We start from the raw sequence: 72,089 nt of genomic DNA, 5'->3' as shown, positions 1-72,089 counted from the left end.
ATTGAAATGTTCAATCAAATGGATGTCCTTGGGAAACCGATCGATGATGACTCTGCTCATGATATTATTTTGTTCTCACTCCATGATGGTTTTGACATTGTCAAGCTCACTCATAATAATGAGGGATCTTCGGTGACATTGATCAATCTGTTGCTTAACCGTGCTGAGGAGTTCCTGAAGAGGAGAGGAAGCGAATGCTTCTTTTGCGGTAGTTGGCCATGCCATACACCAGGGTGTCCCCACTATACACCAGTGAAAACTGAAGGTAAAGAGTTACTTGATGTTTTCGTTGTAGAAATTAATCTTACTTCATCTTCCACTTGGGTATTTGATACCGGATGTGGTGCTCATATTGTTAATAATGTGCAGGGCTTGAAAGAAAGTAAGAAGTTAGCAAGAGGGGAAGTAACGCTTCGAGTAGGAAATGTAGCAAAAGTTGCTGCACTTGCTATTGGAAGTTATCATTTAAGACTTCCTTCTGGACTTATTTTGGTGCTTAATAACTGTTATTATGTACCAAAAATAACTAAAAACATTATTTCAGTTCCTGTTTTAGATTCTGAAGGATTTTCATTTGAAATAAGAGACAAGTGTTGTTTTATTTCGAAAGAAAATATGTTATATGCTAACGCTAAATTAATTAATGGTTTGTATGTATTAGAATATACAACCCATGTCTACAATATTGATCATAAAAGGCAGAAAACAGATGGTTCAAACCCAAGTTACCTATGGCATTGCAGGCTTGGTCACATTAACCAAAAGCGCATCCAGACATTACACAAGGATGGACTTCTTTCTTCATTTGATTATGAATCATTTGAAAATTGTGAGTCATGCTTTCTTGGGAAAATGACTAAGTCACCCTTCACGGGTATAGGTGAAAGAGCTAGTGATCTTTTAGGACTCATACATACGGATGTGTGTGGACCAATGAGTTCAAAAGCAAGGGGTGGGTTTAACTACTTCATTACTTTTACTGATGATTTAAGTAGATATGGTTATGTCTACTTAATGAAGAACAAATCGGAATCCTTTGAAAAGTTCAAAGAATTCCAGAATGAGGTACAAAACCAACTTGGGAAAACAATTAAAGCATTACGATCAGATCGTGGTGGTGAATATTTAACCCAAGAGTTTGATGAACATCTGATTAATTGTGGAATACTTTCACAGTTAACTGCTCCAGGAACGCCACAGTTGAATGGTGTGTTAGAAAGGAGGAACAGGACTTTACTTGATATGGTGAGGTCCATGATGAGCTTTACTGATCTTCACATACCATTTTGGGGATATGCATTAGAAGCAGCTGCTAGAATACTAAACAGAAGCCTGACCAAAGCAATTGAAAAGACTCCATATGAGATGTGGAATGGAAGAGCTCCAAAATTGTCTTTTCTCAAGATTTGGGGATGTTAAGCCTATGTAAAACGTTTACAAGGTGATAAACTACAACCTAAATTAGACAAATGTTTCTTTGTGGGCTATCCAAAAGAAACAAAAAGGTTATTACTTCTACAATCGCGAAGATAACAAAGTGTTTGTTGCTCGCGATGATGTCTTTCTAGAAAAGGAATTCCTGTCTAGAAAGCCAAGTGGGAGTAAAGTGGTTCTCGAAGAAATTCGAGACGAGCAACAAATGGATGTTGATAACACCACATCAGAGGCGAGGGCGCATGAGTCGACTAATCATGCGTCGGAGCAAGCTAATTCGACTAGCGAGACTCCTATCGTCCCACTTGAACCTAGTTCTTGCGAAAATCTTCAAAGAGTTGGAGAGAATATTTCTATTGTTGCTCCTACCCCACGTAGGTCTGCCAGAATCAGAAACAAACAGTTTGTTGAGGTTCTGATAACTGAGGATTCTGAAATCTTCTTATTGGAGAATGAAGAACCCACAACCTACAAGCAAGCTTTGGCGAGCCCCAACTCAGATAAATGGCTTGAGGCCATGAAGTCCGAAATGGAATCAATGTCCGAAAATGAAGTGTGGACCCTAGTTGACTTGCCTGATGGGGTAAAACCTATTGGTTGCAAATGGGTTTACAAAATTAAAACAGACAAGGATGGAAATGCCTACATCCATAAAGCAAGACTGGTTGCGAAAGGATACAGACAGATTCATGGTATTGACTATGATGAGACCTTTTCCCCAGTAGCCATTCTTAAGTCCATTCGGATACTTCTAGCGATTGCTGCATTTTTTTATTACGAAATTTGGCAGATGGATGTCAAAACCGCCTTCTTGAATGGGTTCTTGACGGAGGAAGTGTACATGACACAACCTGAGGGTTTTGAGGATCCAGAAAATCCTAGTAAGGTATGCAAACTTCAGAAATCCATTTATGGATTGAAGCAAGCATCCAGGAGTTGGAATCTTCGTTTTGATGAAACAATCAAACAGTTTGATTTTCTCAAAAGTGAAGAGGAACCTTGTGTATACAAGAAGTCTAGTGGGAGCAGCATAGTTTTCCTAGTCTTGTATGTAGATGACATACTGCTCATGGGAAATGACATACCAATGCTTGAGTCAGTCAAGGAATGGTTGAAGAGTTGTTTTTCCATGAAGGACTTGGGTAACGCCGAGTACATTTTGGGAATCAAGATCCATCGAGACAGGTCTCGAAGGATGATTGGACTAAGTCAAGAGACTTATATTGATAAGGTTCTTGACAGGTTTGAGATGACAAACTCCAAGAGAGGATTTCTCCCCATGTCTCATGGCATTACGCTCAGTAAATCTCAATGTCCGGTTATGCCGGATGAGATGAGACGTATGGCTATTACTCCTTATGCTTCTGCAATAGGATCGATAATGTATGCCATGATTTGTACGAGGCCGGATGTTACATTTTCTCTAAGCATGTGTAGCAGGTTTCAGGAAAATCCAGGTGATGCACACTGGACAGCTGCCAAGAACATCCTTAAGTACTTGAGAAAGACGAAAGGAATGTTTCTAGTTTATGGTGGCGAAGATGAGTTAGTTGTCAAAGGTTATACGGATGCGAGTTTCCAAACGGACAGGGATGACTTTAGATCACAATCTGGGTACATTTTCTGTCTGAATGGAGGAGCAGTGAGCTGGAAGAGTTCGAAGCAAAGCATTGTCGCAGACTCTACAACATAATCAGAATATTTGGCTGCAGTTGAGGCAGCCAAAGAAGTAGTTTGGATAAAGAAATTCCTAACTGAGCTGGATATCATACCAAGTGCTCAAAAAGGAATTGAATTGAATTGTATTGTGACAACAATGGCACCATTGCCCAATCAGAGGAGCCTAGGTCACATTTCAAATCCAAACATGTTGAGAGGAAGTATCACCTCATTTGACAAATCGTTAACAGAGGAGATGTGAAGATGTGCAAAGTTCATACGGATGAGAATATCGATGATCCTCTTACTAAACCCCTTCCACTACCTAAGCATGAGAAACATGCTAGTGAAGCTGGATTGAAGCAAATGATGTAATTAGAAGTTGTATTTATTTTTGGAGAAAAATAAGTTACATATGTAATACACTCATTTGCAGAATTATGTTTAATCAAAAATTTTATTATTTCTCTTATTTAATGATGGTTTTCAATATTAAATAAAATGTCCAAAATAATTATGGATTGATGGGCTCATCAGGTTGATGACCTGGTGAATGAAACCCCACAGGTGAACAAAATCCATATATTATTTAAGTTCCTAGTTCAGAATCATTAAATTGGACATAAATGATTTCTAATAATGGACTAGCATGTAAGATTGATTGGATAGCGCAGTTTCATGGGCTATAGGAGCATAGTGAGGCTCGGTCAATCACATGGATATGCATGAATGATGCATGATCGAACTATAGACCTACTTTGAAGTTCAAGTATAGAACTTCCGGATATATTAGTGGATTCCTTTGACATGAGTGGAACATTGATTTCATTCAATGGATGTTATGGCTGTGGTACACTCAAACGTCTGCCCGTAACTGGAGATTATAAAGGGTATTTCCCGGTTATTTCTGAAATTGAGTGGGAGCTTTGGTTGCCACAAGATTGGATTGAGTCTGCCTATTTAATTAGGAATGTGTCTTGGCCCTTTGAAGAGGGAGAATTCAGAAAATGCATGGCCGTGCTCAAATGGATTACATACTAACCATTTGTTTTGTAATTCTCACTCAGTTTTCAAGAAAATATTTGTAGACTAATATGATAACGACATGAGATGCAATCATATTATCAAATCGACACACATTGACTTAAGGAATTTGAATATTGCGCTGGGAGATTGAAGGAGTTATGTCTTCGATAAGTGCAATTACTAGATATATCAAGGATCACTATTATGGAGATAATAAGTTCGTTCTCTTGGAACGTCATCATCTGTTGCTAGACTATGAGAGATGATCTTTGGGCTAGTAAAATAGCCCAAAGCCCGCTAGAATGGATCCTATGAGGTCACACACAAAGGTATTGGGTTAAGCAAGTAAGAGGCCCATTATTAGGCCTTATGAGTATTTAGCTAATCAAGAATAGGATTGGGCTAGTGTAGTTTGATTGGGATTAGGAATTGGGCTTGGTCATGGACTCTTATTTATGGATATGATCTATAAATAAAATCCATGCCTAGGGTTGCAATATATAAGAGACACAATTAACTTACAGTGAATTGTGAATCAAGGCAACCAAATCCCAATACCCTCATCTCCCTCTCTCTCTCACGGCACCCCTCTCCCCCCCTTGGACTTGCGGCCGACCACCACTGGTGGTGTTCGCGGTGGTTCGTGGTGGTTCGTGACTAGTTCGTTGCTCATACCTCTCCGTAGAAGGTCGATTGAAGAGTTCGATCGCGACTAACTAGCATTAGTGGAGGTCTAAATCTGTGCCTGTGGACCAAGTAGAGGAATCACGTTTGAGGTTCTTTGTCTCCCTTGTTCTTGCTCGATTGCTAGTGGAATCACGCTTCAAAGGTATAATTCTTAATCTTTATGCGTTATGCATGAGATCCTTGGTTAGGTGCTATATGAATATGATTCATGATTATTTCCGCTGCGTAGTACCTATAATTCCCTACAGAAAGAGAAAGGACGAAGAAAGAAGGTTGGGGGTAATTAAATGGGGGTAGTTTTGTCTTTTGGAACTTTAATTGCTAAACTATGGTTAAAGAATTAACATATTATTTAATTTAAGTTAGCATTGGCTTTGTCATATTACTCCGTGATTACCATTGATAATCAAAAGTTTCAGACTTTACCACCGAGGAAAACAAAAAAAAGTTTGTGGTTACCACAATGTGGTTTTTTTTTTGTGTAATTTGTTGTATTCGTAACTATATTATTTTGATTTTTGGTTTTTTTTTTTTGAAAAATTGCTCCCGTTAATCTGAACTTTGCCTCGTCCGCCGAAAATAATCTCAACTTTCATTTATTATCTATTGCACCGAACTTTGGGGGGTATTAATTTTCGTTGCACCCAACAGGTCATCTAACCTGATGTAGCAAGTTACCTAGACACGTGTCAACGTATGATTGGCTTAATTTTTTTTAATAAAAAAACAAAAAATAAATAAAAAAAAAACCCACAAACCACCCACACCCAGTGACTGCCACCACACCCCCACCCCCACCACGCCGGAAAATCACCCCCACCCTCGAAAAACCCCTCCCCTGCTGCCGGAAACCGCCGCCCAGCCTTCCCCCTACCTCAAAACTCACCCTTTCCCTTCCCCCACCCCCGAAAACCATTCCCCCACCCCCGAAACCCCTCCCTCACTCCCGGAAACCGCCGCACAACCCTCCCCCTTCCCTCAAAAATCCCCCTTTCCCTTTCCCCACCCCCGAAAACCCCTCCCCCACCCCTATTTCCTCCGTCACTCCCCTCTCCCCCGCCGTTTTCCGACCCGAATCTCCTTCCTCTTCCCCTTCGTTTTCGCCATTTCCCCCTCCCCGTCGTTTCCGCCCCCTTCCCCTTCGTTTCCGACCCAAATCCGGCCTCCCTTCCTATATCCTCCCCCACTGCCATTAACGGTGGCTGCCGTTAAGGGGTGGTTGGGTTTTTTTTTTTTTTTTCTTAATTTTGTTTTATTTTTTTTTAAAATTTTGTTTTTTTTTTAAATTTTTTTTATTTGACCATTCATGTAGTGACACGTGTCCAAAAAAATGTAACACACAAATGTTGACCGGATTAACCGGTTGCAGGTAAGTTGGGTGCAACGAAAATTAATACCCCCCAAAGTTTGGTGCAATAGATAATAAACGAAAGTTTGGATTATTTTCGGCGGACGAGGCAAAGTTCAGATTAATGGGAGCAATTTTTCCTTTTTTTATCGTAATTTTGTTCATATTTTAGGGTTAACTAGTTCATTGTGTTGATATTACTAGATCATGTTTTAGGTTTCACTAGTTCATTGTGTAGATATTTAGCATTTTCAACTTTTATATGCATTTAAATTTAATTTGTTGTTGTCATGTATTTGATTAATTAATCGTTCTTATTTTGAATTTTATTAGGGGCTAGTTTCCTATATATGCGATGGTGAAATTTAGAGGTCGTCTTACGAATTTTTGAATGAGACCTAGTTTGCGAAGCTCTGTTGGTGGATCTGATGATGCTCAAGGTTTTACCAATTTCTCTATACAATTACAAATTTATTTATTTTTTTGTACATTTTTTAAAGTTAAAACTTTAGTTTTTATAGTTATAGAAATATTTGCTTAAATTAAGCTATGCTTTATGCTTAATTATATGTCAGATTGTTTTATAAAAGTTATGTTAATCATAGTTATAGTTATACTATTTTGAGTTAAAGTCATGATTTAAAGTTTTAACTTATTATGTTATATATTTAACATTTTTTTTTTCTTTTTCTATATATAGGTGCTAATGATGTAAGCAATTCAGTTAATGTTGCTAGGGAGAAGGAGAAAAAGGGAGGTGGTGGGGATGAGGTTATAGTAAAGGAGGGTCAATTAGTGAAGGGTGGAAAAAAGGGAGGTAATGACTAGTGATGATGAGGCTGTAGTAAAGAAAGGTGCAAAAAAGGAGGTAGCGGGGAGAAGGGTAGATGGGAGAAGGCTTCAGAACAAGAGGGAAGCGAGGATGAGGGTTCGGAATTGGAGAAAAGTGAAGATGAGGGTTTTGAACAGGAGGGGAGTGAGGAAAAGGCTTCTTAACCGGATGGAAGTGATGAGGAAGAGGCTTCAAAACATGATGGAGTTGATGAGGAGGAAGGTTTAAAACAGGATGGAGGTGATGAGGAAGAGGGTTCAAAACATGATGGAAGTGAGGAGGATGCTTCAGAACAAGAGGAGGCTTGTGAACTAGAAGGAAGTGAGGAGGGGCTTCTAAACAAGAAGGAAGTGAGGATGATGTTTCTGAATAAGATGCAAAAGAGAATGAATTTTTTGAGAGAAAAGTAGGTAATTAATAGAGAAAACGAAATTGAGCCAGAATGCAAAGAAGCCATCAAAGGATGATCGGTGTCCAGTTGAGAAAAAACCAGCAAAGGATTATCAACGTCTAGCTGAGAAAAAGTTAGCTAAGAAGAAGACATCCACTGTCATCCCTAATGGGGACCATGTAATGTGGATATAGAGTATTAGAGTTTGTTTGTTTGACATGTGATGAAAAGCAATAAGAAGTTTCTGAAAAATTACTTGTAGACACCTAAAAATGTCTCCCCAAAATCAAACCCGGTGTTGGACAACCTTTCACCGTCTTGGTCGGGTTGAGTATTTAATCTTTGGAATACTCAAATAAATATTCAACACAATACATTTCATAAAGCGAACCGATTCTTAGCCCATTTCCCCAAATCATAACTTATATTCCTCTTTTCGTGTCCACAACACAAAACTGTAATTAACTAAGTTGGTATCCCTATAATTTTGAACCAAATATTATTTGGTTGGATATGCGCCTTGAAATAATATTTCCAACGATATATCATAAGTCCAATTTCGATTTAAAACGAGGAAATATGAGCAAAACACTAAAACTCGGCCAAAAACTGTCACACTTGTACTAAAACGACCATATCAAAAAATCTACAAAATATTTTTACCTGATTTTAATTGGGTTGGAAATTAGACTTGATAATCTTTCTAACGATATATTATATGTCTTATTTCAAGTTACGAACCAAAAGTTATCATAGTTTTAAAAATGTGTAAAAACTGAAAATTGTCGCGCCACGGTAAAAATACCGTGACATGGAAGACTTTGGTGCCAGTGGCGATTCCAGAAATTTTTTGTTATGGGTTCGGAATTGCTAAGCACATATTTCGTATGTGAACGAATGAATTCAAATAACATAATTTAAAATACATTACAATTGATAATTTGGGTACGCACATTTCTAATACAAGTGCAAAATAATAAAAAATTATAATTAAACTTGACAAGTCTCCAAATTTTGGAACAATTATTTATCTATAATCTCTACAAATCTGAACTAGAAAAAAAATTGAATCTTCAATGTAATCATATTTCATGGTTAAGGTATTTTGGATAATGGGTAATTGGAGTATTAAGTATGGAAAAGCCAAAGAAACAAAATAAAAGCCCAAAAAAAAAAACAAGAAAGAGAAAGAAATAAACCTAAATAAAAGAAAAAAAGAAAAGGAAAAATCACAACATAGTGCCAGGCGAACTCAAACCGGCGACCTTCAAGAAAAAATAATGGATTTCAACTGCTGGGCCGCGTCAGAAGTTCAACATATATTTGTACATTATATTATATTTATCTCAACTTTTTTGTAAAGAAAACTTATCAGAATTTTCCGGATCCAGTATGGGTTCAGCTGAACCCACTGAACCCATACTGGAATCGCCACTGTTTGGTGCATACAATATAGAACATGGACATTGTAAAAATTAATACGGTTCTAAATAAAGGATACAATTATCCATACACTAATTTATACAAATACTTAGTAAAATACGAAGTATATAGCATTTCTAATCTCAAAATGGAGCATGAAAAATTACCTAAATTTGGTGCAAGATAAGAGGTGCACCAAATTGAGGCACTATTGCTGCTAGACACATAGGTGCATGAACATAAGATGAGGAGAGCTCAAATGAGAAGTGCTGAAGAATCTTTGTCAAGGCAAGCTTTGCCTCTATCAATGCATAATTCTTTCCAACACACATTCGAGGTCCACCACCAAAAGGCATAAAAGATCCTGGAACTTTAGTTGCGTTTAACACTCCTTTCGAAAATCGATTTGGATTGAATTCATTTGCATCGTCACCCCAAAGATCTTGATCGCGATGCACCATGATCATTGGCATATTAATCTCCATACCGTTAAGTAGACTTAGGTTCTTCAATTTTGTATCTGTATGGATGATTCGAGATAGAGATGAAGCTGGTGGGTAGAACCTCAATGTTTCATTTATAATCATATTGACCTGTAGAACAAGAAGGGAATGTGTGTTAAATCAAAAGGCTCAAATACATCAAACTAGACCACACGAAAAAGCTCAAAAAGATAAAACTAGACCACACCAAAACTTCAAGTTTCTATTTACATAATACTTCATTCGTCTCTATTTACATAACACACACAGACTAGTATAATGATACGTATAAGATTATATCATGGATAAGCGAACTTACTATTGTAAGGCTATTGAGGCCGTTATAATCCGGAGTATTATCTTTCCCAAAGCGCGACAAAACCTCCTCTCTAGCTTTGCTTTGCCAATCTTGGTGTTCGGAAAGGAGCACCATTGCCCATGTTAGTAAAGATGAAGTTGTGTCTTTTCCGGCTAATAAAAATAACTTGCATTCATCGATTACTTCTTCCATTGAAAGCCCAATACCATTTTCTTCAATCTCTTTTTCATTTGACTCTAACATTATACCTAACAAGTCAACTTTATTTATTGACTCTTCTGTTTGCTTTAATTTTTTTCTGTTTTCCACCAAAGTTTTCACCATTTCTTTAGTTTCATGAGCAAGTTTCTTCCTCCTTCGATTAACCTTAGTGGGTAGATATCTGAAATATCAAGATCAATTTATTCCAAGTTAGTGCAAATGCAAGATATTGAAAAATCTAACTATTAATCCATTAAGAAGCATTACTGACAACGTAAATACTCTTATTTAAAGCCTATTACCACTTATTTGAATGTTACTTTTAACTTTATTTCTTATTGATATTGCGTTTTATTCGAACAAAGTTACAATGTTACCCTTATTTAAAATCTATTGTCATTTTGTTTTTTAAAAAAAAATAAAAAAATCTATTGTCATTTAAATTATACTTCTAACAATCTCTCAACCCTATTTGAAGTGTATTGAGTCATGTAATTAAATATACTTTTCTAAATAGCTGTAACAAAGTGTGTGTGTTGCAACTATTAAAAAACGGTTGAATTGAAAAATAACATTGATCATACCTCCATCCAGGAATGTAGTTAGACATGGATCGCATTACTTGAAAAGCTAGGAACACTTGTTCTTCTTGGAGCTTAAATAGCTTTTTACCTTCTTCATAAGAGCTCCCAAAAGATGTTTTAGCTATTACATCGCCGGATAAAGTACTAAGATAAGAATAAACATCGACTTCAGCTGATCCAGTTGTTGCTACCATTTCTTCCCATTTACGTATCATTGTGTCGCAACATTTTTCCATTGTTGGCAACATATTCTGAACATGACACCACATTTAATCAATGTAATGTAAAAATGTAGAGCTGTCAAAAGCTGACCCGACCCGAAATACCGACCTATTAACCGACCCGTATGAATTCAAAAAAAATGGTGACCCGAACCCGACCTAACCCGACCTGAAACCAACCCTAGACCCAAGTTGACCCGAGTATTTAAGACCCGAACCCGAACATTAACCGACCTAGAGACGACCCGACCCGAATGTAACCCGTAAATTATTGACCTGATCCGAACCCGACCTAAACCGAAATTGACCCAAACCCGTTTTAACCCGAATTCAACCCGACATGTTCCTAACCCGACCCGAATTTGACCCGACCTGTTCCTAACCCAACCTGAATTTGACCCGACTCGAATTTCAACCCGACTGGTTACAAACCCGACCCGAATCAACCCGACTTGTTATTGACCCGACCCAAATTCAACTCGACTTGTTATTGAATCAATATGTATAGGTCGTTATCTCATGTTGGTATTGGAACAGAAATTGAATCCTAATTCTATTCCTTCAATATTTCACTTTGAATTTTAAGAGGTTAGTTTCACAACTGTTTTTAGGGACGAATTTCAAGGACGAAATATGTTTTCCGCAAATTATTGACTTGAACCGAACCCGAATCGAACCCAAGAATGACCCAACATGGAAATGACCCGACTTGATTATAACCCACAAATTATTGACTTGAACCGAACCCGACTTGAACCCGAGAATGACCCGACCTGATTATAACCCGTAAATAATTAACTTGAACCGAACCCGACTCGAACCCGAGAACGACCCTAACTTGTTTAAACCCGTAAAGACCCGAATTTAACCCGACCTATTTTTCACCCGACCCGAATGTAACCCGACCTTTTACTAACCTGACCTAAACCCAACCCAAACCCGATAAGATGTATGAACCGACGTGACCCGACTTAAGCATGACCCAACCCAAACCCGACCCGCATATGTTATGACATTAACCCGTATTGACCCGACCCAAGATGACCCGACTCAAACCCGACCCGTTTACCCGAATTGACAGCTCTATAAAAATGTAATGAAGCAATCTTATAGCATTGATGTCCAATTCAACAAGTTTTTAGCTTCTGTGCTAATTTTTTTTATTTTAAAAACATATTTTGGTTTTCACAAAAGATTGGCTAAGTTTGTTTCACGGTGTAGTGAGTTTACTCATCTAAAACATGCTCCATCCGTATTTTATTACTAGCTCCACTTTACTTTTATGACCTAATTTTATTACTTGCTTCATTTCTTTTAGGAAAAATGGAAACTAATAATCCCACTTTTGACAATTCTTCTCAAAACAATCCCACCTTTTTGAAATCAGAAAATAATCCCACCTTTTAACACCATATTCTCAAAACAATCCTTTTACCGGATAATTAATTTGGTAACCTGTTAGAAAAGGTTAATGGCCGCATGTCACATTTTTATTGATTTTTTTTTTTTTAATTTTTTTTAAATAGGAACATCAAAAATAACAATTAGCCCCCTTAGCTTCCCCAATCCCACACCAAACAAACACCCACAAGAGCAACCCCCTCACCTCGCCGGAGCAACCCTCCTTCCCTTCCGTCGACCACTATTAAATGTAAATTTGTAATGTTCATATCTGAATTTGGGATAGGTGGGGTTTCGTTTAAAGATGGAGACGTGGGGTTGGGTTTCGAATCCAGGTTAGATGTTTTTTTTCAATAATAGTCAATTGGAATAGAGTTAATTGAAATTAAATGAGTAACAATTTTTTTTCAAATTTAAATTTATTAATGTATATCATTTAAATTCTTATGTGTTGCATTTATATGTATAAATAAAATTTAATAAAAGAATTTATTAATATAATATTTTTAAGAAATTAAATAAATAGTATTTTGGAGGGAAAATTTTTTACAAAATTGTTGCAAGTGTCCCCTTTGGTAATTATTTTAGTATATAGTATAGATAGATAGATATAGATTTTTCATATTCTCTCTCATCTCAAATTATACTAACTTTTTTTTTGTTTTTTTTTTTAGTATTTTATTATTCTAGCAACCCCACTTCCATAACAAAATAATGTTTTTTACTATTTCTCTTAAAACTCTATAGCGGGATAAACGAATTAATTAAGTAATAACTTGAAATATGGAAGGAGTATTGTATTGTATAAAATTAAAAAAAAAAACAAAAAAAAAAAGAAAATTACACTTTAATAATCTCAATTATGTGCGATTTATCTACAATAATCCCAACTATCGTTTATTCTACAATAATCCCAATTATTAGGTTAGTTTTCCTCCAGCAGTCCCAAAAATCGGTTACATGCTGAAAAGGTAAACTTTTTTTTTTGTTTTTTAAATGCCACATGTCAACACATGATTGGCTTAATAACAAAATTTTTAAAAAAAAAAACAAAAATAAGCCCAACCACCCCTCCTCCCTTCAGCCACCACAGCCACCCCTTCATTCCCAAATCCGACCACCGGGACACCGTCCCCTTCCCCAGCCCCGTCCCCTCCTCCCTATCCTCATCGGAAAACCATCCTCCTTCCCCGGCCACAAGCCTACAACTGTCCATCCTCGCCGCAAGCCCGCAACCACCAACCCAGATATGCACCAACACCACCGTTGGATTCTCTCTCCTCCGCCGCAACCACCAACCCTGATCGCCCTTGTTAAATTCGTCGGTTTCAGTGGTGAGAGAAGGGAGGAGGGGGTGCTGCTGGTGCGATTTGGGTGGTTTGGCTGGTTTTGGGGGTGCGGCTGGGGGTCGTGGGTGCGGCTGGGGGTTTCGGTGGTGCGGCTGGGGGTCGTGGGTGCTGCTGATAAATCACATTATATAGGGTTTGTAGGCACGTTTATGCTAAGTTTATAGTTGCTTTTTAGTTCTTTTTGTCGCTTTTTAGGTCGTAAATGCATAAGTTGTTTGTTTTGTACTCTATTACGCTCCTTTTGTGTTTTTCTTAATGTTCCAGGTGATTTCAGTGACCATTTAGACGCTTTAGAAGTGTTTGGAGTTGATTCGGATGATAATTAGATGGAAGCCGATGAATTGAGTTTATTAATCGAAGATCCCATGTTCATGGATGTTGATTTTGAGATTTATATGCATGAGGAATGAATATAGCATCCACAAAGGTCGTTATGCACTTTTCGGAATTGAATTTGAGTTAGAAACGAAGAAAAACGATGGTTTGCAAAGGGTCAATATAGATCTTTGCTCACTCTTTTGATCATAACTTGAGTTCTACATATTGGATTAAAGTGATTCAAATTGCGTTGGAAACTAGACTTGAAGAGATTTCCAACGATATGTCACACGCCCATATAAGCTTCCTAAAACGTGACATATAGCTCCTAAAAGAAGACCCTGCGAACCAGCGGACGACCCGCAGCTCGACGAGCAACATGTGGAGGAGCTACTGGTCAGCCCGCTGGATACCCAGCGCCCGCTGGTTCGAGCGTGTGCAGCAGCAACATGCCTCGTCTTTGGGATTCACCTTCACGTCTTCACAAGTCTTCATCGACTACGATTCTTTCGAACAATCAACCATTGGATCACTTTTATTAATTTATTTTTCTTATCTTTTATCTTTATTTTAATTATCTTTAGATTAGTTTTAGAATATTATAAATACTCGAAGGAATATTATTTTTGCCCTTATGCCTTTTTATACTTTATATTTTACGTTCTTTTTAGTTTTCTCTCGAACCCTAGTTTCTCATGACATCTCTATGGATTCTTCCATGGATGATTCTTGGGTTTATTATTTCAATTCAATTCATTGAGTTACTTTATTTCTATTTCTTGTTTTTAATTATGTTTTATACCTTAGATCTAGTTTTAATTATTTCTTCCATGTTTGAGTAGTTTATTTCTAGGGTTTGGGAATCCATGTTTATACAATGAATCTAGATTAATGTTTTTAATATTTTGATTATTAATTTCTCTAATTGATAGTGTTTTATTGTTAATCTTGCAACCTGATCAATTGTTTGATTAATTCATGTTAATAAGAGTTTGAATCGAAAGATCTTACTTTTAGAGGGTTCCCTACAATTAGCAATTCTGATTATGTTAGCGACCGTACTGCATATGTTGAATTGAGAGCGTTAAGACCCGACCGTAGGCTTAGCAATTGCTCTAGATAATTGATTGATTGAATTGTTATTGACATTTAATAGATTTAGAGCTATAAACATGGTGAACCATAACCCTAGGTCTTTTTATTAATTGTTTTATTTCTATTTTAATTTAGACTATTTTTCTATCCCAATTCCGTGACATAGTATAGTTACTCCATACCTTACAAGTTAGATTGAATAAACATCTCTCTGTGGATTCGACCCTACTTACTCTACTACATTGTTAGTTGGTTTTGTTAGGAATTTATTTTTGACAGGTGTACGACAACCTATCAACTGTTAGGGGTTGTGGGTGCGGTTGGGGGTTTCGGTGGTGCGGTTGGGGGTTTCGGTGGTGCGGCTGGGGGTCGTGGGAGTCGTTTCCAACAGGAGGTGGAGGTGGAGGTTAGGGATGGAGGTGGTGGTTGGGCGGCAGGAGGTGGAGGTGGTGGTTAGGGTTGGCTGCCAGATTTATTTTTTTGGTTTTCTTTTTTTTGTTTTGTTTTTTTTTTAATTTTTTTTAGAGCCACTCACACACTGACACGTGTCAAACAACCTACAATAATAGGTTGTTGACTTTTGTTGGCCGGTTTGGGACTGCTGGAGGAAAACTGACCTAATAGTTGGGATTATTGTAGAATAAATAATAGTTGGGATTATTATAGGTAAATCGCCCATAATTGAGATTATTAAAGTATATTTTTCCAAAAAAAAAAATTACCTTCAACTTTTCCATTTCAAAAGCAGGGTTGATGATTCTCCTGACTTTAGCCCAATCTTCACCCTCTCGCAGCACTAGCCCAAAAGTTGACTTCTTTCCTGGAGGTCCCTTGGTGAATACTTCGTACTTGGTAAATATCTCCCTTATAAATTCAGGCTTTGTAATGTTAAGCCTTGGACTTCTTCCATACCACATAAAGGAGTCCTTTCCTATTCAAAAAAGAATATCGATATAGTTATTTAAAAGTATTTGCCTCGGTGATTAAAGTAAATAATACGCTCTGGTCATTTCACTTTATACTAATTATTTTATTTAAGTAGAGTAATTGGACCTTATTCAAACCATCTCGCGAAATATAGAAATTGAAATATGTCCCTGTATATTCAACTATAATATTAGTTGCAAGAGCATCCATAAGTATGTTTCCTAACATGGTTGATACCAAAAAAAAAATGATGTACTCGATAATGATATAACTAGTCATCGCATTTCAGGACAAAGCCTGTTCACTTCACCTTAGTTTCAGTTCAGTTCACTTCACTTCCTAATTTTCTTCTCTCATAAAATATTCATTTCAACTCTATTCATTTTAGTGAAGTTCAGTTTAGTTCAACTCCAATCAGTTCAGTTCAACTCAGTTCAGTTTAGCTCAATTCAGTAAATGTGAACATACCTTTCCTCTTTTTATTTAGTATTACTCATAATTACTTTATTATATAATAATTTTTATTTCTTTAACACACTTTTGTACACTTTCTAAAGCATAAGTCTAGATTTTTTTGAATTTTAACACCATAAAAAAAAAAAAAATCACAAAAAATGGTTTTTAACACTAAAAGAAAAAAAAAATTATTTTTACACCAAAAAGTTCACAAAATTGTCTTCTTTCACCACTTAACTAGTTTCTAGATGGAATTCGTTAGTGGGGTCTATTATGCCACGTGTTGGCATATAATTGGTTAAAATAAAAAAATAAAAAATAAAACAAAACCCAACAGCTAACCCTAGCCACCCCAACCCCACCGTCAACCGCCTTTGCCCCCACCTTCGACACCCCCTATCCCAACCCTAGTGGCCGGTATTTCCTCCCCCTCCTTTTCCCCCGCCCTCAACCCGGCTACCTCCCCCAAACGGCCACCAAGAAAGGCCGGCTGTTTTACGAACGCCCCACAAACGGCCACCAAAACCGCTGCTTTTCAGACCGACTATAGGTCGAAATTGACCACCCAAGCCTAAATCGACCGATTTCGACCATTAGTGGTCGTTTTGGTGGGGAATTTTAGGGAGTTTGTGGGAGAGACGGGGATTTTTCGGTGGCCGGGAACAAGAAGGGTTAGGGTAGGGATGTGGTGGTGGCGCGCTAATGGAGGTGGGGCTGGGGTGGTTGGGTTAGTTTTAGGGTTTTTGGGTTTTTTTAAAATTTTTCTTTTTTTAGAACTAATAATATAGCGACACGTGGCATAAGAGCAACTCCAATGGTTGGAAAAAGGGACTAGCTTGCAAATATTAAAACTCTTAAGTTAATAGCTATACCATTGTTGAACATCTTGTTGATTAGCTTTGGCAAACAAATAGAGCTAATTAGCTTGGTAAATATTTATTAGATAAAAATTATTTTAAATTTAAAAATAAATTAATTTATAACTAGCTTAACCATTGGAGCAACATATAGCTAGAATTGTTGTAGCTTAAAAAGATGATGTGGCATAACAAGCTATTATATGAATTAGCCAACCATTGTAGTTGCTCTAACGGACCCCACTTAACGGATATTTTGACGAAAACTAGTAAGTGGTGGTAATATCTAATATTGTGAACTTTTGTGGGGTTAAAATAAAAGGTTTTTTTTTTTTAGTGTAAAAAACCTTTTTTTTTTTTTTTTTGTGGTGTTAAAATTCGAGTTTTAAAGTAAGGAGTAGGCCCTATGAAAGTATGGAGTTAGAAATTATGATAGTTTTATAGGTCAACCCAATCTAAGTTAATGGACAAGACCCATAGGACGGGGGTATGGGTGAACAAACCTGGTACCCGATCAAAATATTACAAATTAGACCGAAATTGGTTGGGATCGAATCTTAAAATTTAGAATGAATTGTAAGAGGTCCAATTGCTTCCTAAAATTTTGAAATTGGACTTAAATAAACCGCCAGTTCCTGGTTTCGGTTACTCACTTATATATGTACTTCATTTGTTTCTCTAATATTGCAACATGGGGAGGGGACACAGATCTTAAGAAGATGAGAGGAATAGAGAGGAATAAAGATAGTGACCCATGTGATGAGGAAAGAGAAATAAAAAAAACACGTGCAAATAGGAAAGTGTTGCAATATTTGTAAAACATCCTAAAATAGCAATTGTTGCAATGTATTAGACCTGGCAATCCTGACCCGACCCCAATGACCCGACTCGTAACACGAAAGTTGACCCGAAAATGACCCGAACCCGAACTAACCCGACCCGACCCGAACCCGACTCGAAATAGAGTTGACCCGAACATGACCCGATGACCCGAAGTGACCCAACCCGAATGACCTGACCTGAAACCCGAACTTGACCCGACCTGAAATGACCCGATACCCGAAGTGACCCGACCCGATTTTAACCCAAATTGATTGACCCTAATCAACCCGACCTGAATTGACCGGAATCCTAAGTAAATAGGGTGAAATAGTGAATTACTTAGTTTAGGGCTTTTTTATTTCCTACGTAATAGGTACTCATGATTTTTTTTATTTTTTTAACGATTTCACTTATTTTTCCAACTATTTTTTTTTAAGTGAATTTATTTTGGTGACCCGACAAAAACTTGACCCGAATAGACCCGACCCGAATTGACTCGATTCGAATTTGACCCGACCCGAAATTGACCCTAAAATTGATCTTAAAAATTGACCCGACCCGAGCAGACCCGACTCGAATTGACACGACCCGAACTTGACCTGACCCGAACTTGATCCGATCCCGAACTTGACCCGAAGCGCTGACTCGATTTTAACCCGAAACCCGAATCAACCCGACTCGACCTGAACCCGACCCGAACATTTGCTGACTCGAACTTGACCCGACCTGAATTGACCCGACCTGAATGACCTGTTTGCCAGGTCTACATTGTATGTAGAACGAATCAAATACACAATATATTTTTTGAAAAATAATAAAGTACAAATTATAATACTTTTTTGGTTTATTTAATCTTTAAATTTTTAATACTTATGTTTTTATACGTATTAAGCTATTTTATTTTTGTTAGGCTTAATAATACTATTTGGTTTATTGAATAGATACACTCAGCATATTTATAATGTTTAAATACATATATTTTAATAATTAGATACCCAACTGATTTTTGGTTCAAAAAATTTGAGAATTGGAACTATATTAAAACCGGTTGTAACCAATTCCTTAATTAATTACATGAAAATACGAAATTATAACCACTGGATCCAATTTCAATTCTGTACCCGTTGGTTCCTTACTAGTTTTGGCTTCAATTCCCAATATTAAGAATTTTTGCTCACCCCTAACGAGGGGTTTTTGATACTCCCCTGACCGGCTGACCCCCTCGTTAGGGTAGGGGTGAGCAAAATAAAGACCAACACATAAACAATACTTCGTATATGGTAAGTGACGAATTATTCATTATTATGGAATAGAAGTATTCTCCATTATTTTATTTTTGAGTAACGTAGAATACTTCGTATATGGTAAGTGTATAGATTCCCAAATCTTCAATAACATAGTACTAAAACAGACACCAGAAAATGTCACTTCCTGGTGTTGTTTTTTTTCCCCTCCAAAACATTTTTTTTTATTCACTTCCTAAAAAATATACATTTTTTTTATAAAATTGTGATTCACTTCCTTAAAAAAATATTACCAAATCATATAATTGTGATTCACCTCTTTAAAAAAAATATTTATCAAATCATATAATTGTGATTCACCTCTTAAAAAAAATATTTATCAAATCATATAATTGTGATTCACTTCCTTAAAAAAAATAATTACCAAATCATACAATTGTGATTCACTTCCTTATTAAAAAATATTTGCCAAATCATATAATTGTGATTCACTCCTTAAAAAAAATATTTATTAAATCATATAATTGTGATTCACTTCCTTATTACCAAATCATATAATTGTGATTCACTTCCTTAAAAAAATATTTATCAAATCATATAATTGTGATTCACTTCCTTAAGAAAAAAAATATATTTACCAAATTATATAATTGTGATTTACTTCCTAAAAAAATATTCACATATTTTCTACTAGTACATCTTTTATTGTATAAAATAAAAATATTTACCAAATTATATAATTGTGATTCACTTCCTTAAAAAAATATTTATCAAATCATATAATTGTGATTCACTTCCTTAAGAAAAAAAATATATTTACCAAATTATTTAATTGTGATTTACTTCCTAAACAAATATTCACATATTTTCTACTAGTATATCTTTTATTGTATAAAATATTATTCTATATCTTTTTTTTTTTTTTTGGTGTTTCATCTATAAATTTATTTAATTAATTTTATTTAAAAATACAAGGATTATTTTTTGGCAGATTTTGAATTAATATTATAATTTGTTATAAAATTTTGTAAAAACCGTGTGTTATACGGGGCTTAATCTAGTTCTTTAACAAAATAAATACCAATACATAAACAATGTTATTGAACTACTCCATTGCAACAAATGAATGCGAGTAATGTCTTATTCGATCGATTGTACTACTCCATATTAATGAATAACTTGTCAATTGTACTCAATCCATTCTATTACTCCGTATTAATCTTCAAGATTCCAATGCAAATTGAGTAATTGACAATTTTTTTAGAATGTAGATATTTTTATAATACGGACACAGTATTGAGTATTGTAAATTGTCCAAAAAGCAAATAGGACAAGTAATATAATAGTACAAGGAATAGAATACAAGTGAGGGTACCCTGCGATAATTAGACCTTAACAAAAATCTACGAAGTATATAATATTACCTCTTTTTCATATTATTTGCAATAATTTAACATAAAGTATAAGTAGTAAAGGTCTAATTAGGTATTTGGTCTATATCCCTGTATTCGATTATTAGAACACTTACATCAGTGAGTATTTTTATGCTCATGAGCAAAAATGGTGAGCACTCCTTCAAATCTTTCACATTTTTTCTATTCGAGTATATGCAATTGTTAAAAAAATATATTGTGTATATATAATAATAAAACGATTTAACAAAGCATTTCGTAAAACATACCATATTTTTGGATGGTTTGATGAAAAAAGGGCATGATATGAGGGATTATATCATGAGAGAGGGATGAAATGGACTTGGAGAGTGATGATTTGTTGATCTCGGCGAGATCACCGGAGATCGGACGGTAGGGATTGCCTCGAAAGCCTTGATCTCTCAAGCACTTCTCCAACCTCTTTGGCTTCAACCATAGTGAATTGATGAGATGAAATGGAACATAAACAAACACTAACACTAAAAGGATGGTTGCAATATCAGTAAGCATGTTTCCTAGCATGACTGATCCAAGAAGTGGTGTAATTTTTTTAAGGTATGAAATGTTGTACTTATACCATTGATAAAAGATAAAAAGAATTAAAGATGTTAATTGCTTAATAATTAGTCCGACACTTTCCAACAAGAAAGTCTACATCACTTTGAATAAATGATGGTATCACAGACTCACAGTTGCTTTTTGTATTAAGCCTTTCGTATGAACCACAAAAAAAAAAAAAAAAAAAAAAAAAAAAAAAAAAAAAGAGAAAAATAAATAAATAAATATGAACAGAATAAAAAGACATTGTGAAAATGAAAGAGCCTATCTTGATGGGTTGGGAATCTGGATTAGATTAGAAACATTTTGTTTTTATTTAAGTGTTCCAAATTGATCGGAATAATTATCATTGTGAAAATTTGATTAATGATATCTTTAATTATTACTCCGTATTAAGTATAAATAATAAAGTGTGTCAAAAAAAAATTATAAACAATAAAGAAGTTTACTGTAATCATAACATAATACTAAAACAGACACAAAAAATAACACGTGATATTTTTTTGGTGTCGTTTCTTTCCCTCCATTTTTTTTTTAAATTTACTTCCTTACTAAAAATATTCACTTCCTTATACTTTTGATTTACTTCCTTACAAGTATAATTGAGATATTATTCTTAAAAAAATATTCACCAAATCATATAATTATGATTCACTTTCTAAATAAAATACTCACATATTTTCCATATCTTTTACTGCATAAGATATTATTCTATAAGATATTTTATTTAGAAAAAATTATCAATCAATCAGTAACATAATACTCCCTCCGTTTTTAAATACTTGCTCCATTTCTCCATGCATGGAGTTTTAAGAGAAATTGGAGAAAGTGATAAAATATGGAGGTAGTGGGGTAAGTGGAAGAATAAAAAATTGTAAAAAGCAAAAGTAATAAAGAGAATTGGAGGACAGAGAATATAAAATTAATAAAATATTATTTAGATTGGGTCCACTAGGTGAGAGAAATGAATTAAATATTGTAAAATCATTTCAAATAAGGAAATGGAGCAAGTATTTAAAAACGGCCAAAAAAGGAAGGTGGAGCAAGTATTTAAAAACGGATGGAGTATCAAAACAGACACCAAAAATAACACGGGTCATTTTTGGTGCCGTTTATTTCCCTCCAATCATTTTTTTTTATTTACTTCCTTACAAAAAATATTCACTTCTTTATCTATTGATTCACTTCCTTACAAGTACAATTTTGATTTACTTCCTTAAAAAAATATTCACCAAATCATATAATTGTGATCGCTTTCTAAATAAAATACTCACATATTTTCCACATCTTTTACTGCATAAGATATTATATCAAGAAAAAATAATCATATAAGTGTAACACTTATTAAAACACGGAGAAAGTAACATAATACTAAAATAAACACCAAAAATAACACGTGTCATTTCTTAATTTGTGTCATTTCTTTCCCTCCAATTAATTTTTTTTATATAAACTACCTTACAAAAAATATTCACTTCTTTATACTTTTGATTCACTTCCTTACAAGTATAATTGTGATTCGCTTCCTTAAAAAAATATTCACCAAATCATATAATTGTGATTCACTTTCTAAAAAAAAATACTCACATATTTTCCATAACTTTTACTACATAAGATATTATTCAGTAAGATATTATATCAAGAAAAAATAATTTGAATGTAATGCAATCTTCCACTCCCAAATTCAGTATTTTTTTTTTCTATTACTTAGAGATAATTAACCATACATTATTATTATTATTATTGTTATTGTTATTACTATCACTATTATTATTATTATTATTATTATTATTATTATTATTATTAATTATTATTATTATTATTATTATTATTATTATTATTATTATTATTATTATTATTATTAAGAAAATCATAATTTTAAATATAAAACTAGATTAAAGGATCTGTTCACATCTACTGAACTGACCTGAACTAAACAAAACTGCAATAAATATTTTATGAGAGAAGGAAATTAGGAGCTAAACTGAACTGATTGGAACTGAACTGAACTGAACTGAACTGATTGGAGCTGAACTGAATTGAACTGAAAATAAGCTGAAGTGAACAGACCTTAAGCCCCGTGCTATGCATGGTTTTTACAAAATTGTATAATGAACTATAGTGTTAATTCAAAATCTACCAAAAAATTATCCTCGTGTTTTCAAATGAATGAAATTTAAAATGCTTGAATCTTACCAGAACAAAGGGCATGTTCACTTCAGCTTAATTTCAATTCAGTTCAGCTCCTAATTTCCTTCTCTCATAAAATATTCATTTTAGTTCTATTTAGTTTAGCTCAACTCATTTCAGTAAATGTGAATAGACTCTAAGCCCTGAACCCCACTTCCACCCCATTGTTCTTTTATTACATTATAAAAATACAAAAGAGAATATTTTATATAACAAACAAATGTTTTAAATGGACTCACTTGTAGTTTTCTTAATCTACGTGTCCACCCTAACGTCCCAAGTATTATGGGAGGGAGTAAAAGATATAGAATAATATTTTATACAATAAAAGATAGGGAAAATAGGTGAATACTTTTTTTAGGAAATGAATCACAATAATATGATTTTTGGTGAATATTTATTTTTAAGGAAGTGAATCACTATTATATATAGAAATGATTTTTTTAGGAAGTGAATAAAATAAAAGTTTTGGAGGGAAAAAGAACAGCAACGGGGTGTGACACGTGTCATTTCTGGAGTCTGTTTTAGGAGTCGTTCACATTTACTAAAATGAGCTGAATTGAACTGAACTGATTAGAGCTAAACTGAACTGAGTTGAACTGAACTGAAATGAGCTAAAATGAATATTTTATGAGAGAAGGAAATTAGGAGCTGAACTGTACTAATTGGAGCTGAACTGAACTGATTGGAGCTAAATTAAACTACCACTTAACTGAAATTAAGTAAATGTGAACAGACCCTTAGTATTATGTTATTGATTAAAATATATACATAAAACATATGAGTACAACTTAAAATTGAGTAAAGGTAAAATACAGTCCCTAAACTTTTGTATTTGTGCACTTTTAGTCCCTGTCAACTTTTTTGTGCATTTTTGGTCCATCCTCCACCACTTTAGTGTTTTCTAGGCAAAAGTTTAGGGACTAAGCCTAGTCACCAATAGTTTAGGGACCATGACTCATTATATTATTTTGTTTTTAAAATTTTTTTATGTCAAAATTTTATTTAACACCCCCATTAATAACAATAAATAAATAAAAACAGAAAGAAAAATTCCTTTATTTTTTCTTTAATTAAAAAAAAACCTATATTCTTATTTAACAATTATAAAAATAAAAAAGCCATGTAATTCTTTTATCACCAATTCACATTGTTGCTACTCAATCCCCACCGCAACTACCACCAAACACAGCCCCTGTCTCCCCTAACCTCCCGTACCGCACCATTACCAACCTTGCAACTTGCATTAATTCACAACACCACCACTTCTGCTACTCCTCCTCTCATGTCGCCGCAACCGCATCTCCCCCTTCGCACATCTCCACCATAACAACCTAATTCACGCAGCCGCATATCCAACATCAGCTCGTCATTGCAATCCAAACCAAAGCCTAAAATGTTTCATCAATCGTAGTAATTTTAAGCCTTGTAATCGTACCACCCGAATCACCATTAATTCCACCATTAGAGAACAATTACATCTGCATTTACCCAGATAAATCCTTAAATCCGGCCAAATTCAACCCATTCTTAAACACCCTTAAGTGCGAGCAATTGTTGATGCAAGCTTTTGTGGGGTCATGGTGGGAAGATTAGGGAGGATTCAGCGGAGATTTCGAGAGGGGAAATTAGGGTTTGTTCATTGTTTTGTTGGTGGTTGAGGTTGGGTTTTTTAAGGGGTGGGAGCCATTTTCGAAGGAGGAGAGGGAATTGGAAGCCATGGGTGAAGGGAGGAGAGAGAAAATTGGGAAGGGGTGTTAGGGAAGAAGGGGAGAGAGTAGAAGCTATGAAAAGATAAAGCTTAATTTTATTTTTTTTCTGGCAATTTTTTTTTATAAAGAAAAGTATTATTTTTAATTACTTTTGATTTATAATTAAAGCTAATTTTAAAAATAATGCTATAAAAAAAAAGAGTGAAAATGACAAGTAATTAAAAGATTCTTTTTTTAATAAATTCTAAAAAAAAAAAGAAAAAAAATATATAAGTCATGGTCCCTAAACTATTGATGACTCAACATCCCTAAACTATTTTGCTGACTCATAGTCCCTTAACTAATGCTTAGTCAGCATAGTCCCTAAACTTTTGCCTAGAAAACACCTAAAGTGGTGGAGGAGGGACCAAAAGTGCACAAAAAAGTTGACAGGGACTAAAAGTGCACAAATACAAAAGTTTAGGGACTGTATTTTACCTTTACTCACTTAAAATTTGTATTTGAAATAATGTATAGAATATGAATACCTTATTGTATATTTTATAAAGAGAAATATATTTGTAAAATTAAATTAAACTACATATTATTATTAAACATTATAATATTTTGTAAAACTATGGGTTGCATGGAATTTAAGCTAATACGAAATACATATGAAAACTATGTATTGGATCATTTTAACAAGTATTCACATGAATATATTTAATCTTTTACACTCAGTATAAAACACAAAATTATTGATCAAAGTTTCGTATTGATAGCTATGTCGGTCAAGTATAATTGAGGTGCTTGAAATAGACAAGGTAATAGTAGTGGGGATTGAAGAAGAGAGATATAATTAATAATTATAAATGTATTGGAGATCAGGAGGACCCTACGGATTTGAAGCGATCCTTGGGGATCTAAATGCCGCTTAATTTGAAGAATTAGTAGAGTAGCACGCGTGGCCAAGAGGCCCAAGATTAGTTTCAAAGACTTAGCTTTTTAGTGACTTCTTAGCTGATGTTTTGATCTTCTTTTTCGTTGTTTGTTCTGCTTTTAGTTTGTTTTTAGGGCTTGTTCTTCGTGTTCACCAAAAAAAAAGTACTCCGTATCACTTAGAAAAAACGAAAGGTTTATTACAAACTAGCTAGTTAGCATAACCGTAAAGTAAGGATGATACTAGATTTGGTCGTAAGGTAAGAATAACACTAGATTTGGTTGACAAGTGATACGGCACAATCTAATATATATATATATATAAAGGGGAGTTTTTTCCCGAGTTTTTAGAGAGCCACATAAGATCTAATTTTCTTAGGGTGCCATGTAGGATTATAAATTTTAGTAGTAACCAATTAAATAGGAGATTATTAAAATCTTTTATAATTAAATAATTCAAATGCCACGTAAGCAAAATTGGCGAATGAGTTTTTTCAATTTAAATTAATTAAATATAAAATATTATCTTTTGATATTAGGAATTTTATCTAAATATATAACAAATTTTAGCACATAAATATATGTATAAAAAAATTATTTTTAAAAATTCAAACAAACAAACCGTGTATCGCACGGGCTTCATCTAGTATAATATTATAATATAGTAAAAGGCTTATACGACACGTGTGTCATTACTTGTCCTAATTTAATGAGTATTGGTCCAAATTACTTGATAACGCAAATCCACATCAAATTAGATCATTTTTGTCCCTAATATGGACCACAAAAGAAAAAATGTTGTTGTGTCATTAACTCAAAAATCAATGTCAGAGTAATTGTTTTTAGGCATATGAAAAAGACAAGGAAAGGAAAATGATACTACGTACTTAGCAATTTCGCACGAAGGATCGGTAAGATAAATAATTGTATGAACTAAAGGGGTCAGTAAACCGGATACCCGGATAAAATTTTAGGACCCGGACTTGGAATTAGTTGGAACCGGGTCCTAAAATTCGGATCCGGAATTGAAATTGGTTCAACCGGATCCTAAAATTTAGGAATTGGTATTGGAACCACCGGTTACCGATTCCGGTTCCGGGTACCCACTTATATTTGTAATTGTTAAAATATAATACAAACTAGGTTAAGTCCCGTGCCATGCACGGTAATTTTTAATACTTAATACTTATCATTAGTTTAACACTATTATTTAATTATAAAAAAATTATACCTAATTGCAAAATAACAATGTTTAATAACATCCGATTTACACTAAATTAGTGTAAATCGGCTCTCTAAACATAAACAATTTTGTTTCGATCTTGATTCACACATGCCAAGCTTCATTGCCTACAAATAAAAACCAATATTTTCTCTCTCTTTCTCATTCATTCAGAAAGTTCTTTCTCTCTCTTCTTTCTTCCTCAATTGGCAATTCTATCTCTATTCAACCTGGTTTATGTTTCTTCAACAACGATTATCTCTCCTCTTTCACTTATGAAGTTGTTATTTGCAAATTTAAGTTTGTTTATTTAATTTTATGAGATTTTTGTTTGTTTTAGTTGTTTTGATTCTTCGATTTTTAGGTTTTTTTATTTTGTTTTTGTTCTTTGTTTTTTATTTGATTCTACAATGGTGAAGAAGAAGAGTACAAAAAAGTCGTCAGAAGATGAAGGTGTGTTTTATTAATTTTTTTATGATTTTTTCAAAATGTTGATTATGTTAATGCAATTGAAAAAAGGCTGCAATTGCAAAGAAAAAGAAGAAAAAGAAAGATGCTGAGGAAAGAAGAAACGTTGCAAATGAAGCAGAAGAAGAAAAAAAGGGTAACTTTTATGCATGAAAAGGGTACCTTCCATGGGTAAAAGGGTAACTTTTATGTATAAAAAGGATACCTTTTGTGGGTAGAAAATGTAACTTTTATGCACGAAAAGGGTAACTTTTGTGGGTAAAAAGGGTAACTTTTATAGATAAAAAGGGTAACTTTTATACATAAAAAGGGGTAACTTTTGTGGGTAAAAAGGGTAACTTTTATAGATAAAAAGGGTAACTTTTGTGGGTAAAAAGGGTAACTTTTGTGGGTAGAAAAGGTAACTTTTATGCACGAAAAGGGCAACTTTTGTGGGTAAAAAGGGTAACTTTTATACATAAAAAGGGTAACTTTTGTGGGTAAAAAGGGTAACTTTTATAGATAAAAAGGGTAACTTTTGTGGGTAAAAAGGGTAATTTTTATACATAAAAATGAAAATTTGATTTTAAAATGGAAAAAAATACCTGATTTTTCGACTGATACTTCACTCGTTCTCTAAATCCAAAGTTATGAAGGCTCAGAAATTTGATCGGAATATCAATTAGAAACCTAAATCAGAAAAATTTGAGAGCGAAATATCACAATTTAAGAATGTAGCATAAAAAAAAAAGAACAATTTAAGAATGTTAGGGTTCGAAATTTGATAAAACGAAAAATCAATTGCAGACTGAGAAATATAGATCAAAGGAAGCGAAACTCTATGAGAGATCATCCTAACAACAACCTTATTGTAATTTGAGGTTGAATGTGGTCGTAAATTTGGTAGTTTGTTGGAAGAGAGAGAGAGGAGAGAGAATAATACAGAGTATTGGGGATAATGAATTTATTAGTGGCACACGTGTGAGAATTGCTGATGTACAATAAATTACTGCACACCCGGGGCACACAAAAGATTTTGATTGCAAAATAGGATGAAAGTTCTGTAATTATAATTTTTTTAAAAAAATTTATCACACTAAAGAAAACAGAGAGAATAATATATGCACGACTAATAAAAATAACTATGAATTACATTACAAAGTTATAGATAGCAAACTATTATTGCATATTATTGTATAAAAAAAATAATATCTTTGTTTGGATGTGTACAAATAGAATATACTTATCAAATAGGAAATGAAATATTATTGCATATATTTGTATTAAAAACTTTTCTAAGAAGCTTTGACCAAAAAAATAAAAAAAAAACTTTTGGAGGGAAAAATTTTAATCAGGAGATGACATGTGTCATTCCTGGTTTCGCATTTAGTATAAAGTTATAAATAGATAAGAAAATAATATCTTTGTTTGAATGTGTACAAATAGAATATACTTATCAAATAGGAAATGAAATATTATTGCATATATTTGTATTAAAAACTTTTCTAAGAAGCTTTGGCCAAAAAAAAAAAAAAAAAAAAAAACTTTTGGAGAGAAAAATTTTAACCAGGAGATGACATGTGTCATTCCTGGTTTCGCCTTTAGTATAAAGTTATAGATAGATAGATTATAATTTTTTAAAAAAAATTTATCACACTAAAGAAAACAGAGAGAATAATATATGCACGAATAATAAAAATAACTATGAATTACATTACAAAGTTATAGATAGCAAACTATTATTGCATATTATTGTATGAAAAAATAATATCTTTGTTTGAATGTGTACAAATAGAATATACTTATCAAATAGGAAATGAAATATTATTGCATATATTTGTATTAAAAACTTTTCTAAGAAGCTTTGGCCAAAAAAAAAAAAAAAAAAAAAAAAAAAAAAAAAAAAAAAAAAAAAAAAAAAAAAAAAAAAAAAAAAAAACTTTTGGAGGGAAAATTTTTAACCAGGAGATGACATGTGTCATTCCTGGTTTCGCCTTTAGTATAAAGTTATAGAAGATTATAATTCTTATTTTAGTTAGGTTCATTTTTAGCGTTTAATACTTATATTTTTATATGCATTAAGCCATTTGTATTTATGTTAGGTATTAATAATACTTTTTAAATTTACAAATTAGATACATTCAACATATTTTTATTATCTAAAATATATTTTGTTTAGCATATATTAGGTAACCGGGTACCCAACCAGTTTCGGTTCCAAAAAGATGAGAATTGGAATTGGTTATAACCGGGTCCTTAATTTATTACCCAGAATTGGAACCACCGGGTCCAATTTCAGTTTCGGACCCGCCGGTTCCTTACCGGTTCCGGTTCTAATTTCGGGTACCCGGAATTTTTGCTCACCCCTATGAAGTATGATTTCATTTTGTTTTAAAACTCAAGTCTTTGATTAAACATTCTTTGTAAAACAATCACCGTCATAGGAAGACCTTTTGCAAATAGAGAAAATAATTTTTTTACTACTGTATGTAGTAGCCATACAATTGTTAAGAGTAGTCTACAACAACATAGAATAGCAGCCAACAAGGCAACAAGTACACAACGCTTCTAGCCGCTAATCTCGTGCGATTGCGGCAGGAGAGCTATGATACTTCCAGTCTGCCGCAGGAGGAGGTTAGAAATACATACTCTTTTCCGACTATGAATCTACAAGGCTGATGATATGCATAAGAAATTTTGTAAAAACCGTTCTAGTATAAAAGTATTTTGATTCTTATACTATTTTCATGTGAAATGTCATTGTTTTGGAAGAACTAGATTAGCATTAATAATACAGTAATAGCCCTCCCTCATCTTTCACCTCATTAAAAAGGGCCCTTAAAATAACTCAAATCGCTATTTAAAATATTGATCGGATTGTCTAATGAAAATGAACTAGGAAGCAGGAACAAGTTCTCAAATTGGTGTTTTATACTAGTATGAAATGTTGCAGAAAACCTCAATTTAGTTACTATACAAAAAACACACATTAGCCTGCTGCTGTAGAGGACAGTGATTCGGATGAACAGAAATTACTTCAGGAAGGCAATGAAAGAAAGATAACAATGCTGTTCAAATTAATAATGAGCAGAAATTGTGCAACTGTCAAGGAAAATGTGGTTTCCAACTTTCTATGATCAGGAGAAAAAACACCAAAAGCATATCGATACATGGAACTCCTCAAGAGCAAGCACCCACTGTGCACGATATGAAGGAGAATGCAGCAGTAGCTCCTACAAGGCTGCAAATGGTTGGTGCAATGAACTGTAAATCCACAAAGGTTTGCTTTGGAAAACATCGGCAAGTAGTTTCAGAAGTCCTGCAAGCTATCAGTTGTTTTGATGTGTGGCATTTAGAGAGGGCGGTGACTTAGCATAGACCGTTATACCTCTTTGGATAGTACTTTTGCAGATCTCATGCATATAACTAAATTTTGAATTAAAGCTTCTTGGGATGGGATGAAGAACATACTGATAAAAAATAGTAAGTTGAAAATAAGATGCATCAACCTTAAAGAGGAGGGAAAAAAACCATTAGAACAGCATAGCATAGCTTGCAAATGAGAAATCCATCATTCTTGTTGGAAATGAAAGATTGAGATTTTGACTACCAGATTCCTGAATTATACACTCATTGTTATACTCCGTAGCATACATCACATCCAATATCCAAAAGTTGAGCGACATATGTAACCCGAGTAGAGTGAAGTATTTACACAAGTACACTACATCCACAACATGATAAAGCATTCAAAGCCTAGCCATGAATTCTCACTCCGTTAGTGATTATTAAGTGTAATCCTATGCATCAGGCAAAAGAACAGAGTTCGGAAATGAATCACTCCCATTGTTCGGTGCTCCTTCTATGTTGAGTATCGAAGTAACCAAATTATATATTTGAACATTTTCGAATGATGGCACCTTTCTTCCCCTGGCAAACTTAGGACCATGAGCCATGAAAACAGTCCTCATGGAGAAGAACGCGTTATCATAGCCATGAGCACCTCCACATTCAGTCTTGTTAGAGTTTTTCTGCTCAACTTTATAACCCTCTTCAAGAAGCCCAATTATAGGCGGAATCCTATAACTATCAGCATAATGAAGCCTACTAGGGAGATTTTCCTTAAGAAAAACCCTCAAATTCTTCCCATTCTCAACTTTCCCTGATTGCAAACCCTCATTCATCTTTGCAACAATCTCCTTAGCAGAAAACTCCGGTGGAGGAGTAATCGCAAGCAATGGAGTATAAGATTGAACCCAATCCGAATTAATCTCAATCCAAGGAGCTAAATCATCCAAAAATATCAACTTCCTATCACAAGTACCAACCATCCCATGATCACCCACCATTATAACATTAACATCCTCAAACACCCCTCTTTCCTCCAACCCCTTAATCAATCTCCCAATCATCTCATCAATCCTAACCACGGCCCGAGTAATCTCAGGGTCATCCGGCCCAACCTGATGACCCTGATGATCCGGGTCCTCAAAATACAATGTCATGAAAACCGGAATTTCCTCACTTGGCAAATCAAAATAACTAATGATCTTATCAACACGATCCTCAAAAGACACAGACCCATTATAACGTTCACAATAATAAACAGGACAATTCCAGTCACCTTTAATTACCTCAGAGCCAGGCCAAAAGTACGTCGCCGCCTTCTCGCCTCGCTTCGCCACGGTCTCCCACAAGGGTTCTCCGAGCCACCAGTGAGGTTCATGACTAGCCATTGAGAATTTCTCACCTGTCTTAGGATCAACAAAATAATTATTAATAATCCCATGAAAAGCCGGATATAAACCCGTTACAATCGAATAATGATTAGGGAATGTTAGTGTTGGAAAAACAGGGATTAACCCAAGTTCAGCTTCAGTGCCATTGTTGATAATGCGATGAATGTTGGGTGTCGGAGCTTTGAATTGGTACCCGAATCGAAACCCGTCTGATGAAATTAACAGTACGACGGGGTGGGTCAGTTTAGTGAGACGACGAGCTGTGATGTTACTATTATCAATTGACGATCCGTAAGTGGCGGAGAAGAAAAGAGAGGCGAATGCGATAGCAGTGATGAGGGAGATGAATGTGGTGAGGAGGAGAGAGAGAGTGAGGAATTTGGAATGGGAAGTTGGGTTTGGGGAATTGGGTGGATCTGTGTCGAAGGAGAGGAGGGCTGTTTTGGAGTTTGGGTGGATGGTTGGGAAGGTTGTTGAGTGGTGGAGATCTGAGGACTCCATTGAAGAATGAAGAGAGTGGGATTAAGGTTTTGGGTATGGAGGAGGAGAGAGAAAATGGAGGAAGATGAAGATGGTGGAATGGTGTTTGGAGTTGAGTTGAGGAGGATGGTGAAAGTGAAAGAAACGTTGAAATTGGTGGGAAGGATGTAGTGGATGATTAGTGCCTTAGTGGTTGGTGGATTGCACTAGGATTTTCAGCCTATTTTTGCTGGTGAGATAGGGCATATTTGGGCATATTGTGGTACCATTTTTGTGAAAATTCAAGGTTTTTTTTTTTTTTTTTTTTCATTTTAGGCCAATTTATTCTGTTAGTGAGAAGTTGAAAATGGAGAAAGTTGAAAATGGAGAAGCTCCAAAACAACTTCCATGAAAAAATTATAAATTCGAAAAAATTGTTTTCATTTTTCAATTGTCAGTTTTTAAAATTATCATAATTATAATTACTAGGATGGCTAATGCGCGCACCATAGCTAGCTTTGTTCGAAGAGCTTTTTTAATTGTTGCACATTATTCTAAATAGTTTTTTTTTTTTTTAAAAAAAAAAAAACAAGCAATTAACATAAATGGAGGCAAAACAAAAAAAAATAATTAACTTTAATGAAAACAAAATATAAAAAATATGTGCATATTAATAAAGGTAAACATATAATGATAACTAAAAGAAATCTAATGTTCAATGCAGAGGAAAAATGATTAGAGAAGATATTAGGAGAAGAGAATAGAGAGAGAGATTCTGATTGTTTGATTAAAGCCGTTACACCATCACAGCTTTAACATATGCACTTTGGAGCTGAGCCTTGCTAGTTGGCAGAGAATCTAATACATTCATTGTACCAAAGTAACATAATGCTAAATGACCACAAAAAAAAAAAAAAAAAAAAAAAAAAAAAAAAAAAAAAACATGCCAGCACATAGATGATTTGAATAGCTACATATCTAATTATTTGGTGTGATGTCCTTAATAACCCCCCTCAAGCTAATGAGTGAGGCATAGGAATGACAATGGATCAAATTCGGGTCGGATGTAGCTTACCCGCATCCATCTGTTGCTCCATCCGATCCACCCGTCATCCGCCTAACTCATCATCCATATCCGATCCATGCATCATCCGCAGGTGAAACGGATGGATTGGGTGCTTAGCGGGTGATAATGATAATAAAATTAACTTCTCTTAAAATTAAATATTATAATAAAAAAAAACACAGTAATTTAAAAATGACATACAACATTAATTAACTTATCGTCATTATATGTGGCTCCTTCTTCAACTTGGGCTTTCTTAACCTTGTGCAATCAAACACTTAACAGTCACTAGCAATGGCAAGATTGATAGTAATTAAAAGGGGTATAGAAGAGCAAAAAATGCCACTAAGAGTATTAGGATGTTTTATTAAAATAATTTACATGAGCAATGTATACACTGTACTGAGTGTATTTCATGAAGGGTCAACTAATTAGTATATTTCCTCTTTTGTTTTTTTAAATATATCGCGTGGATGATGGATCAGGTGGTTAGCGGATGATGGATGGCTTGGAGCTCCATCAAAATCCGATCCGTTCGTCACCCATTTCATCCATCATCTGTCAGTCATCCATTTAAATCAGATTATCGTCCATTTATTATAGCGGGTGGATCGGGTTAATGGATATCCATATAAAATTGTCATCGCTAGAAAGGAAAAAAAAAAAAAATGCTCCCTGCTTGTGAACATGTTGATTATGCAGTTAAACAAGAAGGACTTTTGTCAGAATATCAGCAATCTGGTTAGAGGAAGCAATCTTCTCAGTCTTGATAGTGCCTTGGTGAATCTGATCTCAAACATAGTGGCAATTAATCTCTACATGTTTTGTGCGCTCAAGTAGAACGGGATTAGCAGCAATAGCAAGGGCAGCTTAATTATTACACTTCAGAACAGTTGGTGGTAAATTCTTCAATCCTAGATCTTGTAGGAGATCGAGTTGTGAGCCTAGTCACCTCACAAGTAGTAAGAGTCATGGCTCTATATTCTGCTTCTGTAGATGGATGAGCAATGACGGGTTGCTTCTTAGCTTTCCAGGAAACATAGGAGTCACTTAGAAAAATACAGCAACCAGTTGTGGATTTCCTGGAGATAGGACAGCTAGCCCAGTCACTGTCACAGTAAGTTGTTAGCTTTGAAATACCTTGAGATATAGTACCAACTTGATATCTGAGTAGTCTTTTTGCAGCTTGCAAATGGACTGTAGTAGGCTAATGCATGAATTGAGCTAATATCTGAACTGAAAAGGCAATGTCAGTTCTTGTAATAGTTAGGTAGATGAGTCTACCAAGTAATCTCTGATACAAGCCAAGATCAGGAAGAATATAACCCTTATTTGCAGTTAATTTTAGGTGACTGCCCATTGGAAGCTGTAAAGGTTCGGTTTACATCATACTAAACTCTTTAAGAATATCTATAGTGTATTTCTTTTGAAAGAGAAAGAAGCCAGCTCTTGATCTGTCTATTTCAATACCTAGAAAATATCTTACAGGACCTAGATACTTCATGTGAAAGACCTCAGACAAGAGAGTTTTTAGACTGTTGATTTCTGACATGTTATTGCCACATATGAGAAGATCATCCACATAGACCAAGACAAGAGTGAAAGAGTTGTCTTTGATTTTTGTGAAGAGACTGTAATCAAATTTGGATTGCGTGAAGCTCATTTGAAGCAAGATGCAAGACAACTTGTGAAACAATTGTCTTGGAGCTTGCTTGAGCCCATACGATGATTTCTTTATCTTTCACACTAAGGTAGGATCAGCTTTAGGAACAAGAGAAATATCTGCAAATTTCTGTATTCTACTCCTAAGTCATGTGTATCCTTGAGGCAGTTTCATGTATACATCTTCTAAGAGATTGCCATTCAGAACTGTATTGGTGACATCCATTTGCACAGCAAACCAATCTTCCAGAGCTGCAACTGCTAATAGTGTTCTGACAATTGTCATTTTTGCAACTGGAGCAAAAGTTTTTGAGTAGTCTATGCCATACTTTTACTTGCACCTAAGAATGACTAGTCTGGATTTCTGTCTTTCAATGCTGCCATCAGGGTTGTATTTTGTTTTATAAAGCCATTTACATCCAATGACACTCTTACCAACCGGTAATGTAGTGATGTCCCAGGTATTAGCTTCTAGCTCAGAATTAATGGCTTTGACCTAGTGTGAGTGCTTAACAACATCTTTAAAGTGAATTGGATCAGTTTCCTTGGTTAGAGATGACAAGAGACAATTGAAATCAAGTTGAATGGTGGTAACAACAAGATTGGAAATGTGAAAGGATGGTTTGTTGAGCATGATGTAATATTTGCTCCAAACAGGTGGGAACATGATCTCTGGTCGATTTTCTTAATGGAGGTGGAATGGGAGAAGATTTTGGTGAGGTAGTTGTTATAGGAAATTTTTGAGGTGTGGAAGACGTGATGTCATCATATTGAGTTAAAGGGCTAGAGTGTGAAGTAGGTGAGGTAGGTGGAGTGTCATCAGACTTAGTGTCTGCAAAATTAAGGAAGTTAGTAGTAATAGGTTCATACAAGGGGTTGCATATATGAATATTGAGAGGAAGAGTGGTACGAAAAGATATGCTCATGGAAGATGACATCCCTGGAAACAAAGGTTTGTTTGGTTATCAGGTTTTTATGTTGTAACCTTTCTGGAGTTGCTGGATACCCTAAGAAAAGACAAGGTACCCCTCTGGCTTCAAACTTATTAGTTGGATGCTCTGGATTATAAGCAAATGTCAAGCAGCCAAATACTTTCAAGTGATCATAATTGTGTGATTTGTGAGACAAACCCTTAAATGTAGTTCTGTTGTTAAGAATAATGTGTGTTGCAGTCAAAACATACTCTCCCCAATATAACTAAGGCATAGAAGCTTAGAACCTCAATGCTCTTGCTACTTCCAGCACATGCCTACACTTTTTTTCCACCCTTGCATTCTGCTGAGTTTTTTTTTTACACATGATGTCTGATGAATAATGGCATGTTTGACAAAGAATAAATGACAAGGGCCATCATCAAATTCCAAGGCATTGTCAGACCTTATAAACTTGATTTTTTTTTTTCCTGAAAATGTGTCTGAGCATATGAGTGAAAGGTTTCCAAAGTCTTGAGAGAGTCTGATTTGTATGGAAGTAAATATACCAAAGTATTCCTACTGTTATCATCCACTATGGTTAGAATTAGCTTGTACTTGCCTATAGAGAAAACTTTATATGGAACCCAAATTTCCATATGAATCAATTCAAAAGACATGTGAATCACTCAGAGTATATGGTAGCTTGGTGAACTTTGACATAGGACAGTGATGCAAACCTTTGTAGTTTGCTGAGTGTAGGGTTTCACACAGGCTATATGCTTAAGTTTTCCAAGAGATGCATGTCCTAGTTTGTGATGCCAAAGGGTGAGAGATTTTGTTTCATTGGTCACTTCTTTTTCAATGTTGCTATTTAAGCTAAGAGAAGTCATCTTGCCTTTAAGCAAGATGTCCTGTGCCCAAGGATCTGTGAGATGGTTCACTAGATAGTACAAACCATCTCTTATTCTTCCCAAACCTCTGATTTTCTTTGTGTTAGTGTCAAGAATCAGGAAGTAGCTTGGATAGAACCGCACTTCACATTGACTGTTGTGAATTAGATTCTACACTAATAGAAGATTGTGCTTGAACAATGGCACACACATCACAAGTGTGAGACCTGTCTCAAGTACAGAATTTCCCATGTGAGTGGTCTCAGCCTTGTCACTAGTGGGAAGATTGATTTTGGGGGTGTTATACACACTCCTTTAATTTCACTCAGATTCTTCAAGTGTGGTGCCATATGATTCGATGCTCTAGAGTCTATGATCCACTCACTTGAGCTTACTGCAGCATCACATGAGATCATGCTTGAGAAATGATATCAGTCTCAAAACCTTTAGCCTGAGTCATCAACTTAGGCATCGTTTTGGCTAATTGTTCCAATTGTTGGGGTGTGAACAACAACCCACCATTATCTGAATTGGTTTGAGCCACAACAACAATTTTTGAACCACCATTTTAGGACTAGAATTCCATCTCTGAGCACCAATGGATTTAGATCTATTAAGAGGTGTTGAATGGTTATGCTTAGAATGCCAACTGGGATAGCCAATGATAGTCCAACACTTGTCACTTCTATGGCCTTTAAGACCAAATGTTGTGGACCCACAAATGATTTGTTAGCTCCAACAGGTTTTCTATACAGAGCCATTGGATCACTTGCACACTTGTTGAGGTTCAAGACCTCTCTCTGAGCCTCTTCTTGTTACATAGTAGCATTAGTAGTCTCTGATGAAGGCAAGGGAATCATGAGAAGCAGATGACTTCTTTGAGGGTTATATGCCTCATCCAATCCATTCAGAAATTGGAAGAGTTTTGCCTCCTCTCTCTCTGAGCGTTAAAAGCATTCAAAAGGTTTTACACTTCTACACTAAGATTAGATATAGCAGGCAGCATGTTCATAACATCTAATTCTTCCTAGAAAGCGTTCAATAATGTATAATATTCATTCACAAGCATGGAGTTTTGTGTTATCTCAAATATATCCTTATTAAGTTTATAATAGATTTCTTAACATTGGAAGAAACATTATGAGTGATCTGGGTAATTACCATGTCATTGCAGGTGTTCCAGAGCTCAGCTTTTAATTCATCATCAATTGGTTTCTCAATTGTACCAAGCACAAATCCAAGCTTGCGTTTGGAGGAAAGATTAATCTCCATTGTTCTACGCCAAACCCTGTAGTAAGAAGATCCTTGCAGCTTGTCTACTTGCACCAAAGTAGCACTATCACAAGGGTGAAGAAAAAAAGGATTTAGCATATCCTGAAATGAGATCTTGCCACCACCAGCCATTGATGCAGAAGAAGATTAGGAGAAAGAGGAGAGAAGAAGAGAAGAAAAGAGATTTAATATAAGGGAAAAAAAGAATAATAGAATAACAATCAATAGATGATATTCTATCACTACATTGATTGGCTTTGATACCATGATAACTAAAAGAAATCTGATGCAAATAATTCAATAATGTAGAGGAAATACAATTAGAGAAGAGATTAGGAGAAGAGAATAAAGAAAGATATTCTGATTGCTTGATTTAAACCATTACACCATCACAACTTTATTACATGCACTAAGGTGCTGAGCCTAACTAACTGGCAGAGAATCTAATACATTCATTGTACCAAAATAACAGAATGCTAATTGGCAAGAGAATAACAGAATGCCATCTCATAGATGATTTGAATAGCTAAATATCCAATTATTTGGTGTGCTGTCATTAACATATAAATACATATTTTGAAAGGTATAATTGAAATTACACTATTTATAAGAGTAATCTTGTACTTTTCAAGGTATAAAGATTGTTAGAACTACTCCCATGTAATGCGCGATTTTTAATATTTATTACGGAATATCAATTTTAAACTTTTAAATATGAAAAATAATTTGTAAAAAAAAAAAAAAAAAAAAAAAACTCCAACAATTAAATTAATAATCAAGTTTCAATACGCCAAATTAATAAATTTTCCGATTCCAAACCAACACTGAGTTATTAACCCAAACTAGCCCTAAATAGTTTTTTTTTTTCACATAATCACATCCCTTGTGACTTTGTGAGTCTTGTCTTGTGAGTTGTCTTGCGAGTACTAAAAGTATTGGCTGTTGGTGATCTATTGCCTGTTACAACTTCACTTCAAAACTCCCCAGTTGCTGCTTTGCAAGCACTAGAGCAAGAAACCAATAACAATGGCGTACATAAGCATGGGCGAAGCGCACAGAAGAATAACAGATTACCTCAACAACTACTCCGATGCCATTGCTACTCAAAACGGACCTTTACTTCGTCGTCTTCTTTCTTTCTCCTCCAACAATCCCAAACTCCTCTCTGTTGCCGACGCCCTCAACATCTTCCAGGTCTTTCTCTTCTTCATCCTAGGGTTTATGCTTATGAAACTATTTCAATTCTTAATTATTACTATTATTATTATTAAAGTAATTGTCTTTCAATCTTATATTGTATTACAATTTTATGGGTTTTGATTGAATCTTACAGGATGTGAGTAGGTTGATTAGACAATCACATGAAACTTTGGTTCCTTTGCTTCGAGCTTTGCAGTGTTACAAGCTTGGTCAATTGGTTGATTCTTATAATTCCTATGAGAAATTTGCTAAGTATGATATTTTTTTGTTCATTTAATTTGAGATTGATTTATTTTTATTGAATTATTAAGGGTAGGTTGTAATTTGGAATGGGTGATTGTTTAGTGCATTTATACAGGAATTTCGGAACTGGGAATCGGCGTGGGCGTTGGAAGCGTTATATATTGTTGCTTATGAGATTAGGATTATTGCTGAGAGGGTATGATTGATGTAAACTATACTATAGTTGGATAGTTATTGGCATTGGTTATGGCATTTGTTTGAATTATTTTGTGTGCTGTGATCATAGGCTGATAGAGAGTTGGCATCAAATGGTAAAACCCCGGACAAATTGAAGGCGGCTGGTTCTTTTCTCATGAAAGTTTTCGGTGTCCTTGCTGTATGTTTCTTCACTTCCTTCTTAGTCCCTTTAGTTTCGTTTTTGATTCAGCATATACAATGCTTTTATTATCATTGCTGCTTTTTGTAGTTTGTGGGTTTATATTGTATATTTCGAAAGGAAAATTGAAGCTTTGAAGGCATGTTACTGGTTAGGTGAGGACATGACCGTGGTATGCCATCAAGTTATCATGTTTTTTTTTTTTTTTTTTTTTTTTTTTGAGAATCCAGGAAAGTAAAGGGTTTATTTTGGGAATTTAGTCGAAAATAGTTTTAGGGAGTTTGGGGAAAAGTTTGTTAGGTTTATAAGTAAATTCTTCATATCACTATAATAATTTTGGAGTTGCGAGCTCCTTGTGAGTACACAATTCTGTTGTTTAAATGGTGTTCACGAGTTAAATTCACTTAATACATATTGTGATGTAAGTTGTAAAAATGAATTCGAGAATTTCATAGTAATGCATCATTATACTAATATCACGTATTCAGATCAATTAGAAAATTTGGAAGTTAGATTCACTATTGTTTTTGTAATGAAAAAAACTTATACTACTTTGCTGAGGTAATTCAAGACGATTTCAAGCATTAAAGTGTACTCTGAGCACCTTTTTGACTTTAGGTCTGCAAGTTAGAAAATTGCCTTACTTAGATCCTTAATGGACATTATCCATTGCCTCATAGATTGTGTGAAGTAGGCTGGAAATGGAAATATTAAGAGGCCTAGACCTGGAATTGGAGGCCATGACAAATTGTAAGGCATGCCTAATACTCCCTCTATTTGTTCTTTGTTAGGCTTCATTAGATTGGTCATTTCTAAGTATTTTAGTTAAAGTACTACAAATATTCTTCACTTTTTATATATGGGAAGACCAAAAAAGACATATGGCCTATCATATAGGGATGGAGAAAGTGATGATAACTTTAAAGTTTTTCCTCACTTTATATTCACTTGCTAAGTTTCTTGGGCTAATAGGTTCGATAAATAAAGTTCAGGGCCATAAGTTAAGTTCCAAGGTTAACAAAGGTAATTGAAGGTTAATAAAGTTTTAATATGTTCTGGTTAATTTTAGGACCAATAAGTTTAGATAGGTTCAAGATAAGTTATTAAATTTAGATGAGTGAGATAAAGGTGAAAAGAGCACACCTTTAGGTGAAGCTAAGGCTGATAATGATTTAGATCAAACTCCAACTTGGAGTAGCTAGTCTCAGGTGATCTCAACTTCGTTAGAAGCTTTCCAAGCTCCAACTTTATCAAACTCAAAAACTTGAAGTTTAATGTAGTTTACATCTTGAACCAAATTAAAAATAATTCCAACCATTTAGCTATTTTTGGATATCTTTGCTATTATATTGGGATCCTCACTAGTGTGAAGTCTTTACAAGTAAATGCAAGCCAGTATTTTTACATGTAAAAATTTAATGTCAAAGTCTAGCGTAACTCATGAGTCTTTCTGGTTGTGTTATTTAACGCTTTAGCCCTACTCAGCTAACTAAGATCTAGAGTAGCTAACAGACCACTTAAGCTCATCATCCCCCCTACACAGAGCCAAACTTTGAATCTTGAACTTAGGGATAAGTCTTTGCTCATCAGTGTATCACCTTAGAAAGAAAGAAAATTTTAAACAAAGGATTATTGCTCATCAGTGTATCACCTTAGAAAGAAAGAAACAAATACTTGACGAAAAGATGAGTAAATTTCAGACTCCTGTCTTCACATAATCTGGTTAGCTTTATTGTAAGATATCTGTAGGCTAAACTTGCAAACTGTAAACTAGGTAAATCTTGTGGCCTCTTGTTCTTGGTTTCTTATCATCTCATCCTATCTTTTTGAAAATCATGTATATGCATGGTGGCTGTGTCTTCTTGAGTTCTGCCTGTTTGCATCGAAGAGGGCTGTTCCAGGAACCATGCTTAGATTCATTGTTTTGATGGAATGCTGTTGATATGAGCTGCTGTGTTTGGCAGGGAAAAGGGCCAAAACGTGTTGGAGCTTTGCATGTGACTTGTCAGTTGTTCAAAATCTACTTCAAGGTGCATTTTGATTGTTGCTTTAATCTCTTTAATGCCTTCTTTTCCATTCTGTCATAATCAAATGATCTTATCTCATGTAAAATATGTGCTGTTATTGCTAATTGTATCACTCCATCATAAGTATTTAATGGGTGTTTCTTTCACCTATTAGACTAGAAATTGATGTAGGTAAGAATTATAACAGGGCTCACCCGTGTAATATAGGATTTTTATTTTTAATAAATGAACAGAAGCAAAATCAGATTACAAATTAGCTCAGTTTCTTTATATCTCCCACTGAACAACTACTAAAAGCTCCCTTTGCCTCAGCCCAAGAAGATGCTAAAAAGAAATTCTATCGCAAAGCAGATGTCTAGCTGGCATGGTTCTTTAAAAAACTCGAGCAGCACCTCAAAATTGCCATTGCTCCCAAAGCAGTGAATGGCTAGCATGGTTCTTTGGGAAACTCGAGCAGCACCACAAAACTGCCATTGCTGCATTTATGACATGAATTTTTCTTCTTTACTCTAGCTTCTAATGATGCTCCTTAAGTGAACTTGCAGCAACTCCAAACTTTGGATATCTAATGCAAGGACGGAAGGGAGGGAATTGGAAGGATCCATTTCCTTTCCCTTTTAATAAATCAAATCCCTCCATTGTTGGAGAGATTTGGAAGGAAAATGGAAGGTCACCTTCTCCCTCACCTCACCTCACCTCCCTTTCCTTTCCCTCTTTTTCCTTCCCCTCTCTTTCCCTTTCCCTTTCCCTTCACTATTGCTATCCAAACACAGTTTTAATGTCATGTTATGTATGACTGGACTTAGTTTAGTGAATTCATCGTTCTATAATCTTGATTATGTCCAAGGAATGGAGATCTCATGATTTGATGAACTTGTATTATTTGCCTTTTTACAGCTTGGTACTGTCCATCTCTGTCGAAGTGTAATAAGAAGCATTGAGACTGCTCGTATATTTGATTTTGAGGAGTTCCCACCCAGAGATAAGGTACTTCAAAATGCATTGTTTCCAAACGTTGTTTATTGCTGTCAAAATACATATATCAATATATATGCTTATATTCAGGAGATGTTGGACTCCTATGTTGTGGCAGGTGACTTACATGTATTATACGGGCCGACTTGAAGTTTTCAATGAAAATTTCCCAGCTGTAAGATTTTCTGTTTTTGTACAGCAATAATTTTATCTTATTAAACCTGTAAAATTACCTTACGTCTTATACAAATGTTTGTTGGAGGATCTGCTGTAGTTGTAAGTTGTTAAGAAACTGTGATTAAACAGCTCTCTACGCTATTTACCAAAAAAATAAATAAATTAAAAAAAAAAAACAGCTCTCTATGTTTTTTGTGAAATATTTAGGTTCCTTTGTACTCTTGTAGTTTATCTAGAAATAAACATACAGCTCATAAATCTTGAGTATTATAAGAATACGACTGTTCTGAATTACAAAGATCAGCAATTAGTGTTTTTAAGTTCCAGATTGACAACCCAAACATTCTAAGCTGAGCAATCAGTGTCTGCATCTCTTGACTGGTCATATGATTTTGAAAGTCCATGAAATAAATTTGTCCTTGCTCCAATTGTCTGAACCTTTGTGATATTTATAAAGTAATTCAAGGTCTCTCCAATAAGCAAACTGCTATTGTTTCATACAAGCATTATTTGTTAGGTCAATGAATGGCCACCATTCCTACTTAACTCATGTATTAACCAAAATAAGAGTCAGAAAGCTTTGTTTGCTACCTCTCTGTGAAACAGCTTTCCGGACACATGTTCCATCTGAGAGGCCAATCAGTTGAGCACTTGAGCATGGATTTTAAGCATGGAAACTAACGTCATTCTGGTTCATTTAGGTGCTTGAGGCAGCTACGTAGGACCAATTCTCATTCATTTACACTTAACAATTTATAGAGCCATAGATCCTGAAAATTAAAGAAATACAACATAAGGAATTAATTAATGGCTGGGAAAAGTCACTGGTGCTGCATATATGTTTTGTAGCCTCAGATCAGGCTGTAGGAATCAACATATTGAAAGATTCTAAGAAAGTAAGGAAATACAATATAAAGAATTAATTAAGATTTTAACTTTTGGTTCTAGCCCTTGTAAGTATGGGTGAAAAAGTCAGCTTTTGAGGCTCGCTCTTGAACATAAACTCATTAGTCCTCGATCTTCTTGCATCACTAACAACTCTCACAGTTAAGGGAACAAGATCCAAAGCTCAGTTCACTCAATATGTTTGTATTACTAGTTTACTACTAACAAGTCATAATGGATCGACCAAGATCCAAAACAACACTTGCTGAATCAACCTAGGACAAAATGTCTGCTAGTTTTGCCTTTGGATTTGGTAGTTATAGTGGAAAATTCTGTTCATGGTTCTAGTGCATATCCTTGTATCTAAAATCAGTGTCTCTAACCTGCAGGCTGATGAGAAATTGTCATATGCTCTGGCTCATTGCCATCCTGACCATGCAGCCAATATAAGGTACTGTTTGCATCCCCTTCGCAATCTCTGGTCTTGATATCTTGCGTTCTTTGAGAGTCTCATTATACTTGTAGGTCAAGTGATATTCCTTTTTCTGCAAGCAAAAGTCATATACTAAGTATATATTTTTCATTGTGGTTCAAATGATTGACAGTTAGAAATACATGTTAAAAGAAAAAATCTACTGAATTCTGCTTTGTTTCATTCTTATCCCAACAAGTTTTGTAGCTCACCCTTGTGCATATCATATTTGTAATTTATGTTCATTTTGTTTATTATAGTAACCTTCATACTAAATTTTGATCTATGCAACCTTTCCACCTTGGCAAAGAAGCCTCAGTTTGCATCTCTGATTTCTTGGTATGAGATGTTGCCTGAACAGCTCTCTCCAGTCTCCACATTTGCACGTTCTGGAGTACAGCAGAAATTTCTCTGCTCTTTATACTGTATAGACAAAATTCCATGTTCATGCTCAATTTTTTTTTACTTATTCTTACATGATTGAAGAGAGGGATGGGTTTCTTTAGTTCACATTCATTTATATGAGTTTCCCTACTTTTTCTGCATCCTTTTGTATTCTTCTTTTTCTGTTTTTACATGTATATTGGTTTCTTGGACATAACAGGATGATCCTAAAATATCTGATACCTGTAAAGCTTTCCATAGGCATCTTGCCTGGAGAATTACTGTTGCAGAAGTATAATCTTCTTGAGGTGAAATATGTTATTTGTTTTTTGCCTTCTCAATTGTTGCTATTTCAATAATTTCCAAGTGTTCTCCATGTACCAAGGAATACAACCTAGCAAAGAAAACGTCGTTTTCCCTAAAAAACTTGCAGAAAGCAACCATTGGGATTTTTATTATTGTTGACATATTTGATCTGCTTTTGTTACACTCAAGTTGTACATTTATATGTGGTATTTGCATTATGCAGTACAGGGATGTTGTCTTAGCTCTTAGAAGAGGTGACCTCCGACTACTACGGTGTGCTCTCCAAGAGCACGAAGATAGGTATATTTTGTTTTTAATGTTTGGCCCCTCAAAATTATTCATTGGGTGTGCTGATTTGCTATTGTGGAATTGAATTTTGTTTTTTTCAGGTTCTTGAGATCAGGTGTTTACCTTGTATTAGAAAAACTCGAGCTGCAAGTTTACAGAAGATTACTGAAAAAAATGTAAGCACATATTATCTTCATATACATCATGTTCTCATCAAGCTGGTTATTCATGTATCTTTTCACATTTGTAGCTATACCATCCAAAAACAAAAAGATCCAAGTAAAGCACATCAGGTGAAATTGGACATTATAGTCAAAGCACTGAAATGGCTTCAGATACACATGGATCTTGATGAGGTGATTGCTTTTTTACTTATTAATTCTGCTATTGACCAGTTGCAATGGGGGCTTAATCTCTGTGCTAATACTTTGATGCAGGTGGAATGTATAGTTGCAATTCTAATTCACAAAAACCTTATAAAAGGGTACTTTGCACACAAGAGTAAAGTCGTAGTTCTTAGCAAGCAAGACCCTTTCCCCAAACTAATGGGCAAGCCGGTGGGTCTGTGATACATAAAAAAGGTTAACATCTTTCTGATGCTTCAGTGTCATGGCCTCAAACTAATTGATGCAAAACAAGTTGACAGTTGCATATCTTCCAACTGCTGAATGAACGATTGATAGCCAACGCAGATATGCAGCTCAAAGTAGCCAAGGGATCGTAGACCTTTCTGTAGCTTGGTCTCATTGCTTCCAAATTTTGACTGGGCTTGTAAAATCCTGTAATTTATACTAGATTGGCTTGTGTGCTAAACTGCTAATCAATCTCACCTGGATGTATTTTATTTGTATCTCTTGTGCTTTGGCTTAGTATCTCTGGTATAGCACTAAAATGGAAGAGCGTCAATGCGATTATTTGAGACCTAAACTGTGTCTCCACCTTTACGATTGCAGGTTGGGATTCACTAGGCCCAAGCTAACTCTCAACAATAGAGGTTGTGACTTAACTGGGAAGGCAGATTTTGAATAAGATAGGCATGTGCCATAAGATTAATCTTCATTTTATAAACTGAAAGAAAGATTTGTATTTCTCCATATTAATTGTTAATTTGCACATACATGTTTATTGACGACGTACATTGCAGCCGTTGCAGGTTAAAATTGCGTCACTAGGGTATATGGTTGACCAGGGAGTAACCAAGTACTGCCTTCAAACTGCATCTCTCTCGCATCAAGATGCTAATGTAGTTTTTTTGGGATGAATTAATATACACCAATTAACAGTCCTCTATAGTTTGGCTATCGGGCAGGACAATGGATTAGGCTTGGTATGGTTGATAGTAGGTTTGGCTCAAAAAACGTAACGGATTAGGCCTCAAATGTCGTTACGGATTAGGCCTCAAAAAAGGTTACGGATTAGGCCTCAAACGTTACGGACTTGTAGACCAACGCTAGCCACGGGTAGTCCACAAGATTCTTGTTAAAATTTATCTCATTGTATATCTTATTAATATCAAGTTTTTATAATATTTACGCATATTAAAAATGGAGATATTTATTTTCGTTTCAAAAAAAAAAAAATGGAGATATTTACATTTTAAGACGCATCTTAAAACCGTGAAAAGTTCGATAGAGCAAACAAATAGTGACAAAGGGTATAGTAATTAATAGGGGTGAGCAAAAATTCAAGGTACCCTGATATGGAACCGGAACCTGTTCGGAACCGTAGGTTCTAAACCCGGAACCTGTTGATCAGGTTCCGGTTCCGGGTAATAAAATTTTGGATCTAGAACCTGTAGGGTACCCTGTTAGTACAAGTTCCCTATAGGGTACATGAAACCGGAACCTATATGGTATTAAAAATTCTAGACAATTAGTGTTGGTTTGTTATATTTGAAGTACTATACTAAAGTTGTAAGCTTTTATTGTGATCATCTATTTTAAAAAAAAATAAATTTGTCACAATTTATCAAGTAACTATTAAACTTACTTGGACAGACAGGGTACCCTGTTTAGGAACCGAAACCTACAGGTTCCGATTCTCAATTCTTAGGAACCTGTTGCAACAGGTTCTGGTTGCGGTTCCTATTTTTAGGAATCTGTTGCAACAGGTTCCGGTTCCGGGTCCTGATATTTTTACAGGGTACCCTGCTACGCTCACCCCTAGTAATTAACAGTGTATATCTTTAGAATTAATTTACGACAAGTATTTGAAGCATAAATCAACATAATAGCTTGGTACATATGCCTTTTTCCCTGTAATACGAGTACTATTTAATGGGGGACCTGTGGGAGTTTCAACAACAGTTTGCATAGTTACTTAAATATCTGAAACTGTAAAAGCACCTCTAGGTACCTGAAACCAGAATTTAATATTGAAAAGATACAAAAAAAAATTTTAAAATTTAATCTTTCTAATTTTTTTTTTTTGGACAGACTAAGTCGTAATTGTTACATTTATATCAAAATAAAATAACCATTAAAGCAATTATAGCCAACAATAATTACACAACAGAGAACCAAATTACTAGCCTGTTCCACCACCATGAGCAAGAAAATTAAATTACCATAAAATCTAGAAGAATTAATACAATTGAAACTCAGATGTGCCAAGCCAAGCAGTAGGGATCACAACATTTGGTGCTGCCATTTGGCAATGCATAGGAAGACCATATGCGAGCTCCATGTTTCAAGCACCACTCGCTGGAAGGTTTCTTTCGACGTTTGAAGGCATTAAGACGTTAAAAACCATCAGCAGGAGTTGGCATGATCATTCCTGAACAACATACATTGCTTCAAGCACCATTCGCTGGAAGACTTCGTTCGACATTTGAAGGCATTAAGACGTTAAAACCATCAGCAGCAGTTGATATGATCATTCCTGGGATCTGGGCATGCCAATGTAGCTCCTTCAAGTCCTTCTGGCCCTGTAACACAATTGGTATGAAAAACAGTAAGCACCAAAGCAGCAAAAAACCAACTTATGACACCCTTAGTGATATAACCTGATGGACGAATAAAAGCTGTGGAGGCAATTCCTCAGGAGCATCCACTTTATCATCTATTTGCGATTTAAATTCTGCCTCTTCTTCTTCATCCCTTTCTAGTGCCAGATCCCAAATTCTAAAATGGAAAGCACGACAGTGTCATATATTAAGCAAAAATAGACATTATATACCAGAAGTTATCAAGTTATTCTTACGTCAGCTGATGGTCAGCAGAAGAGACTGCCAGTACAGAATCCTCATGGGGACTCCATTCAATGGAAGTGATGGGGTGCTTATGGTGAGTAAAATGTGCCAACATAGGTTCACCATCCTGCCAAGAAATGGAATCAATATAAGTGTCGTAACAGAAAGCTTCTCCAGTCTATATCCATTACCTCGTAACTAAATTAGTAATACGTATACTTAGTGTTATTTGTTCCCAATGAGAAAAAAAAAAGTTATTGAATCAATATCAAAACCAATTGGTGCTTGCCACAAACTTTATCCTTACACATACGTAACTAATATGCCATTGATATCATTATTTAATTCTCACTCCACATTTTACAGCCCAGTGATAGAAGGTTCTAATCTGAGAATGCGCATAATGACATAATCAGTCACATACTAACCTACTTCTGTTCAGTTATAATGTGGCAACAAAAAGGAACATTAACAAGTCCTCAGCAGTGCCAACGTGGAGATTATGACCTATATGAGCAACTGGGTAAACATAATGTTGCAAATGCAATAATGAAGTAATCCCTTTTTTCACGTCCTTGGTCCATTCTACTATGGACGAAAGCTTGAACAGGAGCCATCTGAAATATTAGTGTATGGGCTACACAGGTTAATCACTGCTAAAAATGATAAGGTCGTCAAAAACTAGGGCATGTGACAAGGAAGGGCTTCAAGGTATTAGCCTATAGCCACTAGCACATCACTAAAAGAATAGCAGTGTGGTTCTACTCTTAAGTCAAAGCCTGTCCTAAATATTGGTTTCCCCCTCACCCATGCCCAACTATGACCAATTAATTCTAATGGTTGCCCAACATTTTGCTTTCACATTCACTCTCCTGCTCTCTCAAGAGTCAGGACTCTCACTTTCACTCACTCCCTTTTTTTTTGGCTCAAAAAGGCCCCTAAAAGTTGGTATTGGGAAAACAAAACAAAGTTGTGGTTCCCCTGGCACTTGCCATGAGTCAAGCACACCGGAAATGTAAATTTGGGCAACTCCATGGCACAATTATCATTCCTTCTCTCTTTCTAACTTCTTCCCTTGATGTTTATTACTTAATTTGTTTTTCTTCTCTCCTAACGAACAAATCATGATCAAAGGCTGAGCATAATTTTAACTCTATGCACCCAAAAAAAAAAAAAAAAAAAGTGAAAGAGAAATATGGGCATCCCAAACTCAAATGCCTGTCAAGAAGCAAGAACTTCAAAATCAGCCACTAGCAAGATACCTAGTGTGCACCAAACCTAGCACCAGAAGATACACTCAAGATCTCACCCAATCGAATCTCAATCTTATACATGATGGCTAATAGAAAAAAGGCACAATGAATCATAATTTAGCAAAGTCGTGCTGATGAGGGGGGGAAGGGGGGAGGATTTAAAAGTCAATTTATTTACAAGTACTAGCGCTGCAGTCAGCTCAGCCTATCTTTTGAAGGTGTGCCACGTCTAAATAGACCTTAAAAAATCAATCTGTTTTACGTGTAATACAGTTATACAGCTGGTCAAGACAGCCCAGCAAACTCAGTTGATCAGGCTCTCTAATGCTGCCTTGCCTAGATGCAGATTTTAGAACACTTTAGTGATCAGGCATGATCCGATATCACCAGCTTCAGCCAACTTTATATCCCAAAATGTTGCCCAATCAGATGCCTAGATCCAAACAGACTTTTGAGCCCAACCTGGCCATGATCAGCTCTAACCATACCATGACAGAGAGATATTGACATTTTCTTAACCTGTTTGCAATAAGCATAAAAAACCTCTAAACCATCAATCCACATATCTCCAATTCTCCATGCCCTTCCATGCAAGTTTAGCATCTTCTTAAACAAAAGAGGGCTACTTGGCTTGTTTGACTTGCTAATAATGTTTAGCTCTTTGTATCAAGTTGTTGACAGTATGGTAGTTTAAGATGTATGATAAACCAGCTTCAGAAAAGTTTTTAGAATTAGTTTCTTCAGTGTCTCATCAATGAAAACGCCGTTTACCAAACTTTTTTTTTCCAAATTGTTTTGACTACATTAGCCATCTATGAGCCAAATAATGACACAATATTTTCCAAACAACCCCATATTATTATAAAGATCATCTCTATCCCATAAGCAATATTCTAATCAGCCAAGGAAATCACTACTTCCAGGAAAGCTTTCATGGTGGCATCAAAGCATTCCCAATTGTGCGCGTGCGCGCAAACACACACACATAATATACATGTCCCACAGCATATTCTTTCTCAAATCACATTTCAGAACATTAATTTGTTTCATTAAAGTGACCTGTGATGCTCGATCATACTGTAAACTTTTCGAAGGTACATAACTATATGCCTAAATCAGATGTTTTTTAAAAAAAAAAAATGATGCAACTCATCACGAATGATAAAGAACTAAGCATAATAAACGTGAACTTTAAACAAATCATGTTCTTCATCCGTGCATACTGTATTCATTAAGCCTCACACCTAGACAATTAAGAGAAGCATTTAAGGCCATCCAATTGTAGACAAAGTAAAGATGCACTAAGTTATAGTTAAAGAAAATTTCAGGTCACATTTGTGATTGGCCTATCAGAAGCAAAACAGTGTACCTTAATCATTTTAAGATTGAAAATGGAAAACGACCCATCATCGCTACCTGATGCAAGCATATAGCTTTGTAACCTGATACCAAGAAAGAAAGTGTCAAATCAATCAAAGTATGCGGAGTGGTAAATAATGAATAAGATAACAACAGAGAGAGCAGAAATGTTTAACCTGTTCCATGAGATTACATTTACATCTGCATCATGGGCTTTAAAAGACATTGCAGGAGATTTCCCCAAACGAGTATCCCATATTGCAATGGTCTTATCAACAGAGGCAGAAGCAAATACACAGTCCTCACCAGGACTCCACTGTACAGAAACACATCAAAACAGGAATGAACAAAACAACATTCTACACAATAATGCCTTTCAATATCCTCTCCATACCAGTAGAAAATCAAAGTTCTTGAATATACAGCTGAACTCCTGCCTAAAACAGTATCATTTGAAAAATACAAAAGTGTACCTGCAGATCTTCCACGCTACCAGTGTGTCCAACAAATGGATTCTTATCAACATTCCATTTTGTTCCAGATGCGGGTTCCCACAAATAAATAGAATTTTGACAATCACCTTCACGTGCAAATAAGCAACACATGGCACTTACTCGTATCAGCAATAAATCATTAAAGAATCGTCAACGAAAGAATGAATGTCATCTCACCAGTTACAAGTTTCCCAGGTTCAAGGGGGCTCCAATCCATGGCATATCCTTCATCTTTATGTCTGAACATACTCAACGGGGCCTGATTAGCCACAGAAGTTCCACCGCGATTGGTGTCTGTTGATTCAGCTAAGAAATTGAGATGAGCACTAAAGTCCCAAACCTGTAGACAAGATTCCCAACTGGTGAGCAAGACACAAGATAAGCAGGGTGGCCATGGGTGTACACCTCAGTATACCAACGTAAAAAATCTACATGATTATAGTGCATAGGAACCCTAGGAAAAGGTGGCTTAATGCCAATATATGCAAGTAAGATCAAATCCTAGTCAAATACCCTTAATACTGACCTGCACAAAACCTGTATCCCCCCAAGTTGCACAAATGTGGGGACTTTGTGGCATGGATCGAATTCGATTAATGCATCCTTGATGAGCCACCCTGCGCAACTGCAAAATTTTCAAAACACTCGGTAAAATCTCGTGAATATATAAATGAAATGGCTCTTTGATTATATGTAATCTCTATCTCCGCTGCATAAACATCGCAAAAAAAGTAGACCAAGCCCATGAAGCTGAAATCAAATGCAAATGAGTTCTTGCCTGCAGTATAGGTTGTTTTGATCCATTTTCATCCTCGTCATCATCTTCATCACTGTCACTATCACTTTCCATGTCTGAGCCATCCGCAGCTTTTTTAGGTACTAACTCGCGCTTTTTTCCAGAAATGTTTGATAGCTTGAATATTTCAATAGAATTCAATGATGGTTTGTCTGCCTGCAAAAGAATAATTTTCAATTTAGTTAAAAAAAGCATGGGACCTTAAGCCTGAATATGGAAAAGATAATTGAAAGGTCACAACTTTATGAAAGGAACAGAACATTCACAGCAACCATTAATTTATACAAGATGATGCCTTCACCATGTAAACCAACACAGATTTTACGTTAAGTAACTGATAACAGTTATAAACATTTTATAGAACTCACCTGAGTTCCGGCGACAACATAGACAGTATGAGGAAATTCAGTTCGAACCAATCCTAGAGTATCTTGAATAATATCAAAACTGCAATATTAATCACAAGAAAGAACCAATGAAGGCCTTAATAAAAATTTAAATACAAGTATAAAGACCTCAAAAACACGAAAAACACCCTCCACTAAACGAAGATTAGAAGCAATATTAACTAACATGCTAAGGATTTACAGCACCCAAAATCAGTGAAATGAATTAACATAAATCTTCAACAACCCAAAAACCAATACATATTACAACATTGTCAAATAAATATACAACTTTTTTCATTTTCCAAATAAATTTGTGCAATAAACCATGAAAAAATTGAGAGAAGAGAAAACCTTAAACAAGGCCAACCCATATGGAAGGCATGATAAGAATTGTAAGCAGAAGGGTCCCACTGAAGCTCTTCATCTTCTCCGACAGTATCGACACCTGGTTGCCATACTCGTGCCGGCGGCATCGAAGATGATGATGCCTCTGAATTATTTGAACCCTAAAAACAATACAGAAGCATAATTAATTAATGACCAAAAAAAAAAAAAAAAGTAATCGTTTTAGGAAAGAGAAGAAGAGGGGAAGATTGAATAACCTTGGTCTTCTTTTTAGCTTTCTTGGGTTTTTTAATGCTTCGAGCCATTGATTTAGATGTTCAAGCTTCAACAATGGCTGCCGCTGCTATTGAAGAGAGTGAAAAGAGAGAGGAAAGGAATGTCTGCAAATTGAATTGGTGATATTCTTGGGGTTTAGGGTTTATGTGAAAAGGTAATAAGCTTAATTTAACCTTTTTTTTTTGGTTAAGTAAGGTTAAAAAAAAAAAAAAAAAAAACTACATATAGGGATGTCAGTGGGGCGGGTCAAGTAGGAGACTCGCCCCAATGATGCGGGGATGGGTCTTGGTTTGGCGGGTGGTGAGACGGGGATAGGGATAAAAACCATACCCGCCATGGGTGATGGGGCAGGGGTGGATTTTAAGTTGTACCATCCCCATCCGGCCTCGCCCCACCCGCCCCACTTCGTACTAGCTCTATCCCCACCTCATACCCACATCTATATTTTTTAAAAAACAAAATTATACTTCGTACTACACTTATATTATAAACAAAAACGTGTGTAATATGTTTTTATTATTGTAATCCGTATTAATTATGTTGGATTGTGTATTTAAGAGGCGGAGATTAGGTGGGTCTTTGGTGGGGATTAGGTGGGGATGAATATCCAAGTGGGGGTGGGGCCGGGATGGGGATGATTTTTGGACCCGCGCGCGGGGATGGGGATGAGAATACCAACATCTGCCCCGTCCCGCCTCCATTGACATCCCTACCTACATAAAAACATTAAATTTGCACTTGAAAATCGTATAAAGTTAGAAATCATGAAAATATAAATACTAGTTACACTGATTTATGCGTGGTTTTGTCATAAATTCTTAATTTTATACAATTTCCAAAAGTGTATTTGATGCTTATAGCTCTTATGGCTACATATATCATTACCGAAAAAAAAAATTGTCACATAATAAGATTTGTTTTTTTCTTAAAGTAATCATCAAAGGCTCGCTAGTCCGGTTCTAAAAAAATTCGAGTTTTGGGCAAGCCTAAATGCAATTTTATTTCAAAATCCAAACCCTTCCTGAAAGAAGTTCATTTTAACCCAATAACCAGACACTAATTTATGGGTTCGAGCACAAGATTTTATGCATGAGCCCGATCTAACCCAATTTTTTCATCACTTCTAATTTTATATATATATATATATATATATATATATATATATATATATATATAGGGGAGGGATCCGGTAAGAACCCCTCCTTATGTAAGAACCCTAGTTATATAAGAACCCATCTCATCCGTAGGATTAGATTAGGATGAGCGGTCAAGATTAAAACAAAAAAAAAACTCCCCCAAAACCCTCCCCAAACGTTCATACTTTTCTCTCTCCTCAAACTTTCAATCCTCTTTACTTTCTCTCTCCTCAAATCTCAAAATCTAGCCCAAATTGCTGCAAAACAACCTAAATTGCTCAAATAAGGTACGTTTTTCTTTGATTTTGTTCTAGTTTTATGAATTTCACATGATATTCAAGTCGATTTTGTGCTTTCAATCGCATGATGTTTGCAAATTGGCGATTTTGATTTTTGCGATTTGATTTTCATGAATTTTGCATGAGTTAAAGCCGATTTTGTATGTTTTTCTTTTCGATTTTGTTTAAATTTCTATGAAATTAGCATGATGTTCAAGTGGATTTTGTTTTTCTTTTCGATTTTTTTGAGTTCGATTTTTGAAAATTTAGGGCTCGAATTTAGGGTTCGATTTTTGCGGCTTTAGTGTTCGAATTTAGGGTTCAATTTTAGTTCGATTTTTGTTCGATTATTTTGTTCGATTTTTGCTCGATTTTAGTTTGATTTTTGCTTGATTTTAGTTCGATTTTGCTAATATTTTGATTTTTGTTCGATTTTGTTCGATTTAATTAGTTCAATTTATGTTCGAATTATTTTGTTCGATTTTTGTTGTTTGTTTTCTGTCAATTTCGAACAGGCTTGTATAATGTTCTAGACTTTTTTTTTTTTTTTTAAATTATGTTCTAAACTCATTCTATTATGTTCTATGTTTAAATTAATGGATAATGTTCTAAACTCTTTTTTTAAAAAAATTATGTTCTAAACTCATTCTATTATGTCTACGTTTAAATTAATGGATACCCGACAACATAATCATAATGGAGGTGGATCTTTGATTTTTACGATATATAATTCCACGTTTTAAAAGCATTGCTAAATGCTGCTGAATTATTCAATGGGAAAATGTACCGAAGAAAATTCAATAATAGAGCATCTAGAACAGAGACAACATAAAATCAGTTATCATCCCGACCCATCGCTGTCAATTCGTTCATAATACGATGTGACATTACAATCAAAGAGGAATCATAAAAAAGGCGTAAAATTAGAATGCTGTCAAAATTTTGATCAATTATACTAGAATGTTTGGTTTTGATAGTTCATTATTAGAGTTCATATGAGATTGCAAATAATATGAAGCATTTGCTGGTAGTTGCACAAATTTAGTCATTTAGGTTAGTTCATGTAAAAATAAGAGTATTATAGTAAGATATTAGGTTAGCACTTGCAGTAGATAAATTTGCATAATATTTTATAGGAATGGAATCACTGGATGAACATCCAACTGTATATTTTCCTCTGTCAGACAGATGTAATTTACTTGATAACACTTCCTAGTAGTACTGTAGTAGTTGTGTTGGGTAATGTGTGAGCTATGGTGGTTGTTTTAGCAATAATGGAGGCATTTGAGTTTCTACATGTGATCGTTTTCCTCTACTTCTATGGGAGGGTAGTGTGTTGATCTATATCAAAAACCTATTAGCTCAAGTGGTAGAGCACTATGCAAACTGCATAGATGATGTAGGTTCGAATCCTACATAGGCTATATTTATAAATAACTATATAAAAAAAACTTAATCATCGTTCTTTCCTTAGAATAAATTTAGAAAAAATTAGATCATAATTCATAATGTTATAATTTAGAACATAAGAAATAATTTTAGAATATAGGGAAAAAAAATTAGAACATAGGCTCAAAAGATAGGTTTAGAACATATAAAGAATTGAAATTTAGAACATGGACGAAAAAACTAAGAATATAGGAAATGATTTTAGAGCATAGGGGAAAAAAATTAGAACATAGGCTCACAATATAAGTTTAGAACATAGGAAAAAGTTTAGAACATAGATTAAAAAAAAAAATTTAGAACATGAAAATGTAAAATTGAACATAAATCGAAAATCAAGCATAAATCTAAATTTAGAACATAGAAAAAAAAAATTAGAACATAGGGAATAAATTTAGAACATAGGCTCAAAATATAGGTTTAGAACATAGAAAGAAATTTAGAACATACACGAAAAACTAAGAATATAGGAAATGATTTTAGAGCATAGGGGAAAAAATTAGAACATAGGCTCACAATATAAGTTTAGAACATATGCAAAAGTTTAGAACATAGACAAATTTTTTTGAACATAGACAAAAAATTTAGAACATGGAAATATAAAATCGAACATAAATCGAAAATCAAGCTTTTTATGTTCTAACTTTTTTCTGCTTATGTTCTAAATTTTTGTTTGCTTATGTTCTAAATTTTTTCTGCTTATGTTCTAAAAATTTTCCTATGTTCTAAATTTTTATTCTATGTTCTAAATACAAACTCTTCAAAATTACAGAAATGCCATTACTAAGGGATCATTTTAGATGGTTGGATCAAAACAAATGAAGGGTTGAGATTGGTTCTTATATAAAATTGGGTTCTTATATAGAGGAGGGTTCTTACATGAGCCTTCCTCTATATATATATATATATATATATATATATATATATATATATATATATATATATATATATATATATATATATAATTTTTTACTTTAATTCTTTGCCACAGTCTTAAGTTCATGATACTTTAGAAGGTCCAAATAAAGTTTGTTTTGATCGTAACATTTTGTCCGAGTCCCTCTATAGACTCAACTCAATAAAATACTAAAATGACCATAATGCCCTCAGAATAAATCCTAGACCAAGAATATTCAAGAATCATGCTCAATACATATCCCAAGAAACCCTAATATGGCCCAATAGTGTCTAACACGGCCTAGAACCTTAATCCGAACTCTAATCACTCGGTTAGTTCTCTTCTGCAAATACTGGTCAACACAGATTAGTTGGGTTATTAATTTTCTCCACACTCTCTCTCCAAACGATTAACTGACTTGAGATTTGGAGGGGCTTTCTCGAGAACACCTCGAGGAAGTTTCCCTTCTTTGTTTTGCAGGATTCAATTTGACCAAGTAAGCTCCCCCAAACTCAAATCTCGATATTCTTTTGCAGAAACAATTGGTATCGTCTATGGGGAATATTGTCCACAAAAGTCACAGTAACCACTCATCAAACTAATAACACTCATCGTCAGTCACGCCCACCTGTAACCACAAAACAATTAGCAATCCAATCGGGAGGATACAAGGAGATAACAAGGAGGTAGAACAACTCGTCAATGAAGAGAATTGAAACCTATCATCAGGAAAGATCTAGAAAAGTTGATCGAACAATTTCAACACACCCTCCAAGAAACCATCAAGGAGATAACTGAAACAATGAAGAACAATCAAGGGAGGCCTTCTAACAATCCATCGAACACATTGGGGAAAAAGCAGGTTCGAGTAAGATAAGTTATGCACTAATTTATCGTGAGGCTTTGAACGTTACCCCTAGAAGTTTAGAACAACTAAAATTTTACTTAAACTATAAATTCACCCTTGTAATCTACTGTAAATTTTACTTAAAAAGTATAAATTCACTCTTGTAATCTGTATCATCAAATGGTATCGGTCCTATCAAATATAAAATGAGTGACCATTGGCTAACATCATGCCAAAGATACGGACTTCATGAAGAGTAATGTGTCTGCACTAAAATTTGGGCATTGAAAAAACACAAATCATTTGCAGACTACACCAAACCAGACAAAAGCGTAAGCTTTGTATCATCGTATGTTGCTGCCAAATACTCCATGCACAATATAGCATCAACTTATGTTAAACCATAGAAATTACGTTCACGGGCAAAGTGCCAATATGATCTAACTAGCATTTTAAAAAACGATGTCAGAATTCAGAACACAAGGATGAGAGCGTTTCTGATTATAAATTGGTTTAGCATTAATCTATCGCTCAGCAAATAACATTTCCAGCAGCATTGATGTCCAGGCATTGGCAGAGGTTTTCCAAATAATTGAACCTCACTGCCATAATCAAAACATAATTAATAATACATCACTGTGCAATTAAATTGCTGCCACCTTGTTTTTCCAGTGACACTTTAAAACCATCTCCCAGGCATCAGAGATTCTCTACCAGGCCAAACTATTCAGCAAACTAATAATTCGTCAAGGTCATAAACACCAAAGAATCACACTACATATAAGAGGCAGTAAGCTGTCATTCTGAATCAGGTGAACCCCCAGGAACCAACTGCATCACCCAACAACATCAGTTAAGAAATATTTCTAGTCCTTGTTAAATAATTTTTCATAATAGAGACCAATCAATCAGCTTACTTACAATTGCAATATTGTTTCCATTAAGCAGAATCTGATCAAGTTTTGTGATTCTTCGCCCTTCAGCAGTAATTTCACTGTCATATAGTTGCAAGATCAGATAATGAAGGTATAAATCAGCAGTGATACCAAGTTATATATAGATTTTGAAATCAGATACTTGGCTCTACCATGCACTAAAAAAGAACCACAACCATACAGCTCAAATGATGATAGGAGAAAATTCAGAATTCAAGAGAAACCCAAAGCAAATGATCTGATATAGAACCAAAAAGGTTCAGTTAGATTAATTGAGCAAAATATCTAAAATTAATTTGTTTCTCTAGAACCACATTAGTGATCTTTATACCATATTTCAGAGAATCTAAGATGTTACATGTAATTAACCATATATATTGAACTCTAAGAATTACTGGCATAACCTTCCCTCAATAATCAGCTAATAACCAGCACAAATCACTTTCCAGTCACTTTTACGCACTAAAGCAATTTAAGCGGACAGGTTCACTCACCTCCTACCTAAAGAATCACAACATTGTCCAGGCTCCAGCCAGGCAAAGGTATCAACCGCCTAACTTGCAATCAGAACTAACCAAAACAAATTGTATAATTGATTCCTCAACCTTTCACAAAGGAATTACATTTAATACTCACCCTAGAACCAACCCACGTCAAAATAGTAAGCAGAAAAGAGGGAATACCATTGTTAAAATACAACAAGTGTTAAACCTTAAACTAATATTTTCTCACCAAATCAGCTGTGACTGTGTGAACCACCTTTTTCACCAAAGACCCTTCCAAGCAAAAACACATTATGTGAGCAAACATTACCTTATTAACCTTTGAACATAATTTTCTAGAAGTCATCTTATATGAATTAATTAACCCTTATCCAACCTTATCAAATAATTGAAAATAAGACTAGACCTACACCTCTATCGCTCATCAATGTCTCTTCGATTACTATGTTCATACTACCTCCGTTACAGGTTATGTGCAACGATTTGACATAAAGCACAGCGAGAAAATGTCTAATCGTTGCACATAACCTGTAACGGAGGTAGTACTTTAAATCAAAGAATCATTGCTCTATTCGCACAAAGGTACAAACAAAATATAAATGGTTTACTTAGGGTTTTAAGGATTATGACAGACCAAAATTCTCTTAATCATGACATGTCATACTGTAATGTGAGGTTCATGCTAAGTCATAGGGTTAGACAGCAATTCTATTAACTCCTTTAGCTGTCTACACACTTACATAGAAAACTTGAAATTTCAGATGGGGGACTTAAAACATTTAAAAAAATAAAAGGAAAAAAAAAAAAATTAAATAGTTGCTTAACATCCAGCTTTAATAATCCCAAAACACATTCTTGATTTCTAGTTGGTCTTAGTATCCAAAAATTGACATTAAAGGACACAACTTTTATCCTTTTGTCCTTTCCACGATTTCTTTTCAGCATACATTACCATATATTAACTGTGAAGAATCAAAGTGGCGTACAAGGAATTCATTTTGTACATAAATGAAGCATTATAAGTGGTGTCCCAATCATAAGATTCATTTAAAAACATTTTACAAGTTGATTAACTTGAGACTACCTATAGAGGATCAGCTAACTCAGCTAACCAAAGCATTTTAAATGAATTAGCGATAAGTATATTCATCCAACCCACAAACTCTGCAGATACAGTGTTAACTTTTGAATCCAGTCCTTCAAACAGGTAAAGTGAAGCAATAGGAAAATTTGTTCAAAAGGACCACTGAAGTGGCCTCTTTTGTTCAAAAGGACCTATTAAGGAAAAAGTTATTTAAAAGGACCACAAAAGACAATTTGGGTTGTTAAGGAGGACCAAAGCCGATTTTCAGGCAAGTCAACGCCGGACTCCGGCGTTGACCATCACGTGCCAAGCACGTGACTCATTAATTTCACCAAAATTTAATTTTGTTTCCTTTTTCCATATTTTCTCTAATTTTCCAATTAACCCCAATTTAACCCTTTTCAATTTCATTCTCTCTCCTCCTTTCTTTCTCTATACTCATCTTGTTTGCCATTGTTAGTGAGGTCAAAGCATCAAGTTAAATGGTTAATGAAATTAACTTCACCACAAGTAGCAAATAAGCACAACATTAACCCACAACATGCTAACCCTCCTCCTACTTCACCACCGGCAACAACCAGGCCACAGCTCCAACACACCTCCGCACCTCCACCAAACAGCCCAAACAAATACCTAACGAACCCACAACCACCTAAACCCACAATGCTTACCTTGTGCGAATTATCCTCAATTGTAGAGTGGATGAATTCGTTTGGAAATAAATGCGAATTACGGGTAGAATATAATCAAAGGTTACAGAAATGAGGAGAGAGAATGAAGGGAAAAAGGGAAAAATGGGGGGAAATTGTGGAAAAAGGAAAAAACAAATTTGGTTTATGGTTTAGATTCATGGTTTATGCTATGAGGAGTGAGAAAGAAGAAGAAAGGGAAAAATTGGGGGTAAAGGGGAAATTTGGGGGGAATTGGTGGAAAGAGGGAAAAAAAAAAGGGAAAATAAAAATTTGGCCACAAAATAATGAAGCATGTGCTTGGCACGTGATAGTCAACGCCGGATTCCGGCGTTGGCTTGCCTGAAAATCGGCTTTGGTCCTTCTCAACAACTCAAACCGTCTTTTGTGGTCCTTTTAAAGGACTTTTTCCTTAATAGGTCCTTTTGAACAAAAGAGGCTACTTCAGTGATCCTTTTGAACAAATTTTCCGAAACAATAATGTGCAAGTCTGCTAGCATCCTTGAAACAAACTATTTAATAACATGACCATAATTACTTAATAATCAAAACTATCACAAAACAAGACATATTCATATTACATGGTATGCCATTCAACCAGAGCTATGCCATACTGCAAGAAGTAGGGGGTCCTCCCTACATATCAATATAAGTTGTCTTAAAGACTAGGCACAAAGTAAGGAATTGTTATTGTATTGGTACATAGAGTCAAGTATTGCATTGGAAATTAAATTGACTCCGCAATAGCACCATGATACTTCAAGTGACATAGAAATATGAAAGAGTAAGGCCTTGTGTAGTTCACCTTATTTTTACTTATTTCAAAAAAAAAAAAAAAAAAAAAAGTTCAGATTAGTCAGAAAAAATAAGTTCATATCGGTCAGAAAAAATAAGTTCAGATTAGATCATCGTTTTATGTGCAGTTTTTTATTGCTAAATATCTTTAATTTCGTGATGAAAAAAATTCTGAAAATCACATATTAATAAAAGTACACATTATTACGAATCTAACAAGATCCCACTTGATTTTTTTATTTTTTTTCCGTATAGATTATCGTATGTTTAAGGTCAAAGTTTGGTCAAATTTGACATTCATATCAGATAAGTTCAGATAAGCAAATATAAGGCAAACTTAACAGGCCTTAGACAGCTAGTCCATAGCATGGAAAGAGGAAATTATATTAATCATGCTTAAATGATCAAGTGATCAGATAACATAAAAAAGAAATTATAAAGTGGAATGTAGATGCACAGCAAGAACCCGTGGAAACCACATATTCTTAAATCTAGACGGGTAGATTGTCTAAAACCTTGAAATACTTAATTTAAGCACACTCTAATCCATTTTCCAGTACGTATCCTCCATACCTAACTGCGAAACCACACAAAGTAGATGATAGGTGAACACAATTAAATGCTATAAGTAGTCTTGTAATGGAAATCATGGTATAGATATAAGAAGTGTTGGGTTCATAGAGTTGAAATACCAGTTTCTACCAAACTTCACTTAAAAGAGTCCACTAGATTCAGCTAGTTAACTTGTACTTAATGCAGCTTGATACAGCTGCAATAGCTTTTACCAAAAGAACTACAGCAAAAAACAATTTTATTCCTTAAGGTATCATTAAAACCAACAAAATTCTCCGGGAAATTACCTAAAACAATACATTCTATCGCCCACAGTAATAAATACTACCTCCGTTAACAGTTATTTGCAACATTTACCAGCAAACTATTATTTGCAACAAAACCATTTTTTTCCTAATATAGTAACTTTTTTTTTGGTAAAATGACCAAAATATCCTCATCTAAAAATTATTAACACATAATACTACACATAATTACAAATTATTATAACTCCAATCTAACTCAATTATCTAAACTTTTATCCCAAAAAAATCTGAATCACCCCTAATTTCATTTCCCCGCCATCTCTCTCCTCCATCTTCATCTTCTTCCTTCTTCATCTCTTATTATTATCTTCATTTCTCACCTTCATTTCTACTTATTTCGTGGGTGAGATTAGAAGATCTGGTTTTTGAGTGGGTTAATTTAGATCTAGTTTGTGTGGGTGTTAGTGGTTCGTGGGTGCTGGTGGTTCGTGGGTATTTCGTGGGTGCTGGTGGTTGTGGGTATTGGTGGTTCGTGTGTGGGTGTTAGTGGGTTGTGGGTGGGTGTTGGTGGTTCGTGGGTGCTGGTGGCTTTCGTGGGTGGTTCCTGGCTAGCTATTTTGTGGGTTTTGGTGGTTTAGGTGGCTGTTTCGTGGGTGGGTTTGGGTTTCGAATCTGGTGGGTTTTGGCCTTTAGGGTGGTTTTTGTGGTTCTCGGGTGGATTTCGGTGGTTTGTGGGCGGTTTCGGTGAGTTGTGGGTGGCGTCGGTGGTCGTTCATGGGTTTACGGTGGCATGGGTGGTGGTTCTGGGCGGCATGTGGTGTTCTGGTTTGATTGCAATTGCTTTTTTTTAAAAAAAAATTTGATTAATAATTACTTACATGTGCATAACTTTCAATAATCATGTTTAAGAAGTTTTGCCTAGGAATCCGCGCATACCCCCTTTGTTGCAAATAACTGTTAACGGAGGTAGTATCTATGTATAATCCTTCCATGGCAGGCTTTTTTTTCCCATTGAAATTTCAATAATGAATTAAATTAAACCCACTATAGTATTGGCCTATAAAGGATTTGATTCCAAAGTTATTGGCCAACCCACTGACACTATTACAATAAATCTCAATCACCAACATGATGCTTCTTGACTTGCGTCTCACATCAAGTTGCCATTTGTAGAACAGTCCACACTAAACCACTAATTCACCGTGTCTTGCACTAAACTCCAAGCAGGTTCAAATTTCCTGCATCCCCTACTGTCAATGTGACAGGAACCGTCAAGAATGAAATCTTAGTACCTTTCATAAAGGGTGTCTTAACTACAATGACACCCACAATACAGTCCCTTAAAGAAGTTTAACAAGGCTTTAAAATTAGCCATATTGATCCTCTTTAGAAAATGTTCAGAAGGTAAAATAAATGGATCTCGAAACAAAGAGTAGGAGGTAAAAACCCCTGAAAGCCAGACATCAAGATCTCCATGACTTAAAAATTCATGGCACAATGAAACCCGACTTTTTTAAGCCTCCTTGTAGACAACAATACTTGGGAAGCAAATATTTTAAATAGCAGATGAGTCTCTCAGAACAAGGCCCTGCATCTAAAAGAAAAAGGGGAAAGTTTGAGAGAAGGAAGATTCAAAAATCTACCCCACTAACAACCATAGAATAAAAACTCCCCTGTTACGTCGCAATACGGCCGAGACATAATAGATTTGAAGGCCACCGTTACAAGATTTCCCTTTTTTTTTTTTTGGCCGATACGGTCATACGGCTGATACACTGCTGTAGCGCCCAAAAATTAGATTAACTCCGTGACTCAGTATATTTTTGTGGGAAACTCCTCATTAAAGAGTACAAGTTTGGAAGGAGAAATCATAGTGGCATGCAGTTGATTATAAGAATAATTTGATGTCTTCGGGAAGGTGAAAGAAAGGGAAAGATAAGAAGATAAAAAAACAATATTTTATTTAACAGACACGCCCAGAATAAGAAACGGAAAGTTTAACTGGAGACAAACATGTTGTTGGGACATGAAACTTTTAATGGGGTAAACTGGCGGACGGAATAGCTCAATACAGGAAAAAAAAACTCTTAAATTACAGGAGCTGGTAAACAACTAAACAAACTTTGATTTACTGTTCCCTAAAGCCAAAATCACTCCTATAAATCCCTTAACTCTAGAAATCATGGTTATCAAAAAATGCAAAAATCAACAATGTTAACATAATCTCATCCCGAATATTAGGCATCACGCATAAGCCACAACCAGACTAAATCACCCAACATTTGAAGACTTTCCTGGATCTTTTCCCTTGCCGTGTAAATCTCAATCTCTAACCCAAGCCAAATTTCCTAAATTTCGAGAAACCCCAACGTAAAATCATCTCAATACCCAAAAATGTCCGATTTCATATATTTCTGTACAAACCCAATAGACAAAAGACACAGCTACAATAAGGGTCACAGCAAAAAACCTAAACCCAAGCATTAGCTCAATTGCTACATATTATGAGTAATACAATACTTAAAACCCTAAACCTTAAATTGCAGCATATTATGAGTAAGTTGCAACATTAAACAGTAATTCAATACACAAAGGATAAATGCTAAAACCCTAAACCCAAGCATTAGCTCAATTGCTACATATTACGAGTAGTACAATACTTAAACGCTAAAACCCTAAACCTTAAATTGCAGCATATTATGAGTAAATTGCAACATATAAACAGTAATTCAATACACAAAGGATAAATGCTAAAACCCTAAACCCAAAATTGAAAGAAAACAAGAAAAAGAGGAGAGAGAAAGCATACTATTCAGTAACATCTTCAAGGACCATGTTGACATAAACATCAAAACCTCGAAGAGTACCAACAAGCTCCTTATCCCCCTTCATAATCACCCAAATCTTGGAACCTATGCATCTGTCAATCAGCTCTGCCAATATTCAATTTCAACACCAAAAATTAATAATAAATTCAATTGAATTCGAATCGAAGAAATTAGAGATTATTGAAAGAAGAACAGAAGAACCTGAAGGAAGGAGTTGGGAAGGATTGTTTGACGACATTGGAGTTAATATCGTAGCTTACAGAGGAGAGAGAGAGAGAAAACTGGGGGAAATGGGAGGAATACTGTCACTTCGACTAGCTTCAACTGTTAAACTTAAACCACCGAGAAGTGATGCACTTAAATACCGGTAAATACAAGTTGCTCCGAGATTTTCATAAAATGTTAATCTCAGGGCTAAAATCGTCAAGATAGTATAAAATTGAGGGGTGAAATAGTCATTACATCATTAACTTACACTAACACTAACGGAGCAACTGTAACGTGGAATTTCACGAAAACAGTTAGCTGAGAAATCAAAACCATAGGAGCGAGAAGGCGAGGGCGATACTAGAATCTTCTTCGTGGTGGATGATTTCTGCTTCCTTCCACTGATTCTGAGCTCGCAATGTTGTGAACATTTTGTTGTTAGGTGACTATATCGAAACCCGTGCTTGATTTGTGCTAAAGGCGTTCGTTGTGCTTCCGCTGAGCTAGTAGTTCGTCGCTTTTGAGGTATGTACTTATGACTATTAAGGGATGTAGTGTTGGATGAACTTTTATGTCAATCTGTTGTTTTAATTCTATTCAATTGTTGAATTTCTCCGTTGGTTTGCTCAATTTATCTACGCCTCAATTGAGGAAATGCTCAATAGCTAAATTTCTGAAATGCTCTATTGTTGAATTGTTCTATTTATGAAATGTTGTATTGCTGAATTTCTGAAATGCTCTATTGATGAATTTCTGAAATTTTGTATTGCTGAATTTCTGAAATGCTCTATTGATGAATTTCTGAAATGCTCTATTGATGAATTTCTGAAATGCTGTATTGCTGAATTTCTGAAATGATCTATTGATGAATTTCTAAAATGCTCTATTGCTGAATTTCTGAAATGATCTATTGATGAATTTCTGAAATGCTCTATTGCTGATTTTGCTGATTTTCTGAAATGGTCTATAGCTGAATTTCTGAAATGTTCTATTGAATGCATTACACACCTTATATGTTAAAACACTTTCAGGGGTCTGAATATTGGCCCAATTGGGGAAGAGGTCTCTCCCATTGGTGTAAGGGAATACAACTCTGTTTAATAATATACGACCAAATGGAGGCAATCAGTTTGACTAACTGTCTCTACATGGATTGATAAGCTGAACTGCAGTCTGTTGTACAAACCGTGGTCAGTTGAAAATCCATGTGTTCCCACCAATGGTAAATCAGAATTAATTTTTGGTTTGGATTGGTAATGATATTGTAGGATGTAATTCAATTGTGATACTGTTTAACATGCTAAAAATCGAGAAAATCCTTTGGGGAAAGCTATTCGAAGTGAACACTTTTTGGTATGGTTTGGTTAAGTTGTTACTGTGTGTATTATTAAAAGGTTTGATAATTTGCTGAATTATTGAATTGAAATTTGACTCAAGGATGACTCTAGTAGCGTTGGTGGTCAAGTGAAGGGAATGGGGGAGGTTATCAAGAAACAGGGTGAAGTGTTTGGCAGGGTATGTGACTTTGTAGTGTTCTGTTGGTTAAAAAAATTTGAAGAATGAATTGTCTTTTTTGATCTTGCTTTGTATCCCAATTTGTGCAGTCACCTAATATGAATTTCCGTATTGAGACATTCTACAGAATATGCATCACCTTTGATGATAGAAGAACTCGTTAGGTTAATGAAATGGGGTTAGGTGGATTATTGACTGTTCCAACTGACATACACCTACCTCGTCAGTTGGGGTATTGGTTGATGACTCGTATTGATCCTCTAAATAAAGTTTTTATTGCTCCGGATGGTAAACAATTCAGGTTATCCGCTAATCAAGTGCATTGGGTATTAGGCATTCCCAACGGGGGCTTAACTGTTCCCACTGGTAAATCAATGTCCTCGTTGATGCATGAAAAGGTCATTAGAATCCAAGAAAAGTATGGTGTACCAACTAGGACAAGGTCAAAGAAGGATTCAGGTGTAGTGTATACCTCTATAGGCATACCTGTGAATGCTAAAATGATGGAAAGGGTGGAGGGGAAATGGGAGGCACACGAGGAGGAGGAATTTAAGACACTTTTCTTGTTGTTGTCACTAGAAATGGTTTTATGTCCTACATAGTCTCCTAGGTTGGCTTGTGATTTATTACCTGCCCTGACTTGTGCCATGAATGCTGGCTCGTACAACTGGTGTGAATTAGTATTTAAAAAAAGTTGATGGAGAGTGTTGGGAGTTTTGCTCGACGATTTTCTTCTACTGGGGTTGCAAGTGGATGTGGTGGGTGTACCATATTCGCAATGGTATGTATATATTTTAATATTCAAATCTAGTCATTATATTTCTTGTTCTGGTAATGGGTGTATTCTAACTTTAAATATGATGGCTGTTCAATGTAGGTTTTTTATCTTGATAGGTTAAATTGGTTTCTTGTGCAATGGGGTGAATTTCCCCCGAATAAAGGTTTGGGACATGAATAAGCTTAGTATTGCCCTTAAACAAGATCGAATTGCGAGCGGAGGTGATTATGGAAAGTTGGGGGTTAGTTTACTCTAGTGTAATGATTTAATTTTCTATATTTTCTTAATACAATGGGGTTTTGAATTTGTGATATTTTTATGTAGAGTTTAGATGTAGCATATGGTGAGATTCATCCAAAGGAACCTCGGGATAGTGATGGACCTTCCTCCATGACAAAGGTAATAAATTTTATTGTTTGATAACCTGTGTTGTTGTGGCTTCTAACTGTTGTAAACATGTGTTGTGAGTACACAGGATGTGGCCCATCAGTTTGTTGGTCAACCTCTCGAGAATGGGCATAATCCTAATAAGCGTCGTGGTGCACTAAAGTGCTCTTTTCCAAATCAAGTAAAAGGCCTAAGCGGACTGGTATGAGGAGCTTTAAGGCAAGTTCAGATGTTGTTCCATTTAATTCAACCAACCCTACTTACGTTCCACACACAGAATTTCCTCAGTTCTGTCAATTACTGAGTGGTCTGTCCAGTTATTTCTCCGGGGGCACAACGACGTGGTAAGGTTATTAGTATATGGAATGTTATTTGACGCGTTGTTATTTGTTATCTGATATCCTTGTTTGTGATGTCACTTTAAGGAATTTAACTTCGGAGTTGGTGTCTTTGTTAAGACGGGTTGTTGCTTGGGTAAGTTTTAAATACATGTGTACTTATGAAATTGCTATTTTCATTTTTACTCGACTGACAACAAACAAGCAGTTTCATAGTGCATTTGGCATGGAATTACATGAATCGCGGCAGAATCGCGATGAAATGGATGCAATTGCCCAGGTTAATGTTTTACATGGCATTTTGTATTCTTTTTGTGGAATTGAATGCAAGTCATATGTGCCTAAAGTAATGAAATTTGGTATGGTTATGCAGACGGAGGTGATATTCTTTGCTGGTGGTGTGGAGGGTTTTAGTTTGCTTTTGCGTGCCCTAAATACTTTTCTGGATTCCCCACATAGTCAGTTCATGGGAATAGTGTCACAGATTAGTTTTAATTTTTTTTATTTTTTCCAGTCCTTATTGCTTCTTTTTTAATCAATCATTGAATGCAAAGAACAATTCATCAGATGCATGTCCAAGATGTCGTTGATATGCCTCATAGAAATTGTACTTGGCTTGTAGAAAAATGTGGAGAGCCAACACAGTTGTGTTTGTTGCGTGTCAGCTATCACTCACCCTCCATTCGACTAATAAAAAGAGCTGTGAGTTAGATCAATCTACAACATACAATGTGTGCTGCCAGAAAGAAAGAAAGGAAGGCATGTATTTCATATTTCTATTTTTTTTGTTTTTTTTTGGGTTGTCTTTTCAGGGCGGTGGTTATTCGACGGTTGTATGCCGCATTACACGAGGACTGGTTCAAACACCTACCTTACAACTGTGTAACCCGCAATGTTGTGGCAATTTCTAAGTAGTTATATAAATTTTCCTTAGTCAGTTGAAACATCAGGTGTATGATTTAGGCGGTAATTTCATAGTTCCATTTGAATAATATATACAAGCCTGTATTTGTTTGAATGTGAAAATTATTCTATGTCATAATATGCGTTGTGTAATTTTTTATGTGAAAATTATGGATTGTGAAAATTATAAATTGTGAAAATTATTCTATGTCTAAAATTATGGATTGTGTTTTGATCTATCTACTCAGTTTGAATTTGTTACCTGAATTACTGTAGGCATGATCTATCTAACCATATTATTTAGCAATTCCATATAAACCAAGTTTGCCAACCAAGTTTGCCTTTATTCCATGTTTTCAATGGACTTATTTGTACTTGTACTTGGACTTATTTAGTAGGCCCATGTTCATTATGCACTTTGTTTGATAGTGTTTTATTCCATGTTTTCAATGGACTTATTTGTACTTGGACTTGGACTTATTTAGTAGGCCCATGTTCAGTATGGACTTTATTTGTCAGTGTTTTATTGATTTGGTTATTCATTGTTCATCGTGGACTTATTTAGGACTTGAACTTATTTTGACAGTGTTTTAGTGTAACATCTATATTTATATGAAAACAGTAACAGTGTGTTAAATATGAAAATCCCTGAAAGAACATGCATCTTAAAGTAACAAGGTACTTGTCATTTAAAAGAGCTGGAATACATATCATAATACCTATAGCTAAGTTCACTACTAGACCAACTACTAATATTGGGTCTGATCCATACTACTACTGGGCTTCATAAATAATACTACTCGGCCTGATCCATACAAAAGTGGCCTATCCATACTACTGGGCCTGATTCCATACTACTATACTAGGCTTACACATATTGGTCTGACACATACTTAAAAAAGGCCCACATACTGGCCACCACAAAGTCCATACACAAAAGGGCCTACACAAAAGGGCCTACACAAAAGCCAACACAAAGTCCACACAAAAGGGCCTTAAAAGAGCCAACTATAACTCCAGCTCAACATTGAAATCTTCCGGCCAAGAGTCCCAACCCACCCCTAAAATGATTTAATTGTCTGGATATGCGTAAACATAGTCGAAGTTCTTGATACCAGCATCACCAATGGTTTGACGTCTTGACGTACAACCTCCTGTCTTGGTGGATCAATGTTAAGCTCTTCGGGTCCCTGTTGATTTCAGCTCCCCATTTCTTGAACAATTTATGCAGCTTGAAAGAGAGCTTCCCATACACCTTCAACTGATTTGGTGGAGTGCAAGTGATCTTGATGTAGAACAACTTAGCACCGACATTCATATTATGCGAAGGATTCTGCAATAATAATGTACTTATGTTAATATAAAGCGTAAACAACTCTATATGCTTACTAAAAACCGTAAAAAAATTAGATAAATGTAAATAAACTAAGACTACCACGGCATGGGCGTATAATATATCTCCGGTTGGAACTCCAGCCCTAGCAACAGTATCAGTGGGAGCAATTGCCCACCCATTTTTCTTGAGAATTATGTTCTGTGTTGACAGATCCAACCGGGAAGCATAATCCGCATACACCTCCTCGAATGTTTCATCGTCACTCACTTCATAGACCACACCATGGTCACCACGTTGTCTACTCCTAACAACAATTGTGTAGTTGTTGGGACCACCTACTTCTGTTATGTTAGGGTCTCTTTCCTTCTTCGTTGCC

The 72,089-nt window shown here is 35.2% G+C and overlaps 4 protein-coding genes and 1 pseudogene across 4 annotated transcripts; 1 reads left to right on the top strand and 4 right to left on the bottom strand.

The window, feature by feature from the left end:
• Nucleotides 1-8,776: 8,776 nt before the first annotated feature.
• LOC145634597 (cytochrome P450 CYP72A219-like) lies at nucleotides 8,777-21,153 on the bottom strand. Its single transcript, XM_081686014.1, has 5 exons — nucleotides 20,757-21,153; nucleotides 15,492-15,700; nucleotides 10,386-10,636; nucleotides 9,601-9,982; nucleotides 8,777-9,392 (listed from the first exon to the last, which is right to left on the bottom strand). Exons 1-5 carry the CDS (start codon nucleotides 21,028-21,030, stop codon nucleotides 8,967-8,969), a joined length of 1,542 nt encoding a protein of 513 aa, XP_081542140.1. The 5' UTR covers nucleotides 21,031-21,153; the 3' UTR covers nucleotides 8,777-8,966.
• Nucleotides 21,154-30,496: 9,343 nt separating this feature from the next.
• On the bottom strand, nucleotides 30,497-33,852 carry LOC145635859 (nucleotide pyrophosphatase/phosphodiesterase 2 pseudogene; annotated as a pseudogene).
• A 5,715-nt stretch (nucleotides 33,853-39,567) lies between these two features.
• LOC145634596 (enhanced ethylene response protein 5-like) lies at nucleotides 39,568-46,762 on the top strand. The gene is made up of 13 exons (XM_081686013.1): nucleotides 39,568-39,751; nucleotides 39,891-40,009; nucleotides 40,103-40,196; nucleotides 40,287-40,376; nucleotides 42,341-42,406; nucleotides 43,301-43,390; nucleotides 43,497-43,553; nucleotides 44,830-44,891; nucleotides 45,517-45,604; nucleotides 45,826-45,902; nucleotides 45,992-46,066; nucleotides 46,141-46,246; nucleotides 46,328-46,762. Exons 1-13 carry the CDS (start codon nucleotides 39,584-39,586, stop codon nucleotides 46,457-46,459), a joined length of 1,224 nt encoding a protein of 407 aa, XP_081542139.1. The 5' UTR covers nucleotides 39,568-39,583; the 3' UTR covers nucleotides 46,460-46,762.
• A 1,575-nt stretch (nucleotides 46,763-48,337) lies between these two features.
• Nucleotides 48,338-54,133, bottom strand: LOC145634595 (protein HEAT STRESS TOLERANT DWD 1-like). Its single transcript, XM_081686012.1, has 12 exons — nucleotides 53,974-54,133; nucleotides 53,723-53,877; nucleotides 53,351-53,429; nucleotides 52,965-53,138; nucleotides 52,713-52,811; nucleotides 52,364-52,526; nucleotides 52,166-52,272; nucleotides 51,869-52,008; nucleotides 51,703-51,775; nucleotides 49,092-49,207; nucleotides 48,895-49,012; nucleotides 48,338-48,816 (listed from the first exon to the last, which is right to left on the bottom strand). The coding sequence occupies exons 1-12, from the start codon at nucleotides 54,019-54,021 to the stop codon at nucleotides 48,685-48,687; spliced, it is 1,404 nt and encodes a 467-aa protein (XP_081542138.1). The 5' UTR covers nucleotides 54,022-54,133; the 3' UTR covers nucleotides 48,338-48,684.
• A 4,958-nt stretch (nucleotides 54,134-59,091) lies between these two features.
• On the bottom strand, nucleotides 59,092-66,606 carry LOC145634594 (sm-like protein LSM5). Its single transcript, XM_081686011.1, has 4 exons — nucleotides 66,451-66,606; nucleotides 66,231-66,354; nucleotides 59,519-59,591; nucleotides 59,092-59,428 (listed from the first exon to the last, which is right to left on the bottom strand). Exons 1-4 carry the CDS (start codon nucleotides 66,485-66,487, stop codon nucleotides 59,396-59,398), a joined length of 267 nt encoding a protein of 88 aa, XP_081542137.1. The 5' UTR covers nucleotides 66,488-66,606; the 3' UTR covers nucleotides 59,092-59,395.
• Between the last annotated feature and the right edge of the window lie 5,483 nt (nucleotides 66,607-72,089).

The sequence above is a fragment of the Chenopodium album genome, chromosome 6, assembly GCF_948465745.1.
Source record: "Chenopodium album chromosome 6, dcCheAlbu1.1, whole genome shotgun sequence".
NCBI lineage: Eukaryota > Viridiplantae > Streptophyta > Magnoliopsida > Caryophyllales > Amaranthaceae > Chenopodium > Chenopodium album.
This window is presented reverse-complemented; position numbering and strand designations above follow the sequence as displayed.

Excerpts from the sequence above, each read along its gene's own strand:
- LOC145634594 (XM_081686011.1), bottom strand. The coding sequence starts at position 66,487 with ATGTCGTCAAACAATCCTTCCCAACTCCTTCCTTCAG. Across the intron at positions 66,355-66,450 it reads TTCCCAACTCCTTCCTTCAG|AGCTGATTGACAGATGCATA; the intron begins GTTCTTCTGTTC and ends GAATATTGGCAG. Across the intron at positions 59,592-66,230 it reads CTTGAAGATGTTACTGAATA|TGAAATTACTGCTGAAGGGC; the intron begins GTATGCTTTCTC and ends ACTATATGACAG.
- LOC145634596 (XM_081686013.1), top strand. The coding sequence starts at position 39,584 with ATGGCGTACATAAGCATGGGCGAAGCGCACAGAAGAATAACAGATTAC. Across the intron at positions 40,197-40,286 it reads TTAGGATTATTGCTGAGAGG|GCTGATAGAGAGTTGGCATC; the intron begins GTATGATTGATG and ends CTGTGATCATAG. Across the intron at positions 43,391-43,496 it reads AGTTCCCACCCAGAGATAAG|GTGACTTACATGTATTATAC; the intron begins GTACTTCAAAAT and ends ATGTTGTGGCAG.
- LOC145634597 (XM_081686014.1), bottom strand. The coding sequence starts at position 21,030 with ATGCTAGGAAACATGCTTACTGATATTGCAACCATCCTTTTAGTGTTA. Across the intron at positions 15,701-20,756 it reads TCAAACCATCCAAAAATATG|GAAAGGACTCCTTTATGTGG; the intron begins GTATGTTTTACG and ends TTTTTTGAATAG. Across the intron at positions 10,637-15,491 it reads TTGAAATGGAAAAGTTGAAG|AATATGTTGCCAACAATGGA; the intron begins GTAATTTTTTTT and ends TGTCATGTTCAG.
- LOC145634595 (XM_081686012.1), bottom strand. The coding sequence starts at position 54,021 with ATGGCTCGAAGCATTAAAAAACCCAAGAAAGCTAAAAAGAAGACCAAG. Across the intron at positions 52,527-52,712 it reads GGGATACAGGTTTTGTGCAG|GTTTGGGACTTTAGTGCTCA; the intron begins GTCAGTATTAAG and ends TCTTGTCTACAG. Across the intron at positions 49,208-51,702 it reads TCAATCTTAAAATGATTAAG|GATGGTGAACCTATGTTGGC; the intron begins GTACACTGTTTT and ends ATTTCTTGGCAG.